General features: G+C 41.6%; 1 long non-coding RNA gene and 1 pseudogene across 1 annotated transcript; both read right to left on the minus strand.

The window, feature by feature from the left end:
• Positions 1-15347: 15347 nt before the first annotated feature.
• Positions 15348-53801, minus strand: LOC108299399. The gene is made up of 4 exons (XR_001822950.2): positions 53511-53801; positions 40971-41134; positions 40383-40587; positions 15348-16339 (listed from the first exon to the last, which is right to left on the minus strand). It is a non-coding gene; the product is annotated as an uncharacterized LOC108299399 (long non-coding RNA).
• On the minus strand, positions 21235-22135 carry LOC108299398 (annotated as a pseudogene).
• Positions 53802-72089: the final 18288 nt, after the last annotated feature.

The following is a 72089-nucleotide window of genomic DNA, read 5'->3' on the forward strand; positions in this document are numbered from 1 at the left end:
AAGCACATGCCAGCAGAGCAGGCTCGGGAGTCTCTGAGGAAAGTCCGCAAAACCTGGACAGCGCAGAAAGAAACCAGACCAAACTAATGTCAAGGCCACGTGCTTGGGCTCAGTGTCTGAAAATCATCACTCCCTCCTTAGAGAGGAGACTTCAAGTTTATATCACAACATACGACATAACCTTTGTGATGGGTCGTTACAGTGTTTTAAAGCCCATACGGTATGTAGTCAGTGTAACATAGGACCACATTTAGAGTGTAGATTTGGTCACTCTAAGCTCATCTTTTTTTTTTTGTCCCAAGAACGTCCCAGGTTTTAAAAACAAAAAAATCTGAGAATGACTATAGGTAGAAAATTGGGACCTGATAAACTGACGGGGTTTTTTTTAATAGTTCTAGGGTGGGCAAAATCAAGTAAATACCTGATTTGTGCTTTCAGACACTGCGTGTTATAACATGAACTGCTTTTTTCAACTCTGAAATGAAGTGAATCCTATTCATGGCAATCAGGTTAAAGTAATTCTTTGAGACACGTAATATTTAAAGCAGCATAATGTATCGCTTTCTAGAAAATCCCAAATTCATGGAAATCTAGCAAGCAGAAGTCTTATCTATTTAACCAGAAATGAGGCATACAAAGAAGTTTTCCAAAAATAACAAAAACCAGAAATTACTTCTTCCTGGAGCTGCAGGGAATCATCTTTATCATCTTCACTGAATAATCAACTAAAAGTGGAATTCCTGAAGAAACGCTGGCCATAACCAACAGGATACAGAAATCAACATCACGTGGAGCTATTGAGGCCCATAGAGCAGACAGTCACCACCCTGCAGAGATCAAGGGAAAGAAAACACTTCATTCCAGGAGCCTGAGAGCCATGCACATCCAAGTCCTCTTACCCACACTCTTCTTATAGCTCTGCTCCAGATACCACTGAGTAAACCAATCCCTGGCTAATTGTTCCCATAACAGCAGAGTGGATGATGACGGCAACAATAACATTAGCTGACACTTGTGAATGCTTATTATGTGCCAAGTACTTTTATAAGTGCTTTATCCTACACTAAAACATTTAATTTTCCCACAACACTCTGAAGTAGGTGCTATTATGATATGCATTTCACAGATAGGGTCGCTGAGGCACAGAAGAGTTAAATAACACATCCAAACCACACAGCTAATAAGAGACAAAGGCGTCTGTTGGGGGAAAATAGGGGAGGAACAGCGGGGGGTGGGGAGTTGGGGAGAGATGGCATGGTAGCATGGGGAGAAATGCCAGATAGAGGTGAAGGGGAGGAAGGCCGCAAATCACGCTACCATGCATGTACCTATGCAACAATCTTGCATGTTCTTTACATGTACCCCAAAACCTAAAATGCAATTTAAAAAAAAAGACAAGGCGAGGATTTAAAATTGAGCTTTGACTCTAGAGCCTCCATTCACAACCATCAATTTACTGCCTCTTGGAAAATGGAAGTGTTCTGGTTGATGTCCATTTTCCCCGGTGCTCAGAACCTTCTCAAGTGTCTAATCTAACCCAGCATGAATAAAAGGGGAGGGGTAGGAAAAGGGACAAAAAAAAAGCTTTGAGGAGAGAGAAATAGGGTTGATTTAACAAGCAATCCTATAGTTTAATTTCTATGCCTACTAAATATAGCCGTTCTTCCCTTCAAACTTTTTTTTTTATCAGAGAACAGAACAAATTTTAAAGGAAGTCAGGCAGAGAAAGGACAAGAGAGCAAGTAAATTGTTATGTGTAGATCATTGCACAAATGTAAGATATTCTTAGCAGTATTTGAAGCTGTAAGAAATTCAGTGAATGCAATGCAATTCTGCACAGACTAACTCACTGTTAGTCTGCCGAGTGTTTGGCCAGTGTGTTAACTCTTTGTGGCTTCTTGCCGTCTTTTTACTAAAAAGTTTTTTACTTTCCTGTGTTCCTATTACCAAAGTCTAGTTGGGGAATGAAGAAAAAGAATGGCGATTCAGGAAGCAGATGGGGTGAGCGAGCTCAAGGTGAAAGAATGAGAACTAAGGTACTTATTCATTGGCAAATATCTATGGAGCATTTCCTATATACTGTAAGTGTTAAGGATATAAGGAAAACTGAAATAGACCTCCTACCCTTAAAGAACTTACAGCCTACTTCAGGGGTCAACGAACGTTTTTCTGTAAAGGGCTAGATAGTATATATATTTGGCTGGGCAGGCCATAAAGTCTCTGTTACAACGACTCAACTTGCTATTGTGTCAGGAAAGCAGCCAAAGACAATACGTAAATGATGAGTGTGGCTGAAGTCCAATATAAAACTTTATTTTAAAATCAGGCAGTGGGCTGGATTTGGCCCGAGGGCCATAGTTTGTAAATGCTTGTTCTGGTAGACATATCAAGAAAGGTTTACAGGAAAACCAATTTCTGTGTGGCTTTATGTTCTGAGCTGTTGAATTGATCCTCGAACACCTTTCGTCTTGGTATCAAATCTTTGAATCTTATTTGGTTCCTTGAGGATTTTGTAGCTGTTACTTGTCTTTTAGCATTGACTGTTGCTGGGGAAAATCCGTATCCAGTTGATTTTTTTTCCCTAACAGGTGACTCCCCAGGGGTTTCTTTCATTATCTCTGAGGTCCAGGAAACTTATTAGGATACATCATAGTGATGTTAATATGAAAGGCTTTTTCTTTCCACAGGAGATTTTAGCCCATTTGTGAGTACGAATATGACAAATACTTTTATCATCCTATTTTATGTTACGCTTTCTTTTTCTAGCTTCAAAATTTATTTTAACAAGTCATCTTTTGCTTTATGTTTTGTATTTCTTCTCATCTTTAGAACCATACATATTTTTGTGCTAGCGGTTACCTTTATAACTATAACTTATACACTACCTATTAATTCCTTATGATAAACAATGATGAATTCAACATTTCCTCTTCTCCCTTCTTCCTCCACCTCTACTATCCAATTGTAGTTATTTTACTTAATAGATACCTTTGTCATGTTTATTTATGTGACATTTTAATAGTTATTATTTGATATGCTCTTTCATGTTTTTTGCTAAGGTCATATTTGGTTTCTTCTTGTATTCTTACTATCTGCTGTACATTTGTGTGCCTCCAAAATTCATATGTTGAAGCCTAAATATCCAATGTGACAGTATTTGGAAGTGGGGACTTTAGGAGGTAGTTAGGTCATCAGGGTAAGCCCTCATGAAGGGTTGAATCCTTTAGAAGAGACAGGAGAGAGATAATGTCTCTTTTCCTCTCCACCACGTGAGCAAACACAGAGAAAATGGTCATTTCCGAATCAAGATAAGTGCCCTCACCAGGTCAGATTGGCTGATGCCTTGATCTTAGACTTCTCAGCCTCCAGAAGCATGAGAAAGAAAGCTCTGTTGTTTAGTCATTCAGTCTATGGTATTCTGTTTGAGCAGTCCAAGCTAAGACACTATCTTTATTTTGAGCTCTGACATTTCTGTTTTTTGTTCTTGCTCCACAAAGGTGAGAGAAGAGTTACGTTTATTTACTCATAATGGAAAAGTGGTTGGGATTATCATCATTTTGATAGTAACTTTTTTTCCCTGAACACGCATCTTTCTCGGCCACTGTTTTCAGCTGCTCCTCATCACTCTTCTCGTTTCTTATACTGATCCTGTACTCTGCATGTTTCATTACTCACCATTGAAGTTGACGAGTATTTTTTGTAACAATTATTGTGTAGATTTCTTGTTACAGGTGTACTTGAATATTGTTTGCTGTGTGTGTGTGTGTATACGCACGTGTGTTTACCCTTCCTTCTCCCCAGCTAATGGAGATAGACAACTGTAACGTTTTTTGGAATGGAAGGACTTGTTTCTCCTCCACTGCCATGTAAACACCTTGCTTCCTGCAAATGTGGCTTACCTATGTAGTTCATTTAGCCTCATCTCCTTTGTTTCTTGAAAGGAATACAGGTCTGGGGAGATCTAGCAATCGGGAAGATTTAGATATTCTTCCGCTGACTGCGTGCTCTCACTTTCCGTGGGTGACTTGTTTCTGGCCATTTCTGAGCTCTCTGGCCATGATGTTTCTCTCCGCTTCTTGCATACCCCTTTGCTTGGGCTCCATTGCTTTTATAGCACTTCTTGCAATTTTGCAGTTTGGGATTTTTCCTGTTTAGCTTTTCTGAAAAAAATGATTTTGTATTTGTAGTTTTCATTCTCCTTTTTCCTTTAGGAGAATATACCCTTTAGGATAATTTTCTTAGGGAATGTTGGCTTTGCAGTATTCGAAGCAAAAATCTCAATGTAAGCAGTGATAACTTAGGAATGTGAGTGTGTGTGAAATTGTTAAAGTGACTAAAAGTAACCTAGGCTAACTGGAGCAGGAACATGAAATCCAGAAGGAAAAACAAAATTCAGGTTAATTGTTTCCATATACCTGACTGCCTAAATAAGCAATATCACAGAACACAGGGGCGCATCCAACCTACTGAGAGCAAAGTGATCCTTACTAAACCCGTTCATGTTCTTCAAAGAAAGACAGTAGGATGGGTGTGATCACAAGACTAAAGCTGGGGAAAACGGGACCTTTTTATGGGGGAAAGTAACATTTTAAGAGTAGGATGTGATCTCTTAAGGTACGATGTCAGAATGAGTTTACAGAATATATTGGGGTTAAAATAAGTGTTTTGTTGTCACCTATTTTATTACCTCAAATATAGTATGTTTACACATATACCCACCCATATACCGATTTTTTTCTATATGCATAAATGTAGTTTTTTCTTGCAGTGTCATGTTCTCCTTTATATCAGTAGTTTGCTTCACCCTACGTCCAAAGTGGTACTCCATGCTGCCCCCGCCCTCTCCCCTAGGTAATTCATGCTCACAACAATTTTTTTGTCTTTCATGTTTTCCTCCTTATTTACATAATTTATGCACACATGCATGTACATGCACACAGGTGCACACTTGTCATTATTTACTTTATAAAAAAGATTATATTACACATTCTTTTTTGCCTCTAGCATTTCTCAAAAACATTACTTCGTACTAATTCCTCAAAATCATCTTGAATAGCTCTAATTTGTCTTTTTTAATGTCTACATAATATTTCATGGTGTAATTATACACCTAATTTATTCGGCTATCTCACTATTGATGAACACCCATCTATTCTCCAGTTTTTTGCCATAATGTTGCAAAAACACATTTTTGCATATGTTTTATGTATCAGTGTTTTTGTTTTTACAGGATAGATTTCTGCAATTGGTAATTGCTGGGTCCAAGGAAATATACATTTTGTTGTCTTAATGGAAACTGGCAAATTGCTTTCTGAAAAGGCAGAAACATCTCATATTTCTACTAGCAATGCATGAAACTCCCTTTTTCTGCACATGCCCTCAATAAATATTTAAATCAGTTAATTCTGATTTGTATTATTTTTCTTATCAGTCTTGGGGTAATTTTCTCCTTTTTTACTAAGTGGTGCCATGGAAGAAGACATGGGCAGAGAGAGGTTTGAAAGGAAAAGTCATGATGTCAGACAGTCTCCCATAATGAGCTTGGGGAACATTTATTCAGCAAATACTTTTTCAGACACTTACCATGCATGCAAAAACTGTACAATGCACTGGCCAAATTTTAAAATACATGCATATGCCCTTTAGAAGCATAGAGTTCACATGGGAATAAATTATATAATAAATTATAACATGGTATTCCTGTTTAGGAAGGTCTGAAATTTGCTTCCTGTTCATATGTGACTTTCGGAAACTTCAGATTCCTCATCTGTAAAATGGTTTTAATGTTCCTATGTGTACTTTGGGATTGTTCTGTAAATTATATAAGGTGATGCATGTAAACCGCTTAGCACAGTATATGGGACAGAGCATGCATTCAATAAATAGTAGGTGGTGTTAGTAGCAGTAATAGTAAACGTTTACATATGAGTGTAAGAAGATTAGGCAGGTAGGATGGGGTCAGAATGGGGAAGACCTTGAAGGTCAGGTTGAGAAATTTCATCTTTAAACTATGGGCTCTTTAAATTAGAGTGATGTGATGAAAAGGATGTTCTAGGAAGATTCCCGGGTCAGTCATTACTCAGCAGATAAATTAGGGAATAGAAAAGGCTAGCTGCAAACAGACTGGATAGGAATTCTATCGATTACATACTTCTTCCAGAAACAGGATGATATTTGAAATATGTTTTAAATGGCACAGCACCGTCACTGAGCAATTGAAACATGTGACTGAGCCATCAAAATGGTTGCTGGCTATAAACAACACATGGTGCTAGCCCAGCACACGGAAGCCAAATAGCCATCCTGTTCCGAGACAGCACCTTTCTGAAGATAGCTTAAATAACAGGGATTTGTTTACACACATGAAAGTAAATCTGGAGGAAGATGGTTCCAGAAGTGGTTAATTGTGCCACTTAACAGGAACTGTCAGGGCCCACTCATATCCCTCAGAACTCACCCTTCCAATGCACCCTGGCCCAAAAAATTCTGCTGGCCAGCACTGGTGACTCTCTGTCTGCAGGCTTTCTCTAGCCACAGTGATGTTCTCATCCCATATGTAGGGCAGGCAGGAAGTGCTAAGAACACACCCTCAGAACAGTGTTCAAACAACACCTCCTGAGGAGTGGTAGATACACACTCAAATTTCCTCGCCCCTTGGGTGGGATATCTCTGTCCCCAGCAAGACTGGGGCTCAGTTGCCCACAGCAAGGACCTATCATTAAACACACTCCATTGACCCCCTGTCTTTTCCCATCACTTCCCCACTTCCCTATTTCTGTTTCCCAAGATCACTCCCCAAATAAACTTCCTGAATTTAAATATTTTTCTCAGGGTTGGCTTCTTGGAAAGGCCAGCCTAAGACAAAGTGTATAGATTTTCAGCTTAAAGTCTATCCTACATGACAGAAGTTGTGGACATTCTTCTCATTCCATCAGAGAAGGAAATATTTCCCAGAAGGCCCATGACATCCTCTCCCTTCATAACACTGGTGACAAGGTGTCACATATCCATGCTAACCACAAACAAGTCACAAAGAGAAATGGGTTGGACTTTGTACATTAACAGCAAGCACTACCAAAACAGAGATAGAGACCAATGGAACAGAACAGGGGCCTCAGAAATAATGCCATACATGTACAATCGTCTGATCTTTGACAAACCTGACAAAAATAAGCAATGGGGAAAGAATTCCTTATTTAATAAATGTGTTGAGAAAACTGGCTAGCCATATGCAGAAAGCTGAAACTGGATCCCTTCCTTACACAAAAATTAACCGAAGATGGATTAAATATTTAAATCTAAGACCTAACCATAAAAACCCTAGAAGAAAACCTAGGCAATACTATTCAGGACACAGACATGGGCAAAGACTTCATGACTAAAACACCAAAAGCAATGGCAACAAAAGCCAAAACAGACAAATGGGATCTAATTAAACCAAAGAGCTTCTGCACAGCAAAAGAAAATATCATTAGATTGAATCGGCAACCAATCGAATGGGAAAAAATGTTTGCAATCTACCCTTCTGACAAAGTGCTAATATCCAGAATCTACAAAGAACTTAAACAAATTCACAAGAAAAAAACCAAACAACTCCATCAAAAAGTGGGCAAAGGATATGAACAGATACTTCTTAAAAGAAGACATTTATGCAGCCAACAAATGTGAAAAAAAGCTCATCATCACTGGTCATTAGAGAAATGCAAATCAAAACCACATTGAGATAGCATCTCACGCCAGTTAGAACGGCAATCATTAAAAAATCAGCAGACAATAGATGCTGGAGAGGATGTGGAGAAATAGGAAGGCTTTTAAACTGTTGGTGAGAATGTAAATTATTTCAACCCTTGTGTAAGACAGTGTGGCAATTCCTCAAGGATCTAGAACTAGAAATACCATTTGACCCAGCAATCCCATTACTGGGTATATACCCAAAGGAGTATAAATCATTCTATTATAAAGACACATGCACACCTATGTTTATTGTGACACTGTTCACAAAAGCAAAGACTTGGAACCAACCTAAATGTTCATCAATGATAGATTAGATAAAGAAAATGTGGCACATATACACCATGCAATACTATGCAGCCATAAAAAAGAATGAGTTCATGTCCTTTGCAGGAACATGGATAAAACTGGAAACCGTCATTCTCAGCAAACTGACACAAGAACAGAAAACCAAACACTGCATGTTCTCACTCATAAGTGGGTGTTCAACAATGAGAACATGTGGACACAAGGAGGGAAACATCACATATCGGGGCCTGTCAGCGGGTGGGGGATTAGAGGAGGAATAGCAGGGGTTGCGCAGATAGGGGAGGGATAGCATTAGGAGAAATACCTAATGTAGATGACGGGGTGATGGATGCAGCAAACCACCATGGCATGTACATACCTATGTAACAAACCTGCACACTCTGCACATGTACCGCAGAACTTAAAGTATAATAATAATAATAATAAAACAGTAAGTACTAAAACAAAATCAGAGTTTTGTTATGGAGGAAGATAGAATAATGGCCGCTGGGGAGGAGTCAACAGTCTTGAACAGAAAAGCCTTCTCTAATAATTTGGGAATGAGGCAATGAGAACATCTACCATCGTGTTGGCAGTGAACATCTTTATGTAAATCCTGGACTAGATTCATCATTCACTGAATTTGGAAACGTTCATCTTTGCTCAGGAAAAATGAAAAAGTTTTAGCATTCAACTTTGTGATTAACCTACCATGAATCTGATCTGCATATTTCTTACATTAAATGGGCTTAATACATCTTAATTGCCCACAATAGGAATAGCATTTTTCATAATGATTGGGTATTCACATTGCCCTTTCTCTTCATTTATCTGAGTGCTCAGACATATGTCAGGAAAAGTCAGGAGTAGATTTGCCACACAATAGCTCGTGACTACACTACCTAATCATCCCTCTACACAGCCACATTAAGACACATAACACAGGCATAGGATGGCGGCCTAAAAGTCATTTATTAATATCCAGGCCATCTGAACGGATAAGACAGGTAATGATTGATAACTTAGGCCACAAAGGGTCTTTGGAGACAAAATCTAGACTATATTCTTATTTTGTTTGAATGTGTAATGAAAAGACCAAAATTTCCTTGACAACCCTCTCGTGACAGCCAGGAGCTACTTCAGGCAGACCTTCTGACTCAGCCTGGAACCTTAGCTGCCATTTGCTTACTTAACTTTTCCTAAATCTCAGGCAACTGCACGGTTCACCGAGATTGTTTTCCAGAAGTGAGACCCCTCTGAGAAGGTCACAAAGAAAAAATCTCCCTGGGCTGGGCCTGTCAAATATTTCACTATTTCACTGCAGATGGGGGACGGAAGAAGAGTGAGTGTTTGGGACATGGAACTGTCACCACAGTCATGTCAGCATGTACTTAAGCCCAGCTGCTGATGCTGCCAGTGGCATGTGAGAGGCACGAGGTGATGGAATTTGCCTTTAGCAGGTGCTCTTTTATCTTTGTTGGCATGGAAATAAATTGATTTCACTTTTTATTTTCTTCTTTGAAAGTTCCTTACATTCTAGCAAGCTAATGGAGCCAATCCATTTTGCCACCCCAATCCAAGTTCATTAACACCCACTCTATATTCTCTCATAACCTCATGCCCCTTTTTAAGCTATGCAATCATCTAGGTTTACTTTGTCCTGTAGGAGCACATCCCCAAAGGTGCCTGGTAATTCCCAATGGAGAGGGAGATTCAGTGAGTGATGTCAGCGAGTTCAGACCCCTGCAGAGATAGTCTGCTTGTCAATGTCAGCCTTGCTGCTTTCTGGGCCGACAACCAGGAAGGCAGGCCATCAGGAGAAAGCCACCCTTGGCCATCTCTCCTAGTGGGAGCTGCAGAAGTTGTGGAGAGGCAGGAAAGCTGGTGAACCCCATCCTTACAAACAAATGCTGAAGGCCCTTCACAGAGAAAAAGGAAAAAAAAAAAAAAAAAAAGAAAAAACAGTGCAAGCTTTCAGCTTTCATCTCACTCAAGAGTCAGGCATTGTGTAAGAAAAGATTTAAAGGACTTGAAAGCTTTCTTTCAGCGTTGTATTTTCCCTACCTTTGTGGCTTCACCTCCTGTTTTCTCATACTAACAGGAAAGCCTGAGATAGCAGGCGCCTATGGCCCTGAATGAAGGAAATGGAGAAGGGCAGTGCGGAAGGGCTGAGTCTTGCCCACTAGCAGTTTCAGGGGCAACAGAAGCCAAGGAATCCAAGCCATACATAGAGAGGAAGTTAAACTGAGACTCGGGGTGTTTGTTGGAACAAAAGTCAAATGCAGGGAGATGTTATTGGACTCAGAAAGTGTCTGGAAGTAAGACCAAAGCTGTAACTCTAGGAAGCATGGTGTGCAAAGGAGCTGCATCAGTTTTTAACTCTAGACCTGAGCAGTCTAACATGGCACCCACTCATCACATGGGGCTGTTGAGCACTTACAATGTGGCTTATTAGAGCTGTGATACATATCACATTTGAAAGACTTCATACCAAAAAACGGACATGAGATGCTCATGAGTTATTTTTATATTGCATGTTGAAATAATAATTATTTCAATATATTGGGTTAAATATGTTATTAAAATTAATCTCACCTGTTTCTTTCTACCCATTTTAAGGTGGCTCACATTACCTGTCTATGGACACCACAGGTCCAGACAAAGAGACACAGAATTTCAAAACTCTGGGTAAATAGGTTTGCCACACTGAAACTGTGTCCTCCTCTGGACCCCTGAGCTTCAGGCTTCTTTGAGAAGCACTGAAACGGGCCTCAGCAGAGCAGCGAGGTAGGATAATTTTGGCCCTGATTCTGGCAATAAGCCTAGAAAACAAACATGGCTTTCAATTAATGTATTAACTGTTCCTCTTGCTTCCAAAAAGAACCAACTTTGAGAGATGCTGAGACACTGGAAATAGGAAGCTGGAAAGAGGCGTCAGTTTCCTTCTCTGCCCCAAGTAGTTTTGCTCTGTTTTACCTCCACCTTGTCATGGAAATTTGCCTGCTGACCCTGACACAGACCAGCAGCCTATTTAAATAATCATGCCACAGGATGGTGCCCAGTGCTCTCTCTTCTGCATCGAGAAGAAGCACAGAATCATTTAATTAGTCACTGTCAGGAGGCAACTTGAACATTGTGGAAATAAATGTTGTTCTATTTGCTCAAGTATTGAAGCTCTTTCTTGTCTTATTGACGTATTACTGGAATTCGCAGAACATTTTGTGAATTCCGGTTGAATGGCAGGTCTTAGTTTTCAAAAGCCTAGTTTTTTTAGTTGTGTATTTTTCTTTTTTAAGAAAACCCATTCATCTGGCTAACAGAAATGAATGACTCATGTAATGTACAGGGACATGATCAAGTATCTTGTTCTCAATGAGTTCCCAGACTAATTGAGTGAGACAAATTTGTTTTTAAGAAAAGATTTACTGATACCATGACAGAAATCTTTACAGAATACAGAGGCAGGTAAAGGAAGGAGTGACGAATTTTCCTAGGCTCATCAGGAAGAACTCTGAATTCGAAGGGCTTTGAATTCGGATTTCCTAACCCCTACCCCATGCGCACTCCTGCCCTAAGTTCGAGCTCCAAACTTTTATATCTAGATGCCCCCAGATGTCTCCACTTGGCTGCCCCAGAGACATCTCAGACTTGACACATACCAAATGTATCTCATTTTTTAAAAAAAATCACTCTTTGTATCTCATGTCGAAGTGCCTTCAGTTCCATATCTCAGTAAATGGCACCATTACCTACTCAGTCCTAAACGGTAAGCTGAAGATCACCCTTCATTTCCTCCTTTTCCTCCACCTCAAAGCAGCCAACCCACTCCTGTCAATCCTGAGCCTTCATCTAATCGTCTCTCACTTGGGCTGATGCAATTGACTGCTGCAGGGAATTCCTTCATTCTCATATCTAAGTCGCAGCATACGTGAACTTTTACAAACATAAGATGATCATGTCACTTTCCTGCTGTGCCTTCCACATTGAGCGTGAAATAAAATTCCACTTCTCCTGGAATCTGAAAAGCTTTTTTACACAGGACACAGAAAGCACTAGCCAAGTAGGGGAAAAAGCAATCCATAGAGTGAGCGAAGGTATTTGTAAAACATACATCTGATAGAGGACTTATATCTAAAATATAAAAGAATTTAAGCAAATCAAAGAAAAACATGGACTATTCAATAGAAAATGAGCTAGATACTTGAACAAAGGTTGCACCAAAGAGAATATCCAAATGACCAACATACGTACAAATAGTCACTCCGCCTCATTAGTCATCAGGAACTAATTAAAGCCACACTGCAATAGCGCTACCCTGTAGATGAAAGGCTAAGATGAAAAAGGGAGATGGACGAATAATCAAGTGTTAAAGGGGCTGAGGAGCAATTAGAATGCTCGCACACTGCTAGCAAGGGTGTAAGCTGGAACAAACTGGCTGGAAAACTATTTGGTAGTATCTATTAAAGCTGAACATATGCATTTCCTATGCCCCAGCCATCTTAACCTTACGTATATACATACCCTTGACCCAAAATACGTGCATATACGTACACCAAAAGACAGGCAGAAGACTATTCTTAGCAGCACCATTCGCAAATATGCCCAAGTTGGAAATTAACCAAATGGGCATCAAAGTAGATGAATAAATAAATTTTGATACAGTCACACAATGACATATCCAACAGCAGTGAAAATCAGATGAGTCACAGAAAAAATACGATTGAATAATATCATACTGTTTAGCAGAAGACAAGAGAGTGCCTACTGTATGATTTGTTAACTCACATTCAAACACAGGCAAAACGAATGAATGCTGTTAGAAGTCAGGTTAGTAATTACCCTGGGCAGGAGTGGGGCTGTCATGACTGGAAACGGGACCAAGGGATGCTTCTGATGACCATGCTGTTTCCTGATTTGGGTGTTGGTTATACAGGTATGTTGAGTATGAAAATATTTATTAAAAATATGCTTATGGCTTGTGTACTTTTCTGTATGTGTCTTAAACTTTAATAAACCTAAAAAAAAAAAAAAGGCAAACATTCAACAATAGCCTAAAGTCCTGCCTACTTTCCAGTCTCCCCGAGTCTCTTCCCCCTGGCAATGCTTGTGCCTGCCCAGTGCATTTTTTCAGCTTCTCAAATACATCATGCTGGCCTGTAATCCCAGCACTTTGGGAAGCAGAGGCAAGAAGATCACTGAGGCCAGGAGCTGGACAACATAGTGAGACTCTGTTTCTACAAAACAACTAAAAAATTAGATGAGCATGGTAGTAGGGCACAGCTATGGTCCCGTTCACTCAGGAGGCTGAGGCGGGAGGATTACTTGAGCCCAGCAGGTCAAGACTGCAGCATGCCATGATTATGCCAAGGTTCCCCAGCCTGGGCAACAGAGCGAGATGCCATCTCTAACATAAATGAATAGATAAAATAGAATTTTTGAAATGACGTTAAATACACCAAGCTCATTGTCACCTCACGGGGCTTGCTTATTTTGTTCCCTCCTTCTAAAGGCCCTCTCCTCCACTCTCCACCTCGCTAGCCCCACGCCTCCTTTACGCCTAAGCTTAGATGTCTCCTTCTCAGTCCCCACACTCAGTTACCACCTAGTATTTTCTACCTCAAGCCTGTATTTTCTTCCTTCAAGGGACTTATCAGCACATGCATAATTTTGTCTGTGTAATTTAGGGAGCTGCCCTTTCTGGTTGGAATGTTTGTTTCATGAAAGTGCAATCTGCTTTGTTCACCATAATACCTCAGAACAAGGACCAACTTGTCCTTTTAGCCCAGGACAGTTCCGATTTTAAAGCTTAAAGACCCACATCCTGGAACACCTTTCAGTCCTGAGCAAATGAGATGCTGCATCACTGTAGTTAGAACAAAGCCTGCTGCCACTGCATAGTAAACATTGAGTTAATGCTAAAAAAAAAAAAAAGATTTTAAAATGTCTTGTTCAGGTAAACGAAAAAAGGAGCAGCAAGATAACACTTATTTTCTAAAACTGATGTAAGAAAGAAAGGTGAAGTGGCCAGAATTGAGGTCCTCTGCACCCAACAGGGCCTTTGTAACGTTTTTACTATGTTTGATTGTGCATCAGCACAATTCTGTAACATATCTCAGGGTTTCAAAGTTGCTTTTGTAGTTGGTAAGGCCTCCCCAAGGCTTCTTTTACTTTGTGGAAAGAAATCTGCTGAAAGACAAAGCAACAGCTCTGCTTGCAAACACACAGGTCACAACATTTCATTCAAATGACTGTGCTGCCTTGGCATCCTCTGTACCCGGAAGCCCTTCCAAAAACTCATCATTATTCTGTCAGGTAGAGCAACTTTGCAGCTTCCACAAACACTGGGGACAATTTGCATCTCCTTCTAGTGTGTACCTTTTGGAGTACAGTTTTCGCAGCAGATGCAAGTAACAAATTCTGAAATTCAAATTGTGACTTAACTGTTCCCCTCTTATTACACTTACACCCACCCTTTCGTTTTTAAACCACCGAACACTCTGTTATGGCCTCTCATTAGAGTCACTGCTTCTTGACTCGTCATTCTTTACTACGTGCCTAAGGAAGGGATTATGCAAGCTATGTTCGGCTGAAATGAAACAGCAGCACTGTTTTCATGACTGGGAGGTACAAGGCAGTCAGATGGGGAACCCCAGGGCAGATAGAGCTTTGGTCACTCCACATTTGCCATGTCTCCATACACACCCTTAAAATTTTTTAGTGATTCATAATTTCAAGCTGGCTTTGTTGGGGAAACCATTCATAAATTAAGCATATTGCATTGTCATTTCCAATTCTTCATCATATGCTTTTGGTCTTGTGGTTTTGCAGTTTCTCCAATTAAAGGTTGAGTTCATTTTCCCAGGCACTGATGTTGGACATAACCACCTGACTTATTTTAGCCGGTGGGATGTGAATGGTGCTCAACCTCTCTCAGCCTAAATCTTAAGAGGTATCACGTATTTCCTGCTTTTACTATTCAGCCATCAAGAAGAGCATGGTCCAGCAGCTCATACACCCAAGGAGAGAGAGAGAGACAGATGGAGAATACCTAGACCCACCCCATAGCTTCAAGCCAAGCTCACATGGGCAGAGCCTAGATGAGCCAACCCTCAATGAGTCTATGAATGTATGTGTGAAAAGATAAGACTGTTGTTTTTAGCCACTGAGTTTTGGGGTTGTTTTTAAGCAAACATTGTTGTGGTAAAAGAAAACTGACAAAATGAAAACGAGCCTACCTATTATTTGATGTTCTCCTCAACCTCTTACCATTCCCTCCCACGAGATCAATAGCAACTCTTTGGCAAACAAAGTCATCTCAGTCAGTCAACTTTTATTGATCATCTACTCTGTTTCAAGTCCTGAGCACACAGAGATGAAAACAACACAGCCTCTCAGCCTGGAAGAGCTTATATTTTGGGCAGGACACAAATAAAACCTCATTTAATTATAACATGGTAAGTGATAAGTTTATTAAATGCACTGTACACTGGTGGGAAGCGATAATCCCATTGTCCAGGAGAGACCATCTTCAAGGTTAGCAGTTCATGCTTGAGAAGATGGGGAGCCCAGCAATGAAGCAGTAATACAGTGACAAAACCGATATCTAGCACTGGACGGGCACATCTATGACCAGTGTGGTGGCAAGATATAGGATATCCAATTCCTTCAGTCGTGAACAGTTGCTAAATGGCATTTCAGGCAATTTCTACAATAGATTTCCTCCTGACACTGGGACTCCATGTTCCTCCAGTTTGAAGGCAAAAGGAAAAGAGTTGGTTTATAGGGCCAGCATGTACAATTCAAACAGCAAAAACCTATGGCTTCTTTTTGGCATAATTCTCTTTCTTTCTCAACAAATATTTTGAGGTAAGCTTTATCATAAATTTCAGCTGTTTTAAATGTACAATTTAACGATTTTTAACAAATGTACAGTTATGCAACCATCACCTGAATGAATTCAATATCAGAACATTTTCATCATGCCAATAAAGATTTCTTCTATGCATTTGCAGTCATTCCTTGTTCTCATCCCCAGCCATACGCAATCATTAATCTACTTTCTGTCTCTATAAATTGCCCTTTTGGATATTTCATATAAATAGAATCATACAGTATGTGGTCTTTTGCATCTGGCTTCTTCCATTTAGAACGTCTCTGAGATTCATCCTTGTTGCAGCATTTATTAATCCATTTTGTTTCTTAAGAAAATGATTTTTCCTTACCAGCTCCATTTCTGCTCCATAAAACTTACAGTAACAAACAATTACCCACAATTTATAGCTTTAGCTTCTCAAGCAGTCAGGCTTAGGGAGGCTGCTGCCTATAAGAAATGGAGACAATACTGATTACAGCAAGAAAAGGCTTTATTTTCCACCTCTCATATCCACTTTACTACACTGGCCAGCAAAGAAACACCTAAATCTTTAGCTATCATGGAGAACCATCACAAATCATCATTATTTCTTAGAAAAAACAGTGTCCCTTACATATTTCCCTCACCATGCCATGGATAAAGTGTTTCTTAGACTACTTTGATCTTGATTCTCTCTCTCATACACACATGCTCTCTTTTCATTGTGTGTGTATATCCTATTGAATCTCCAACTTGTAAATGAGAACTCTTGAACTTTTACAGCAGTACAGAATCAGGACATTGCTAGCCAAGACTGTTCTAAATTATCTAACTGTACCAAAGACAAAGCCTGTAAAATTCTTCTGCTCATGTCACAACATCTAAATAGATACCAGTAGCAGAGGCACCATTAATCTTAACATGTTGTTGTTGTCATTGTTTTGGGAAGACTTTAGCCTTTCCGCTGAGCTGTTCAGAAAAAACAACAATATTTTTATACAGTTCCTTATTATTTCCGTCAGTGGAACTGTATCACCACATCATCCCACCATTTCAGGAGATTTCAATGCATCTCCCTTTGTAAAATCATGGAACAAAACAACTTAAGCACTACAGAGACTAGAGCTTTGAGTGCATAATTAGCCAAGAGAATTGTCCAACCTGACTGGGAATCATGAGCTGTGATTAGACCAGCTGTGCTTGCAAGCTAGGACCAGCATTCAATACTACCATCTCTAGCTTCATACCCAATGCATGCATTTGAATCTGCATGACTATTTCAGTCTCCGTGTTAAGTACACTATCCATCTTGCAGTAGCGCCCTAAGACCACTTATGCCATCGTTATGGACAGCTGAGAAACTATGCCATACTCAAAATCTCCACACAAAGTGACTGTGATGGTGCAAAGCCTAATTCTGTGAGCCATGCCAAGGCGAAGTGATCTTGCAGTGCTTTGATAGCAAGTTTGAATCCAAAACAATCTGGAGCAAGAGAAGGAGAGGTTTAAATTAAATAGAATTAAATTGGACAAAGAAAAGGGGAAGATAGAACCTTGTAACTGTAATAAACCTTGCCAATTCAAAGCTGAGAAACAGTGGATGGGAGAAAGAATGTGAATATAAAACCTCCAAATCTATGAGAATCAACCATGCTCCTCGGATAGAAAAGAGGGTTGCAAGCGACACAAACAGGCTTTGACCTCAGGGTCACTTATCACTTTTCTCCCATAGTGTAAGCTTTTAGGAAAAGCAAGGGCCACAAAAATTGCCCTGCATTTTAGAAAATGTGAATGCGTTATAGAAAGGATTGAGTTAATCAAATTCCTTGGTCCATGGGACATGATCAGTTTGCACAAGGCTCTGGCCTCCTTTTATTTCTTCATTTATTTATTCTTTTAAAAAAAAATGAATTGTGGTTAAAAAAAACTACAAAGCATAAAATTTACCATCTTAGCCGCTTGTAAATACAGTTCAGTGGTGTTAAATACAGTCAAATCATTGTGTGATCAATCCCCAGAACTCTTTATCTTGCAAAATTGCAATTCCCATCAACCCACCCCGACCCTTCAGCTCCTGACAGTCACCCTCTACTTTCTGTATCTACAAATTTGAGTGCTCTAGGTACATCGTCTAGGTGATTATATGGTATGTCTCTTTCTGTGACTCACTTATTTCACTCAGCATAATGTCTTCAAGGTTTATCTGTGTGGTAGCATGTGTTGGAATTTCCTTCTTTTAAAAAATAATTTCAACATTTATTTTAGATTCAGGGGATACATGTACTGGTTTGTTACATGGGCATATTGCATGATGCTGAGGTTTGGGATGGGAATGATCCCATCACCCAGGTAGTGAGCATAATACCTAACAATTACTTTTTTAACTCATGTCCCCTCCCTCCCCCTTCTATGTGTCCCCAGTGTCAGCTGTTGCCATCTTTATGTTTACAAGTAGTCAATATTTAATTCCTACTTATTAAGTGAGAACATGCAGCATTTCGTTTTCTATTTCTGCATTAATTCACTTAAGAGAATGGCCTCCAGCTGCATCCATGCTGCCGCAAAGGACATGATTTTGTTCTTTTTTATGGCTGCACAGTAGTCCATCATGTATATGTACCACATTTCCTTTAACAAATCCACCATTGATAGGCACCTAGGCTGAGTCCACATCTGCTATTGAGAATAGTGCTGCCATGAACAAATGAGTACATGTCTTTTTTAGAAAGGTTTATTTTCTTTTGCCTATATACCCAGTAACTGGATTGTTGGGTTCAATGGTACTTCTGCTTTAAGTTCCTTGAGAAATCGCCAAAGCAATTGCCACTGGTTTCCACAGTGGCTGAAATAATTTCTAGTCTCATCAACAGTGTATAAGCATTCCCTTTCTTCCACAGCCTCATAGCGTCTATTGGTTTTCTGCCTTTTTAATGAAGCCATTCTGACTGGTGTAAGATGGTATCTCCTGATAATTTTGATTTGCATTTCTCCAGTGATTAGTGATGTTGACCATTTTTCCATATGTTTGTTGATTGCTTGTATGTCTTCTTTTGAGAAGTGTCTGCTCATGCCTTTTGCTCACTTGTTAATGGGGTTAGTTGGTGTTTGCTTGTGGAATTGTTTCAGAGCCTTATAGATTCTGGTAATTAGACCTTTGTCAGATGCATAGTTTGTGAATATTTTCTCCCGTTCTGTAGGTTGTCTGTTTACTCTGTGGATAGTGTCTTTTGCTGTCAAGAAGCTCCTTAATTAGGTCCCACTTGTCAATTTTTGTTTTTGTTACAATTGCTTTTGAGGACTCAGTCATAAATTTTTTCCTAAGGCTGATGTCCAGAATGGTATTCCCTAGATTTCCTTCTAGAATTCTTATATTTTGAGGTTTTACATTTGAATCTAACCCATTGTGAGTTAATTTTTGTATATGGTGAAAGGTAGGGGTCCAGTTTCATTCTTCTACATATAGTTAACCAGCTATCCTGGCTCCGCTTATTGAAAAGGGAGTCCTTTCCTTGTTGCTTATTTTTGATGACTTTGTCAAAGATCAGATGGCTGTAGGTGTGCAGCTTTATTTCTGGGTTCTCTATTCTGTTTTATTGGTCTATGTGTCTGTTTTGTGCCAGTATCATGCTGTTTTGATTACTGTAGCCATATAGTATAGTTTGAAGTTGGGTAATGTGACACCTTCAGGTTTGTTCTTTTTGCAATTAGGATTGCTTTGGCTATTCAGGCCCTTTTTTGGTTCCATACGAAATTTACAATAGTTTTTTTTCTAATTATTTGAAAAATGATATTAGCAGCTTGACAGGAAGAGTGTTAACTCCATAAATTACTTTGAGCAGTATGGCTATTTTTTTTTTCTTCTTCATACAAACAGAGGTTTTATTGCTTTTATCCACAGACGTGTTTCACATTATCTCATGGAGCAGGGCCCCTGTGTGGGGTCCCTGTGCAGTACTTGGTGGGGCATGTGGCTGGGGGAGACAGAGCAGTAGAGCTGGTCAGGCCCAGAAAGAGTGAAGGAGGGTTGGGGGCTCCTTAAAACCTACTGAAAGGGCTGGACATGGTGGCTCATGCTTGTAATCCCAGCACTTGGGGAGGCGGAGGTGGGCAGATCACCTGTGGCCAGGAGTTTGAGACCAGCCTGACCAACATGGTAAGACCCCATCTTTAGGCCGGGTGCTGTGGCTCACACCTATAATTCCAGCACTTTGGGAGGCCGAGGCAGGTGGATCCCAAGGTCAGGAGTCGAGACTAACCTGGTCAATATAGTGAAACCCTGTCTCTACTGAAAATATAAAAATTAGCCAGGCATGGTAGCAGGCACCTGTAATCTCAGCTACTCGGGAGGCTGAGGCAGGAGAATCACTTGAACCAGGGCGGCGGAGGGTGCAGTGAGCCAAGATCGCGCCACTGCACTCCAGCCTGGGCAACAGAACCAGACTCTGCTCCCTCTCCACCCAAAAAAAAAGAAAAAGAAAAACAAACCCAGTCTCTTCTAAATATACAAAAATTATCCACGCATGGTGGAGCAGCTGCAGTCCCAGCTACTTGAGAGGCTGAGGCAGGAGAATCCGTTGAGCCCTGGAGGTGGAGGTACAGTGAGCCAAGATCACACCACTGCATTCCAGCCTGGGCAAAAGAACAACAACAAAAATCCTACTGCGGCCGTGGCAGGCGGGGGGGCAGTGCTAACATGAAGAGGAGGTCAGGCTTAGCCCCTGCAACTCAGAATTCCACTTCCTTGTAAGGGCCTCACTTTCCCCACCAGGCCTCAGGGCACATCTGAGGGTCTGAGGTCTGTTGGTCTGAGGGTACAAGGGAAATCCAGCCACTTGGGACCCTGAGCTATTTAGCATCCTGGCCAGGCCCCCTTTCCTGGGGGACGAATTTCCCAGCACTGTCCCCACTGTCCCCGCCCCATTCCTTGGGGAAAAAAAAAATGTATTTTTCTTTTGTTAATACATCCTGAAACGTTGTGGGTACAGAAACCACAAACTGATTGGCTGACAAAAGAGAGAAGAGGCGAGGCAATCGGGAACCTTCGGAGACCAGTTCCCTCCAAGCCCAGGTCTCTTCTCCCCAGCACAGCTCGGCCCACAGCCTGGACATGCCAGCAGGGACCCTCACCCTACACGTATAGGGATATGGCCTTGACCCCTCCCCCCACAACTCGGTGACTCAGTCCTGTGATGGACCAAGGCAAGGGGGAAAAACACCCTGCTACCTGATCCCACGCCGCCACTCACACACCCTCAGTTATTGGCAGCACTGAACAAATTAAGAGAAAAAAAAGATGAAAACACAGAAAAAAACAAAAAAACCCAAACAGGGAGATGATGTGGGGAGAAAGCATGCTGGGAGCCTCAGTGGCCGGCCTCCTCCTGGTAGTAAGGGGATATTCAGGGGCCTCCCCTGGGCCAGAGCAGTTTCCAGCACCCGAGGGGGCCCCATTGGCCACTGCACCTTGCAGGCAGTACTTTGGGTCACAAGACCTGGCCGCTCTGGTGGGCACCCTGCGTGTAGCCCATCTGCAGGGACATGGAGGAGTTGTCACTCTTGTCAGTTCCCAGCTTGTTGTCATAGATGTACTGCAGGGTCCTGGGAGCTGTCATGCCCAACTGGCTGGCACACTTGTTTGTACCCATCCGGATTCTGATGGCTGAGTGGTCCATGGGGGGCAGGATGTGGTTCTCAGGGTCATAGAGATGCCTCCTCGTGCAGTATGAGGTCATGCCCGACGGGCTGGCATGTTTGCTGGTGTCCATCTTCAACCTGATGACTCACTGGCCAGCCTTCACGGTGGCATCCTCCAAGTTCTGCTCCTGCTTCTCCAAGTACTTGACACTGATGTCCACCCGCTCTACAGCCCCTTAGTCTTGGCCTTCCCCGCCAGGGTAAGAAGAGACACCTGTCTCATGTTCCCACTCTCAAACAGGCTGTTAGCCTCGAACAGGCCCATGGGTTCCTGATGTAGCTGACCATGGCCTTGATGAAGTTGGAGAGGTTTTCTAGCTGGTGCCAGTTCTGCATGGAGCGGTTGATCTTGGGGACTGAGCCCAGCTGTAGCTTATTCGTGAGTGTGCATAACATGATCCCCTCCATCAGGCCCTTCTGGATGTCGGGTTCGAAGGAGAGGCCGATGAGTCCCTCAATCCAGCTGTGGATCTCTGCCTCCTTCTGCAGGTCACATTTGGACAGCAGCCAGTTCTTGACCTCGCCCAACAGCCAGTACAAGGGGCCCTTGATGAACTGCTTGGAGCTCATGGCTGGCAGGCGCAGCTGCAGGATGGGATGGATGAGACTGGATGGGACCACCACGGTTATTTTAACAATATTGATTCGTCCTTCTTTTTTAAGGCTGAACGATATTCCATTGCATGTATATGTTACATTTGGTTTAACTGTTCATTCATTGATAGACACTTGGGTTGCTTGTACATTTTAGCTGCTGTGAATAATGCTGCTATGAACATGGGTGTATAAATAGCTCAAGACTCTGCTTTCAACTCTTTGGAGTATACACCCAGAAGTAGATTTGCTGGATTATATAGTCTTCTATTCTTCATTTTGTGAGGAACTGCCATAGTGTCTTCCATAGTGGCTGCACGATTTTATTTTCTGACTAACAATGCACATGCACTCCAATTCCTCAACATCTTTGCCTAGGCCTATAATTTTCTAGATTTCTTGGTGATAGCAGTCATCCTAATGGGTGTGACATGCTTACCTGTTCCCTTTTATCACCTTTCCCTTGCTCTCTCCTGTTCCCCACTCCCATAAGCAATCATTTTAGTGTTTGTTAAGGTTCACGTGTAAATATATCTTGCTGCTTTCTCTGCAAGCCTTTTTATTATATATAGATGGATTGTTATGTATCTCGTTCCGTTTCTCCCAATTTCTTCTGAGAACTAGCTTTTTAATGTCCATTCTCATTGCCATGTGTACTTTGAGTCCATTCCTTCTCATTGTTGCCTGGTATTTGTGTGTGTCAACTACATTTCAACAACGCCTTCCCCGGGGGTGAAATTGCTTCCAACTCCCCACCATTGCAAACACGGCTGAAGTGACCACACACCCCTATGCATCACCCTGTAGACCCATATGAGCATTCTTTGGGTTGTATACCCAGAAGCCAGACTGCTGGGGCAGAGAGGACACATATGAGTCACGTGACGAAGAATTGCAGATTATTTTCCAAAATGGCTGCACACGTCTATGTGCCCAGCCACAGTTTTGGTGGTCATTATGTCTCCCCATTCAAATTTTATATATTTTGCCACTCTCATAGGTGACAAGTGATAACTCTTTACTTTTACTTTATGAATAATGAGTTTGAGTATTCTTCATGTGCTTCTTAGGCTTTTAGGCTTTCCTGTTCTATAAATTGCCAGCTCAAACCTTTCGCCTATTTTTTTGTACCAGAATGTGGAGTTCTCTTGTTGATTTACAAAAGTTGCTCACAGATTCTAGAAATTAGTCCCTTGTCAGTTTAGACGTGACAAATATTTTTTTAATATCATAGCTGTCTTTTAACTTTGTGCGCGATATCCTTAATTGAACAGAAATATTTCAATTCATAAATTAAAATGTTAAAATAGGGACTAAAAGGAGATATTGGAAAGTTAGGTGTTACCTATTTAGATGATTTTATTAATAAGTAACGGGACATATGTCAAACTAGCATTAGCAAAAAAACATAATGGCATTCATTATGACTCTCTATGACTCTTTCTCTCTTGCTCTCATTTTCTTTCATTTCTATTTCTCCTTGTATCTATCTCAGCCATCTCTCCAGACCTGCTCTTTTCACTTTCCCACACATATCACCACAGAGTTGTCCCATATCTCCCGAGTTTCCAACTCCTCAGTCCAGAAGAGTCCCTAGTAACCATGCATCCCGATTCCAAGATCCCGAGATAGGGATTGACAGGTCCAAAACGTTCAATTAATAATGGCTGGAAGGTGGGGTCAGGTCAGTAGAGGCAGGGCTTCAAAACACACTGATTTCCTGGCAGCTCTCGGAGAAAGAGAATCAGAGTGTGCCGATATCATATAAAGATTTCAGAGAGCCATAAAAGCTGGCAAATGAATGGATATGAGATTGGTATGAAATTTGTCAAAACACTTGACAGCATTTTTTTGCCTTATTCTCTCTCCTGAAACCAGGGGCACCTGGACTTCAGCTCTGATTCCTGTACCAGCTGTGAGTCTCACTCTTCCAAGAATGGCCTGAATATCCTGTTGATGCCCCTGAGAGTTGGAGAATATGTCCCATTCAGACCAGCAGCTCATTTTTGCATCATGATTCCAAAGACCATGTCTCAAAATCTGTGGCTCCTGGTCCCAGGCAAAGGTCTGAATGAAGAATAAATTAAGTCTTTCCCATGAAAACCATTCCCTCTAGGGAACTGTCTGGTCTCTAAAGTCAAACTTTGACTATAATAACAAAATATATATATTCAGTCTCCATTATCCTTTTGCAAATCTGATTCTGTACCTTCTGTATATTAGATGGCTTATATACATTAGAAATATTTTGCTTTTTTCATATACACATGCAATTAAAAAATTGGTAATATTGTTGAGTTATTGTGAGCCAGGCACTGGGCTAAATGATTAACATTTATAATTGCCATTCAGCTCTTATAATCTTCCCACATAATAGCTGCAATCCTCACAGCGACCCTAGGAGGAATTTTTATCGTCCCAATTTTTAATTGAGGAGCCTGAGAGGTAAATGATGTAGTAATTTGCCCAGAGTTTGAAAGTAGGGGATGTCAAGCTCAGATCCAAATACATCTCATGTTCAACCTTTGTTTGTCGTCACAAGACAATATTTTATCCTTACGTGTGTGTGTGTGTGTGTGTGTGTGTGTGTGTGCTTGTTTCACTGATCCACTGCTGTTATTATCTGTTTTGGAATATGACAGCTCAAAAGGTTGTAACTAGTTTTTATTTGCTTTATGTTGTTCCTCACATCTCAATTTAGATGTATTCCTATAAAAGGAATGGTGAATCTAGTGGGTAAATAATTCCCAAGAGCATATAATGCCTAATTTGAACACTCAAGAAAATCTTCTAGACACAAATCCAACACATGAGGAGGTTTACATAAAACACAGGAAAATGTGGAAGGAGAGAATGCTCCATGAACCCAGTCAGATAGAGGAGGCTTTTAGAGTTGATGTGTCGATAGCTTCTTCTGAGAAACAAAGTACAGAACAAGAGGAGAACTCCACCCTCCAAGAAGAAAGACCCAGTGGCTGTGGCTATTGCAAACAGAATCACTTGATTCCTGATTGTAGGGACTTTTCAGGTTGCCTTTGGGAGTTATTGCAGCAGCGTAGGAAAGGAAAAGGCTCTGAATCCAGAAAGCTCCATGAACTTTTGTTCAGCATTAGCCATTTGGCCTTGGAAAATTTACTCTACCTCCCAGTGCTTCCATTTCCCATCTTCAAAGTAATCTTTCCCTTGCAGTGCTGTTGCAAGTACTAGAAAGGATGAAAAATCCTTATGGATTGCACATCAGAGGCACCCGATAGATTACCATCTTCATTGTCATCACCATTATTGTGCAATGGGGAGAGAGAACATCAAGGACATTGGTGTACCCAGGTAATAATTTTCTGGGGCTATGCACACATGGCTGGGGCTCCTGGGTTCTTAAAAGTTGGCTGAGGCCTAGAAATGACCAATACATCTCTGCCTCCACTCAAAGAGAAAGAAAGGCTCTCCCACTCCCATGACCCTGGAAATCCTTCAAGTAAAAGTCCCCTTCTCACTGAAGAAGGAAAATCTGTTGGCTCATGTAACTAGACAGACCACAATAGTGCTGATTTCAGGACCAGCTGTATTTGAAGCTTAACCTCGAACTTCAGGGATCTCTCTCCTTCCCTTAATTCTGCTTCCCACCTTCCAGGTTGGTTCTACAGTGTGGCAAAACTTTCACGATAAGAAAGGTAGCTACAGCTTCGCACACTCCGCCCTCAGCAAATATTCCTTTTCCAGTTGCTCCTGGAAAAACCAGAGAGTCACACTGCTTGGACCAGCTTAACTCACATGTGCATCATTGAACAAATTCCTGGGACCAAGGCAAGGAAATTATATTGGTGCGTTTGGACCTGCTTCCCACACACAGTCCTGGGGCTACTATTGAATTCAGCCCCACCTAAACCATATGAACTGGGAGTCAGCAAAAGGAAGTTCTCCAAGAAAAACAGGTGCTCTTAGCAGCAGAAGACAAAAATGGATGTTGGCAGGCTAAAACAGCAAATACACAGCATAGGCTGTAAATAACATAAGTGGAAACTATAATCACCAATATTTACTAAATGTTCGTTGTGCTCTGGGATGAGCGCTTTTCATTAATTTCCTCATTTAATCCTTACAAAAGTGACCAATGCATATATTATTACAATTATCCCCACTTAAGGGATAATGAAACTAAAACACAGAAAGGTTAAGTATTAATCACTTGTCTGAGGTCATGTTGCTAGGGAATAGCAGGGTTGAGATTTGAACTTGAGCCATAGGACTTAAGAGTCCACACGTATTCTTGTGAGCTGAATAATTCCCCCACCTCCACACCCCACCCCTATCCCTGCTAAGATATCCAGTTCAAATCCCTAGAACCTGTAAATGTTAACTTGCAGGGCTTTGCAGGTGTGATTAAGTTAAGGTTTTTGAGATGAGAATGTGAGCCTGAATTGTCCCAGTGGGTCCCAAATGTAATCACAAGTACATTTGTAAGAGGGAGCCAGAGGGAAATTTGTCAACATAGGAGAAAAGGCAATGTGATGACGGAAGCAAAGACTGGGGTGACGCACTTTGCAGATGAAGGAAAAGGCCAAGAGTGGAGGAATTTAGATGGCTTCTAAAAGCTGAAAAAGGCAAGGAAGGAAACATTCTTATCTGGAGCGTCCATAAGGAAGCTTCTCTGATGTTTCTTCCTCTACCCTCCCCTCTCCTTTCCCTCTACTTCTCTCCTCCTTTCTTCCTCTTTCCTCCTCTCCAGATCTCCTGACACTGCTTGCATCTGGCTCCCCAAATGGCAACCCCATCTGTGTTAGGCAGAATTCTAAACTGACACCCAAAACTCCCAGCCCCTGGTGCATGGGTCTTGCATAACCCCCAGGACTATGAATACCATGGATTTCCCTGCCATGATTCAGTTATACTGTATGGTGCTTTCACCTTAAGAAAAGGGGTTTAGGCCGTGGCCCTGACCTAATCTGGTGAACCTTAAAAGACTCTGGGCTCTCCCTGAGAAAAAGATGAAAGGCATGAGAGGAAATCAACGGAGGAAGATTCTCCATTGCTGGCTTCAGAAAGGAAGGACAAGGATTGCAAGTGGCCTCTAGGAACCAAGAACAGCACCAGTCAACAACCAGCAAGGAAATGAGAATGTCAGCCCTACAACCACAACCACAAGGTGAAATGATTTACCCAGGCTAGGAAAAGGCAGCGTCAAAATTCACCCTGAGTCTATATGACTCCAAAGTCCAAACTGAATTCAGTTAACAACCTGAGAGAGCTTGGAAAAGGATTCTTCCCAAGAGCACTGGTAAAGGAACACAGCTCAGCCAATGCCTTGATTTCAGCTTTCTGAGACCCTGGGCAAAGAACCCAGCCACACGTGGCCAGGCGTTAGCTGATATATGGGTACTCTTTTAATCTGCCAAATTTGTGATAATTTGTTACAAAATTAAAGAAGACTAGTATATTATTCCTGGGTCTATGCAATCTCTCAATTCAAACACTAAGTACAGTCTTTATGTCCTTGAAGAACAGAGAAAGCTGGTGTGGTGGGGCATGTCTGTAGCTTCAGCTACTTATGAGGCTGAGATGGATCACTTGAGCCCAGGAGTTCAAGTCCAGCCTGGGCGACAGCGAGACTCTGTCTCAAAACAATAAAAATAAATAATAAATAATTTTAAAAATCGTAAACAGAATAAAGAGAATCATCCTGTCCCTGGTTGGGTCAAGTGTCCACCACCAATCTAGACAGCACTGGCTGTTAGGCACAGCTGGTTTTCCACCACCTACATAGCAGTGGTTGTGGATATACAACCTCAGGGATGGGGAACAGACAAGGCAGGCGAGCTGGCTGGTGTGTTCTGCTAGTGCCCTTCCCACTTGAATGTGACCGCTTTCTATTAGTCTATCTTCTGCCTCTCATGATGTGCATTTTCTCTCACCTAACTAGCTCGTGAGTTCAACAAAGGAAAAAGGTGGTATGGTGCAGTAAGACAAACATCATCTTAGGGGACACAAAGCACTGGGTACAAATCAACCTGCTTGCCGTGTGAGCTGAGACAAGTCACCTAACATCTCGAGATTGCTTTCTCCATTTGTGAAACAAGAGTCATATACCTACCTTGCAGGGCTGTTGCGATAATTAAATGAGATGAAATAGGTAGTGTCCTTTGTGAGTCTTTAAGAAACATCAATTTCCTTCTACCATCTTAATCCATTTTCTATGTCCACCATAGCAGCTGGCACAACAGTATAAGCTTATTCCTGCATCAAATAAAAACAATCCACACACTGATGGAGCAGGGCAACCAATAGCATGGAAGTAGCCTAATTATTAGATGAGCGAGGTGTCAGCAGAGGACAGGGCTGGTAAGGAGTCCCCTAGATTTGAGTTGACCAAGAAAGTAACAATGAATAACAACATGACAGCATCAGGCCTTAACTGGAAGCATTCTGTACTGTGTGCCGGGCACTGTGCTGAGGGCTCCCTGGGTGTAGCTCATTGAATGCCTATCAAGGGCCGGTCATCAATATTATCATTACTCCACTTTACACATGAGGGATAGAGATCCACAGAGGTGAAATGATTTACTCGGGCTAGGAAAAGGCAGGGTCAAAATTCACCCTGAGTCTATATGACTCCAAAGTCCAAAGCTTTTAACTACTCTCCTTTAAAATGCTATGAACATGACGTTCCTTTTTTGGAAATAGATTTCAAGTTGGTGCAAACACCTGTACCCATGGAGACTCCAACTGAACGATAAGATATGGTTTCTTTCATTGACTTCTAAGCTCTCTTCAAACATTTAAATTTCCAGGAATTTTTTTTTTTTAATCACAGGGAGAGAAAAATATCCAAGAAAAGGATAATGGGCTTATGTGTGCCTATTCAAAAACTCCAGAGCAGCTCCATTTCCTTGCCTAGAGGAACACTTCATTGGGGAAGTCTTCCAAACAATTTCTGCTCGATTTTTAGTTGTTTAGAACATTAAGACAAAATGAGAAGACTATTTCCTGTCTGCAGAAGCCAATAGTCTCTGATTTTTTTTTTTTTTAATCAGTACTGAAACCTCTCCAGTGGCTAAAAATTCTGTGCACTGCTTAAGGCATCAGAGAAATTCTGTGTCACCCTTGAATATCGGCGTTTCCCAGAGGAACCTGGCATCCTTATCTTTATTCCTCACCCAGACCTGGCAGGGGGTCCTCACCTCTCCACCACATGGCTTCTCAGCTCGCCCTGGCTGCTACAAATGCCCCAAGGCATACTCTGATAGTTTTAATAACCTTGTCCATTCCCCATTTAAGAGTCAGCCATTATTGCTCAAGCCTTTTCAAGCCAGCTGGAAATTCAACTTGGCAAGAATTCTATCCTTGCTGGACACTTCCCCCTGGCTTTTCGAACCTAGTAAAAGGAATTGAGACCTAGCGGGAAAAGCCCGCCTGTAGCTGCTTTCCTTCTAGATTGTGTATGAAATCTCACACAGGGCTGCCCTGACTCTAGGCTAATTAGGCTGTTTTATTATACAACACAATTAGAAAAAACTAATGGGAATTTTGTTTTGAGGCAGAGTCTTGCTCTGTCACCCAGGCTGGAGTGCAGTGGTGTGATCTCAGCTCACTGCAACCTCTGCCTCCCAGGTTCAAGCGATTCTCCTGCCTCAGCCTCCTGAGTAGCTGGGACTACAGGCACACGCCACCACGCCAGGCTAATTTTTGTATTTTTAGTAGAGACAGGGTTTCACCATGTTGGCCAGGATGGTCTCCATCTCCTGACCTTGTGATCTGCCCACCTTGGCCTCCCAAAGTGCTGGGATTACAAGCGCGAGCCACTGCGCCTGGCCTAGGGCACTTCTTTACACCAGCCTCCAGGCCCTTGTCTCTGAGAGTCTGGAGGATCTGCAGAAATCAGAGAGCAACACACAGAGGCCTGTGATATGATTTGCTTACATGGATGTCTGGGGTGTGCTTCTGAAGTCTAGGCCCCATTTAAATAAAGTGTTAAATAAAATCAAAACATTGGCTTATTAGAGTTTGTTAAGTGGTCAGTGAACTCCAATAACTATGTCTGTGAGTGCAGGGTTGGGGCAGAAGAGCCCCGTTATCTGGGAAAGTGCCAGTCAAGGTGTGGTCCACCAATTATTGGAGATCAGCCTACCAGGAGGGAGGTACAGACATGAAAATCAGCATTTAGAAATCTCTGTAGTTAATTGACAGTACTCAGACATGTTACAAAAGTACCAGCCCACAACAGATTAGAACTACAAACATTAAAAATGAGGCTTTTATTGGTTTAATGCTTGTTTTCAATTAGTGTTTGAGAAGCGCTGGTACAGGAGACCAGCTGAAAAGAGGAAAGGAAGAAGGGATGGAGGAAAGGAGGGAGAGAAGAAAGGCAACAGAGGTAAGGGGAGGAAAACTAATAATCTTGGAATTATATAATGATTTATAACATGCGAAGTATTTTTGCACATATTCTATCACTGGGTCTGTCATCCAAGATCTTCCTTCTGTTTTTCAAACACTCCAAGCACCTGTCCGTCTTTTTCCTTTGTTCTCTTCTTTCCCTGGTGTGTGTTCCCCTCCACTGGCTGCTTCTGTGATTATGATCCCAGTTCACATGTCACCCCTCAGGGAGCCTTTTCTAGCCACCCAACCTAGGGTGTTCTCCCTCATCCATGCCATCCATCGCCCTCACAGGGCCATGTTTATTTTTATCTTCTATGAAATGTAAAATGATCCCAAACTATCACGTTCATGTATTGCCATATTGACTCCAATCCATCTCCCCACTAGCACATGAGTTTCTTCAAAACAGGCATGCTGTCTGTGTTGTTCACACCATACCTCTCATGGCTACATAGTGTCTGGCATAGGGACAAGTACATGAATGAATGAATGAATAATTGAATGAAAGATGAATGGCTGAATACCACAGGTATCATTGTTTCCATTTAAAATGCAAAGAAAGTAAGAGTTTTAAGATTTTGCCCAAAAGAGTCTTTCCCAAGGATGCACAGCTCCTCAGCAGAACCAGGGCTCCAAGTGAGCCTCCCGACTCCAAAAGTAGTGCTACTTCTACCTTACAACATCGCCAGAGGTAGAAGTTTCTGGGGAAAAATCTATAGAGCCTTGTAATACCCAATAAGTCACATGGGTTGCCTGTAGCACAGTCAGCTTCTGCTGTTAGAAATAAAGATCTCTTTGCAATTAAAGAGAAAATACCAAAAGCCCAGGAGATGGAGTAGGGGATCTGCTTCCTACTGGGTTGACATCTAACCCTCGCCTACCCTCCCCTCTGCCAGTTCCCCAAAAGTCCCTTAAGTGCTGTCTATAATTGTAGCCCTGGCAAATGCCAGAACTCTGGCACCAGGCACGCTGGAGTTCAAGTCCTGAATTCTAATCCTTACTTGGGCAACTTCCTACATGCCTCTCCTACTTCAACTTCCTACTTCACGGGGTATGTGTACAATTAAATGCGGTGACATAGGCAGGTGCCCCCAGGGGTATTCAACCAAGATCAATTCCCCTTTCTTCTTCCAGCTGACATCTGGTTAACATCAGCTAATTATACTGGTGTCAAGTGGACGGGAGAGTGAGCACAAAATGGATGAGGATTTACAACGCACGCAGCTGCTTTACCTTGCGAATGTGGTCTTTACATTTACCTTCCCAACTAAAAAAAATTAGCCAGTCTATAATCTCACATGCAGTCTCACTGCTAAGAAAATGACCTGCTAAGAAATTGATCCTTATTTACATAAAGGAGTAAATGGCTGCTTCCAATACTAAAATACAATTATGTGAGGAAATTGCATCCTTGAAAACTCAGTCTCCCCTTTATTTCTGCTTTTCTTCTCTAGCACCTTAACAAGGAGAAAGATTATGAGCTTTGAAAACAGATAGACAAGGGTTCAGATCCCAGACCTGCTATTTGTCTTCCTATGTTTAAATCTGAGATTTTCTGGATCTATAAAATGGGCATAATACTTCTTACCTTGATACATTCTTGGTGGGCCTGGAAATTGTGCAGCACAGGCTATAGAAGCTGCTTAATAAACAAGCGCTTTAATTCCTCCTCCAAATATTTGGTCCCAATCACAGGAGAAAAGGTCTGACCACAGAAGCATAAAAGTGTGGGGGAGGGGGGACCATTACAACAGACCATGCCTAGAACATAGTCGTCACTCAATAAATATTTGATGAATGAATAAAGTGGAAGTGTGACTTGTTTGCAACTGTCATAGAGGAGAAAAGTTCATATCCTGAAAGCTGGGATGGTGTCCCGGAATTTCAGTTGATGCCATTAGCATTTATTCACAAGAATCCACCAAGAACTAGAATAGTTTTGTCTAAAAGTCTTTCTTTCAGTCATCTTTTAGCTCCTCCCTAGCCTGGTTGAAGACCCCATGATCTAAGGTCAACTGTGAGTGATGACATGGTCTATTAAGTTGAAAGTAGCAAAAGTAGTATGTCCCTGTCCACCAAAGTGACTCTGTTCTCCCTGGGGGAGGAGCAGGTCCCCATGGAAGGAAGATTCCAGGCTGCCACCCTCAAAGCCATCTGGCCTTGATTTAGAAACACAGCTCCTTCAAAGCAAGGCCCCACACTGCACCTGAATTTTCAACTGGGTTTAAGCCTTCCTGTCAAGAAAATGATGCCTGAAATGCCATCTTGAAATTTGATAAGAGAAGGAAGAGTTTCAAGCAAAAATTGAAGGTCCTACGAAGAACGCCCATGCTGGGGTTTGCAAAGCTGTGCAGGAATTCAGATCCAGCACTTAGCAGCAGAGATGTAGCTGTCTGTCAGACATCAAGCCTGGTTTGTGAAACTGTCAGTCACTGCTGTGAACTACAAAGTCACTGAGTGAACTGGCCAGGACCCAGGAGGATTTCCACAAAATGAAAATCCAGACAGAGCAATGCCAGCGAGTCCAGGGAACACTGGAATTCTTAATAATCCTGGTGTTCCAGGCCTCCAAAGCCATGTCAGGGCTCCTCTCCCCAAGTCCTATGTCCTCTTTCCCCATCCTCTGGCTTTGGCCTCCTGCCCCTCTTTTCTTTATCAGAGTTTGCATGATTCAGTAAATTCTTCCTGAGCACCTAGCACAGACTGTGCCTTTCTCTCCTCCTTTCTGCCCCAAGTTGTGGCCTTTGGCCTCCACTGGACCTGACGCGCTACTTGGAGTCTTTCTGCATTTCTCTGGTCAGCACTCTCCTGTCCTCCATACAAGCAACTGTCAATCTGCACACTCATCAGAGCTTCCACCTGGGCACCACCCCCTCCATTTTTTTTTTTTTTGAGACGGAGTCTCACTCTGTCACCAGGCTGGAGTGCAGTGGCACAATCTTGGCTCACTGCAACTTCTGTCTCTCCTGCCTCCGCCTCCCAAGTACCTGAGACTGCAGGTGTGCACAACCATGCCCGGCTAATATTTTGTATTTTAGTAGAGATGGAGTTTCACCATGTTGGCCAGGATGGTCTTGATCTCCTGACCTCCTGACCTTGTGATCTGCCCACCTCCGCCTCCCAAAGTGCTGGGATTACAGATGTGAGCCACTGCAGCCGACCTCACCTCCTTCACAGTGAAAACAGAAGCCATGGGGCAAGACCTGCCTCACTCATCTACTGCCCAGTTCCCCAACTTGATATCCCTGCTGTTGCGATCACTATGGTGAGAATGTTCGTGGATGCTGAGGACTCCATTCCATCATGTGCTACCGCCTCAGGAAACCTACCCTGTAGAGTCAGTTTTTCCTTCTCTCTCCACATCTTTTCTGCAAGTTTTTCTCCATCAGTATTTAATATACTTCAAGTTATCCCATCTTAAAAACAAACAAGCAGACAGACAAAACCCCTCTTCTCCGTGGGCTGGTTCTCTCTTACCTTCTCTGGAACCTCAGACCTCACTATTGAAACCAGGTGGACACTCATTGTCCTTCTCTTTTCTCTAATAAAATTAGGAATTAAGGATTAAAGCAGACATGAGTCAGAGTTATTCTTCCCCTATCTGATTTACGTGATTCTGGGCATAGTATTTAATTTCTCTACATCTCAGTTTTCTCAAGTAAAGTGAAATAAATATAAGTTCTACTTATTGGATTGCTGTGCATATAAAATACGGCAATATTGATAAAGAGCTTAGCAGGGGGTCCGGCACATCATAAGCTATCAAAATGTAGCTATTGTTATTATTATTTGATTTTTTAAACTTTGTAATCTGGTTTCTTCCTTTGCCATCCCACCAGCATTACTCTTACCAAAAATTTCATTATCGCTAAATTCAATCAAAGATGATTTTTCAGACAGGGTGCGGTGGCTCATGCCTGTAATCCTAGCACTTTGGAAGGCCACAACGGAAGGATCACCTGAGCTCAGTAGTTCGAGACCAGCCCGGGCAGCATGGTAAAACCCCATCTCTATTAAAAACACAAAAAAAAATTAGCTTGGGAAGCGGAGGCACGGGAATCACTTGAACTAGGGAGCCGGAGGTTGCAGTGAGCCCAGTTTGAGCCATTGTACTCCAGCCTGGGAAACAGAGCAAGACTGTCTCAAAAAAAAAAAAAAAGATTTTTCAGAATTACCTCACTTTATCTTTTTGGCACAATGGGTGTCATTTTTCCCCGTAAAACAAATTCTCCATTCACTTGTTAGCCTCCTTCTAACATCCCAATACCTGCAGATGTCTCTCAGAGTTTCATCCATCACCTGCCTATGTTTGACTCTTGATATTCTCTTAGTAATCACACTTACTTCTACAGCTTCTAAAAACTGACAATGCCTAAATCTAAATCTGTGCTCCCAAACTTCTCCCAAGCTCTAGATGAAAACATTTAACTTCCTGTAGGGCATCTCTACTAAGATGGCTCTCAGGCATTTCCAACTGTCCCAAGCAGACATAATCATCTTCCCTGTGCGTTCCTGCATGGAGCATTCTCACTTAACTAGGTGACCTTCCAGAAACTTAGTGACACCCACTTCCTTCACTCCCCTTCATGTCCAATTCCATTTCTACCTCCGACATGTGGCTCCAGCCACTTGTGTGTCTCCATCCCTACTGGGGCACTGTCTTGATTAGCACATAATTGTCCCCTGTCTAAATTACTGTCACAAATTTCCAGCTGATGTATATGTCGTATCTCTTCTAATCTGCTCTTTACTCTGAAGCCAGGAAGAGCTGTATTTGCCTCATCCATTTGAGTCAGACTTTTGAAAATACAGAGAAGCACAAAGAATGGTAAAATGAACACTCATATTCCCACTACCCAGAATTAACAGTGATGTTTCTAAAACTAAAATCTTACCATATGGCTAGTCTGTAAAATGCTCATTGGTACCTCCTTGTCCTTAGGATCAAGTTCAAATTCAGTTGCAAAGTTGACATGACTCTCCACTATTTCCAGCCTCTTCTTACCTACACCTCCCTACTCAACAAGGTGAAATCCAGATCAAAAACAATTATTTGTGTTCCTCCCAAAATGCCAAGCTCCCTCTCCCCTCCAGGCCTTTCCACTTTTGAGGAGAAGGGCATACAAGGATGAGAAACTGCCTGAGTGAGGAGCAGTGCAGAAATAAACATAAGAATGTAGTTGGCAGTCAGCCCACAGAAGTGATGTTCAGAGCAGTACCTTAGATCATACAAGTGACAACATCAGAGAATCTTAGAATTGCTCAGAAATTTATTTAAATCCAGCCCTTCTGCATCCACCCCTGAACTTACCCACCATGCCTTCAAAGAACCTATATTTGAAAAGTAGTGAAGAACATGCACTATATGTTTTCCATGTTATGGCTTTTTAATGTACTCAAAGGAGAGTATATTATACATGGAGACTGATGATTATAATTCTCTAAGGCTCCTGGAAGGCAGAAATCTTTCCCCTGACATCTCTCCCAGTGGGTAGAGGTGATCTTTGAATGGTAAAGGAAAGAAGGTCGGTAACTTCAATTAAGTAGTCCTTTTCATGAAGACAGAGGAAGCACCCAAAGGTTTCTGGCAATTCCTTTGTTTTATGGAGATAGTTAAAAGGAAACCAAGAAGGAAGAGAAATCTTTTCACTTCTTGTGACAGGCCTTGCAAATTGTCTTATTTTAAGGAAACACTGCCTTTCTGTTTTGCTATCCAGTTTTAGTAAATAATCCCTAGAAAATAGCACAGCACTTGTAAACCAGAATTCTCTTATTTTAGTCTGTACTGAAGTCAGTCTCCAAAAATACCTACATCATTCAATGCTTGATGCCATTTGGATTAATAGAAAAATGAGTGAAATACCAGTATATTGCACAACCACACAAGCAGAAATATTTATGCAATGGATAGCCAATGTGAAAGAAAATGGATTGTACACATAAGCTGCCTAATCTACAAGGTTGTAATGGAAATTGCTTCAATTTTTGTGGATGATTTAAGATGGAAGCTTTGTTGTTTTTTTCAGAAGTCAATAGTTGCTAAATGATCACACCTCTGCTTCTACAATGATTTTTGTAAAATATGAGAAGGAAACCAAAGGAACTTATTGCTGATTTTTCAAAGTACTAAGGACAGAGAAAGAAAAGGAAATCTGTGGGTGAGTTCTGTATACATTATACGGAGTTTTTGTTGGGTGATTGATCATCCTCATTACATATGAGAACCACCCACCCCGCCCACCATGGAAAACATTTATTCTGGAACATACCTAACTTTCCAGTAAAGTGTAATATTTTCAAAGTGTTGCCATTTCCATTATGTAAAAAGTCATTGCCTTTTAGAACAGGTGTTTTGGAAAAATTAAACTTGTGTCAAAATGGATATTTTAATTTGTAATGGGAAGTTAACGCAGATGGCTGTAATGAGGGCTCTAAACTATCTTTTAATTTATTATTTAGAACCTTATATCATTATGCACACACCCTCAAAATGTGCAACCCTCCAAGCACAGTTCTGAGCAGATGTGCTCAAAGGTGTCAGTAACACCTAAGTGATGATCTGAACTGCATGGCAAAGTCAATAGAAGGTTGATGGAAATGTAGATTACAATGGAACAGGCTTTTGGAAAACAATCTCTGTGCGATGTACAGGCCGTGCTATGCAGCGACGGCATGGGCATGAGCACATAAACACACACACAGAGGAATCATTCAGAAGCACAACGAGGAAGTCAGAGCATGCGGACTCATGCTTGTTTCTAGAAGCATCACCCATTGGAAGGGGCTGAGCTAGTCCTTTAGATCAATACAGTGGTTAGTATTTAGTACCAACTATGGAGCAGATACCATCACTGGTCCTTTAGAAGAATGATGTCATTTTATTTTCTCAACAGCCATATTTAGTAAATTGTAATATCCCTATTTTACCGATAATAAAATAGAGGTATGCTTCATCGCCAAACTACCATTTGACCTTGGAGAAAGCAGCAAGGTCATTAATTTAGGCATGTTTTCCAACCTCAAGAGAAAGCAATTGGTTTTACGTCAGATTTGTTCACTTATTTCAAGGAGTTTGTAATTGACATACAGAGAATAGCGCATTTTTCATCTCGTTATATTCTTTCTTTGACAACCATATGCTTTATTTGAAAAGCTGAGGACAAATATTGGGAAGAATGACATGGTACCAGGTATTAGAGATGGGTAAGGATGGCAAGAAAATAAGCTAGAAACCTCATCGGGGCCAAATCATGAAAACTCCATGCGCCATCTTAAGAAGGTTGGGCTTTATCCAGAGGATGATGAAGCACCTTTAAAGGACTTTCATCAGTGGCTACTTGACTTAACTCCAGAGCGAGAAATAAAGATGGCAATGGCCCAGCACCTGTAGCATGAACGTGCATAACTGCCTCTGTAATATGTTTCTCCCTATAACCACCCCCATTTACCTTCAGATGGTTTTTCCTTGAAGCTGGAGCATTTATTTAACTCAAAGCTATTAAATGGAAGTATTTCTTAGCGACATCGCTAACACTCGGCTGAATTTAAAACTGTTCCCTCTTAAAAAATTAAAAATCACAAATATGTCATGCCATAACACAACCTTTAAGCATACACAGGTCATTTAAAAAAAAATTAAAAGTGTGTTCTTCACAAGTGTTTTTTGTTTTTTCCTTCTTTTGGACAAAGAGAAAGTTCCTAATGAGAAAATGGAAAAAGGTTTTGGTGTGAGATAACGCAAAACAAACAAACAAATACACATACACACACACACACACACACACACACACATATACACACACTCTCTCTCTCTTCTGCTTTCGAAGATTGAATGGAGAAAGAGTTGCTTAAAAGGAGTAGTAGAATATCTAAATAAATAATATCCCAAATATTTCCAATCACCAGAGGGAATTTCCAGTAGCATGTGCTGCAATTTGCCACAGGCAGATGAGAACCTCTAATTCAGAACATAAGCTGAACCTCCATCTATAAAAAATTCTACAAGCAACAGCATGACCTGGCTAGAATAATGATGTATGACTTGTGGCTGAAAACACTCCACAGCTCAACAGATGGCTCTCTTCTGGGGCTTGAGACAGGCAGGCATCAGGCAATATCCTGACAAGAGGAAAATATTGACCCCAGGAGAAGAAAATCAGAGCCCAGGGAGATGGCATATCTTTTGAGAAGCACCATTTGCTAGGTGTGCCCTGCAGGAAGCTCCCCCTCAACACAGCAACAAAGCAATTGCTTTGCTACAGACGCATGTCAAGGAGTTCATAAAACAAAACCATTGGTGCAAGTGAAATTCTATGATTTTTTTTTTAACACTGAGATATTTTGATTTTTGTTTGTTTGTCTCTGCATTCAGAAGCTAAATCGTGTTATCACACATCTCGATTCTAACCAAGGTATACTCCTCTGGCATATTCCAGCTCAAATTCCTTACATCCACAGTACAGATCCTCTTCGATATCCGGGAGAAAAATAAACCATGGCTGTTAACTGATGATGAGCCTGTGCCTGGTGCTATAAACAGCCTCACCCACTCACCCAGACAGGCACTGGGTTAGTGCAAAAGCAGGGCTTCCCCCTGCCACCCCCAATCCCAGACATATCCAAAACTGAATTCGCTGTCCTCCCTCCAAAGCCCAATTCTCCTCTTAGTTCCACAAACAGACAAATAACTACACCATCCACCCTCAGTTATCCGATACAGAAACGTACAACCTGTTTTTGCTTCCTCCGTCTTCCCCAAGTCTCTGACCAATAACCAAGCCCCATCATTTTGACAACCAAATCTCTCTCCTATCTATCCGTTTTTCAACAGCCACCTTCCAGGCCAGCTCCTCCCAGTCTCAGCCCTAAATCATGCAGCCTGTAGCCTGAGTGATCCTTCCCAGCACAGCTCATGTAGCCTGAGTGATCCTTCCCAGCACAGCTCATGTAGCCTGAGTGATCCTTCCCAGCACAGCTCAAATTGAGTTTCTCTTGCTAAAAGCCCTTCTAGTAGCTCTCCATGGCTTTTAGAATAAAGTCCAAAGTCTGTACCATGACTTAGGAGGCCCCTCAAGTTACAGCCCTTGCTTTTACTGGAATCTTCACTGCTCGCCATCACCCCACCTAACACCGTATGCCCCAACGAGTCTGATGCCATATGGCTCCCCCAAAGTACTGTCGGCATGCTTGCCACCCGGCCATTGCCTCAGGCACGCATCCTCCACTTAACTGCCACTTGCCCTTGAAACTCAACTCAGCTTTCTCTGCCAATAGGACGGCTTCTCTCCCTCTATGTTCTCAAAATGCTCTTTCAAGTCATAGACCTACCGCACCATGTTGGTGTCTGGGTCCTGGTGGTATTGCATCCCAAGATTTGGACTCAGAACTGAGAACACTTTAGGAACTTAAATATTTTTGAATGAATGAATGAACACTTCTTGAATAACTGAATGATGTACTGAATTAATAAATTGCATTTCAGATTATTCTGGCAATTGATAGCACATCTCTCTGCCTCCCCATACCATCACATGACTCTCTTCCTTCCTTGTCTCTACTGACTTTGCCACTGATCTGCTTCCTAACCTAGCCCTTCCCCAGGCCCTCTTCATGTGTCATATGTGTGTGATATCCCTGCTGTCACCCTTGGAATTTCCATAGTGTTTCTGATTTGACCTGCCTTCTTGCTTTGCTATCCTTTTTTTTGAGTAGAGCTAGTCTCAAAAAATCAATTGTTGGTCCCAGGCACTCACTTGTCCTATGCTTGGGTCAGTCACCACTCCTGCCCCACCCTACTCAAGAAATTAGTAGTCAACATTTTAAAAAACACCCATAGTTCCCAGAGTCCCACCTCAAGACTCAGCCAAATTTGACCGTTTTTTTTTCCCTTTAATTGTGGCTGTGATGTTGAAGCAGGACACACACAGCTTTGTGAGCAGAAGTGTCTTCTGCTCTGCTGAGGAATAAAGGTCAAAGCAAAGGTTTGCACATGCCCTTTGACCACAGTTGCCTCCAATGACCACCACCATGGCATCATCGGCCAATTTCTTGTCTTCCTGTAGAAGAGTCATACGGTTTTACGTCAGAGCTCTAGGTATCCGTGCATACCCAGGGATTAAAATTTTGGGAAATGTTTTCTTACAAACCAACTGTTGCGGGGCAGTGTAAAGGACAGTAATTGTATCCTGCACAGAGGATCTTATAAATGTCTTTGCTACTCTGTAGGGCATGCTCAGCAGCCTCAACTGCCGTCCAGTTTGCTGCCAGGAGTCAGAGGCCCTCATGGCCAGGACACCGCAGCTGAGCACAGCTCGCCTAGAGAGTGTTCACACAGCACTGACACTCTGAGGCCTCTCCCACCCCACCTCTTCAGGAACCATCCCCGCCACTTCCCCATATGTTTTCCACTCACTCGAGTCTTGATTTTTGCCACTCTAACCTTGGTGCCGAGATCTTGGTCTTGAACTTGCCTCTGCCACTCTCAACTTGATGTTTATACATGGACTTCCAAGTGTGTAACATATGGCTTCCCTTTATGACTTTGATTGGCTCATCCTCCAGCTTAAGATTCCAACTCCATAGCATCAGCCTATCCAAAGGCCCCTGGAAAGAGAAGGAGGGCATGGTAGAGTCAAGCACATAACCACCCTGCATTGCCAAGTGGGGAGCATTTTTCCTGGGGGGGCTCTTTACAGAGACCACTTTATCTTAGCCTTGTGTAGACTGAGACCTAAGGCTAGTATTGGAAGACAGCTATATTGCAATTGACTGATAGAATAAATCAGGTGGACTTTGAAGAGCATTCATCTCCTATTTGTGCCACCTCTAGATACCCTGCTACCCTTCCTTAAGGCATTTTTAATTTTAACAGTGTAATTCTTAAAACACACAAGGTGGAACTGAAAACATCACCAGACGTCATAGAAGTGTGAGCCAGCCTTTAAGGAAGAGGATGGACTCTTGATCTGAAAAGCTATTAAAAGGCATTTTTTTTTCCAGTCCCTTCACCTGCCCACCTGATTGATTTTAATTGAAGATGTAAGATCTCAAGGAGAAGAGGGTGCATAAAATAGAATGCCATTTTTTCTTATCCACTCTCTCACAGATAATGATGCGGGAGTGTTGGCCAGCATAGATAACCAGTGTAAATTAAGACCATAACTGGGAGCCTATTAAAGGCCATCTCCACTTGCTCTTGCCTATTCCCATTCTTGCACAATACACAACACAACTTGAGAGAAGGCCAAAAAAATTATCTCTAGAAAACTCTAGAGATGGGGGGGGGGAACTCTAGGGATATAGGAGAGAGAGAGAGAGAGAGAGAGAGAGAGAGAGAGAGAGAGAGAAAGTATCTCAAAGCTTTCCAGTTCCAGGAGTTACACCTTCTTTAAAATACCATTAGAGTCCCCTGAAATAAACTGCTTTTCACTGGAACTTTCTTAAGGGATTTCTGTTGCTTGCCACCAAGAGTGTCTGCCCATGCCTGCATCTTCCATGTGATCTTTTATCATGATTCGTGTTTTCCTGGGTTAAGCGAGTCCTTTAAGCATGTATTTTAACAACAGCCCAATCCTTACAAATGTCCCAGATTCCCAGTGGTTTTAAGACTGACATTTTATTACACAAATTACAAGGCTAGAAACTATATCCCCAGTTTTCAAGAGCCTATAACAAAATAGAGTTTGAGTCAAATATCTTTGCAGTAAAGGAAGCAGAAAAGAAACACTTTAAGCCCACTGAGAGAATAAAATTGATGTCAAAGGGCCCTTACAGCTATACTTTAATCTCTACCTTCCACATCTTTCCCAATCTTCTGGAATCTTTGATGGTGTTATTTTATTTTGTTTATGCTTTTGGAAGCAGTTGGGGAGGTAAGTGGGTTTTGCCGGATTTGGGAGATAGAAAGTGACCATCAACTTTCTATCTTTGGTGACAATCTTTGACACCAAAATAATAAAATTTGAAGAGGACACTTTCCTTCTTTTCTTTCCTCTGTAAATAAATGCAGACCACAATCAAGTACATCAATTGCAGAAAATGAATGACATTTAAGAACAACGACTAGACTAAGCAAATGCATTGCAAAATACAATATGCCCAGTCAAATTAAATTTCACATCAGCAACAAATGCTGCAGAGGACGTACTTACACTAAAAGAAATTTTTCTTGCAAGTCTAGAAACCTTAACTTACCTTCTTGTCTCAAAATTTCAATTGAAGTTCCAAAGCTGAAAACACTGAGGGGAAAAGCCAAACAAACCAACGTCCCTAAAATGAGCTCCTAGACACACCTTGCCTTCAGTCGGATTCTGCCTCAATTTTTGCGTTGAGGGTTTCTTAACTTTCCATCTCTTCTATATACCCTTGTCCAACTCATCTTCCTAAGAGTCCACTTCCACATTTATCATCAGCTATAACCCGCGAACTCCTTCAGGGCAGGGCCATATCCAATTCATCTCTGTTTCCTCAGAATCCTGAGACTGCATAGAATGTGTTCAATAAACATTCACTGAGATAGAATGTTGGCCACCAGCCTTTGGCCTCAATTCCAGATTTCCCTTCCTGGCTTTTTGATTGCTTTCTTTCTATCTCTAATCAAGCCTCAGCTGGATAACTTTACTTTTTAGTTCTTCTCAACAAAAGCATCCACATTTATTAAGATTTTGTTTCTGCTATTTCCTAAACAAGCGCTGCCTCTCTGCTTGTGCTAGACAACCTTTCTGTAACACCTTACCTCTGCTCCCTGAAAGTTACGTAAACATACCGAAGATCCAGTTCAGCTGGGCACAATGGCACATCCCCTGTACTCCCAACTACTTGGGAAGCTAAAATGGGAGGATGGCTTGATTCCAGGGAGGTCAAGTTTGTAGTGAGCTGTGATCATGTCACTGCAATTCAGCCTGGGCAACAGAGTGAGACTGTCTCAAAAAAAAAAAAAAAAGAAAAGAAAAAGATCCACTTCAAGCACCTCATTCTTTAATTGTTCCATGCAATGCTATCTCTGTTTCATGAAACTTCCATATTAGAAGTTAAAGCAAAGTTTCACCTTCAATAGTTGGTCCTGCTCTTAAAATAGAGGACTATACCACAAATCTCTCCTGTCTGGCCCTTTAGTACAATGCTTATCCAGTGGCCATGGTCCACAAACAGGAAATGGATGTATTTCCATTGCTTCTAGCACAATTCATGGCTTAAAACCTCCCTCAGCAACTAAGGAACAAGATAATTGGAGGTTTTCATTGTTTGCCTTGTCAAGTCTTATCTACCCAATATCCAAATGCTCTGATTTACAACAGGCTGCTGGGGGCAAGAATTTGAATTGCCTTAGCTAATGGCTTTCCAGAGGCCTAACCATATGTGCTAAAGATAAATTTTTAAAGCTCCACACTATGGGCCAGCCATGATGGCTCACACCTGTACTCCCCGTACTTTGGGAGGCTGAGGTGGGAGGATTGCTTGAGCCCAGGAGTTCAATACCAGCCTGGACAACAAAGCAAGACCCCTGGCTCTACAAAAACTAAAATAAATAAGGAATATTATCTGGGAGTGGTGGTGCACAGCTGCAGTCCCAGCTACATCAGGAGGCTGAGATAGAAGGATCACTTGAACCCAAGAATTCGAGGTTACAGCAAGCAATCTATGATCATGCCATTGTACTCCAGTCTGGGTGACAGAACAAGACCCTGCCAATGATAAAGTAGAAAATAAATAGATAGATAAATGAATAAATCTTTACTTCAGACAAAAAGCAAAGCTCAGAAAATTGTTTAGGGAAAGGGTTAATAGCATGGGAGTTTAATCTTGGCCCTTCTACAAATTTTAATCAAGCCAACAAATTCTTTTACATCACATCTCATTTTGATGTGCATTTGTCAGACCAAGAGAAATTGGCATCTTCATATTTATCTGAAATTTAATTTCTTCTTCTTTCTTCTTCTTTCAATGATAGTTCATATTCTGATTTGGGTTCAGTTTGAAATCTGAGCTTGAGATATAGTTTGGGGGAATAAATAGGGGTAGTCACTGAGGTACTGGTGTTGGAAAGACAGACCAGGGAATGTGGTAGGTGTGACTACCAACTGAGTGTGTCAGAAAAAAATACGGATTTTTATAGTTAATTATCCAGAATTATTCATTTAGCAGTGGCCAAGTGAACCAGAAATGAGCAATTTAAAGCCTAATCTTAAGCCCTCTGCTCACATTTGATGTTATAGGATTTTTGTTGGGATAAACTAAATCATGTTTCCAAGAATCAAACATATTGGTTAGTGGGAAATTTCCAGAAGGCAATATCAATAAAGCTGTGTCTGCCACTCCAATTTGACACTGCGAGATGGAGATAAATCTGGCAAGGGAGAGCGGCTGCACTGGGTTCTGTGCAGAACTGATAGTGGTCCAAAATGATGAAATCATAGCATCTGCTCTGACTGGGTATAAATTGTTTAGAGCAATTTCTATGGCGACCGGGCCAAAGTCAGCACAATCAGCTGCAGATTGGAGAGTCAGAAATGTTGACATAGAGTTCGACATGAAGCAAACAAGGCATGTTGTTATAAGTCACACAGCTATCATACTAGCTTTATAAGGAAATAATTTTCAGAGATGCCAAAGGGTCAGGATATCCCATTTACCACTTCACTATGGCAGAATATACTAAGGACACAAGGCGTTATAATACTGTATCCAAGAACTACTGAGTATATAGGACTCTGCAAGGAGGAGTCATAATGTTTTATTGGCCCCTGGTTTGGGATTATGAAATCTATGCTCATTTCTCCACATATCAAGAGAGAAGCTCAAGGGGTAAAACTCCACTATTGTGAGGTCTCATTTCAGCTCTGACATCCTATAACAAGAATAAAAGGGAGGCAATGAGGCAATGATGCTTTGGTCACTCTTAAATTTTAATCATTGAAATAATAATAATAACAACAGTTAACAAGAGTTAACATTTAGCAAGTGCTTCTCTATACCAAGGACTGTACTTTATTTAATACTTAACCCAACCCCATAATATAGGGTGGATCATTTAGGAAGTAACTCATGGCTTGGCATAATCTTTCCGGAGATCTTTTGTGCCCCTAGAACTTCCCGAAGATGCTGGCTAGAGGCAGCATCCATGCTATTATGGAAGTGGTGCTCATCTCTAACCTCAGATGTAATGTACAGTGTGAGTCCATCTTTGCCTTCCTTTTTTCTTAATCATTTCTTCTTCTTTGGTCTTGGTTAGATAGCTCTGTAGTTATAGGAATTAGATTAGCCTATGAGTGAATCCTATTAAATGATGAATAGGAACACATCCAAACTCAGTCAAACTCAGTGCTCTTACAAGATGTACAGAAGGAAAGCTATGACAAAAGAAATGTATTGTTATTTATTGGATGCCTAGTTTATTGGATGCCTAATTTTAAAAAAATTTATTGGATGCCTAGTTTAAAATAAAAATAAAAATCTGGCCCACTAGCTAGGAACTACTCAGATCTTGGAAGGACTCTGAAGAATTCTTGTTTTAGAGTTGTGCTATTCTCAAATAGCTATTTTTATGATTAACTTCTATTCTGAGTAATAAATGAAAAAAAGATTCTTGAACTTTTCAGCAAAACAATTGCCAAGATTTGTTTTATCATAATGACTCATAGAATTACATTTATATCATCCTGACCTCAGAAGTCTTCATTCTGTTTTGGAAAGTAAATAAACTAAAACAAGATATTGTTCTTTTCCACTAAAGAGATGTTCAGTGTTCTGTTCTGGGACAAGATCAATCCATTTTTATGGTAATTGCATTCTTTACCATTGTTCTTGTCTGCATCTATCTGTCGACTTTGAGTCTGGGGTCTTAGACAATTGGCTAAAAGTCGAGAATTCAGCTGTTCATTCACTGGCAAGTTGCATTGCCTTTTCTCCCTGTATTAGTTCTTTCTCACAATGCTATAAAAAACTGCCCGAGACTGGGTAATTTATAAAGGAAAGAGATGTAATTGACTCACAGTTCTGCAGGGCTGAGGAGTCCTCAGGAAACTTATGATCATGACAGAAGGGGAAGCGAATACATCCTTCTTCACATGGTGGCAGGAAGAAGGAGTGCTAAGCAAAAGGGGAAAAGCCACTTGTAAAACCATCAGATTTCACTCACTATCACGAGAACAGCCTGAGGGTAAGCACCCCCATGATTAAATTACATCCCACTGGGTCCCTCCCGTGACACACGGGGATTATGGGAACTATAATTCAAGATGAGATCTAGGTGAGGAAATGGCCAAACCATATCACTCCCCCTTTGTGATCTGGCTTTGTCACTTACTCATGTAAAAATGTTAGGATAACAGTGAAAAACTGTAGCAGTGAAAAAGAATTGTAACAAAGTAAACCCAGCTATTGGAGAGACTTCTGTAGAAAGGGGACATCAGAAAAAGATCTCATTCATTTGCAGAGCTTTTAGTGACGATCATGTGCCAGATACTATGATGTCCAGGCCTTAGGATGGAGAAGGTAGAGGTTAGCTGGTGGCAGCTTCACCTGGGGGAGCATGGGCCGTAGAGGCAGATAGAACTGGCCTTGGTCTACCCTGGGGAATAGGTGACATTCAACTTTGCACCAGCTTCTGGTGAATCACAAAAGTTACTCACTGATTTTTAAATTTTTTTTTATTTTGAATAATTGTAGACACACACGTATTGGTAAGAAATAATAAAGAGATATTCTGTGCACCCCTGACCCAGTTTTCCCCAGTGATAACTTCTTATATAACTTTAATACAATATCACAACCAGGACATTGACATTGATTTAGTTCACCAAACTTCCTTAGATTTCAGCAGTTTTACATGTATTCTTTGTGTGTATATGTGTGTGTATTTAGTTCTATGCAATATTATCATGTGTAGATTTGTGTGCTCACCACCACAGTCGGGATACAAAGCAGTTCTATGGCAACCATGAACCTGTTCTCCAGCTCTATCATTGTTGTCATTATATAAATGTTATGTAAAGGGAATCCATAGTGTAACCTTTGAGATTATCCTTTTCAACTCTGCATAATTCACTTGCGATCTATGCAAGCTGTTGCGTGTATCGGTACTTTGCTCCTTTTCATTGCCCAGTAATATTTCATGGTATAGATGTACCACAATTTGTTGAACCAATTACCCACTGACACATGTTTGGGTTGTTTCTAGTTTTGAGCTATATCAAATAAAGCTGCTATGAACATTAATGTCAATTTCTGGATGAATATAACTTTGCATTTGTCAGGGATAAACATCCAAGAGTGTAACTTCTGGGTTATATGTTAGGTTTATGTTAGTTTTATAAGAAGCTGCCAAATTATTTTCTACAGTGGCTATACTATTTTACATTATCACAGTAATACATGAGTTTCTCTATACCTTTCCCTAATAGATGTATAGTTCTATCTCATTGTGAATTTAATTTGCATCGCATTTCCTGGATAGGTAACAATGCTGAACATCTTTTTCACATACTTATTTGCCATCTGTATATTCTCTTTAGTGAAATATCTGTTCATATATTTTGCCCATTTTCTAATTGGATTCTTTGTTCAATTTTTACAGTTGAGTTTTAAGAGTTCTTTGTATAATACGTTCTAGGTATGTCTTTTGTAAACTATGTGGTTTGCAAATCATTTCTGTTTTTCTTGTTGAAAAACAAGTCTGTAGCTTGCTTTTTCATCCTCCTAATAGAGCCTTTGCAGATTAAAAGTTTATAGTTTTTATGAAAATCTATTTATCACTTTTTTCTTTAATGAATCATGTTTTGGGTATCAAGTCTAAGAATGCTTTGCAAGCCTTAGGTTTTCCAGAGTTTCTCCTTCATTTTTTTCTAGAAGTTTTATAGTTTTACATGTTACATGTAAACCTATGGTCTACTTTGAGTTAATTTTTGTGTAAGGTATGAGGTTTAGATTGAGGTTCCTTACTCCTATTGTTTGCCTATGAATGTCCAATTGCTCCAAGGCCATTTGTTGAAAAGACCATTTTCACCCACTGAATTGTTTTTGCACCTTCGTCAGTGATATGGTTGTGTCCCCACCCAAATCTGATCTTGAATTGTAGCTCCCATAATCCCCACATGTCGAGAGGGACCCAGTGGGAGGTAGATGAATCATGGGGACAGGTTTTTCCCACACTGTTCTCATGATAGTGAATAAATCTCATGAGATCTGATGGTTTTATAAAGGGCAGTTCCCCTGCACATGCTCTCTTGCCTGCCGCCATGGAAGACATGCCTTTGCTCCTCCTTTGCCTACTGCCATGATTGTGAGGCCTCCCCAGTCATGTGAAACTGTGAGTTCATTAGCCCTCTTTTTCCTTATAAATTACCCAGTCTTGGGTATGTCTTTATTAGCAATGTGAGAATAATCCAAAAATCAGACATGTCTATATGGGTCTGTATCTGTGTTCTCTCTTCTATTCCATTGATCTACATGTCTGTTCCTCTACAAACACTACATTGTCTTGATTACTATAGCTATATAGTAAGAATTAACATCAGGCAATTTTCTCCAATTAGTTATTCTTTTAAAAATATTTTAGCTATTCTAGGTGCTGTGCATTTCCATGTAAACTTTAAAATAAACTTGCCTATGTCTATTAAAAACTATGCTGGTGTCCTCACTCATAAGTGGGAGTTGAACAGTAACACATGGACACAGGGAGGAGAACATCACACACCAGGACCTGGTGGAGGATGGGGAGTAGGGAAGGAATAGCATTAGGAGAAATACCTAATGTAGATGATGGGTTGATGGGCGCAGCAAACCATCATGTCATATGTATACCTATGTAACAAATCTGCACATTCTGCACATGTATCTCAGAATTTAAAGTATAATAATAAAATAAAATAAAAATGGATGTTAATGAGAATGGTTCTAGGAGAATTAGAAAGTGGAAAATAAAGTCTTTTTGCTGTTTTTTTTTTTTAACTATGCTGGGCTGGATATCCTCATGGAAGTTCCACCCTTTCCTAACAACATATACAAAAATTAATTCAAAAGGAATCAATACCTTATGCAAGACCTCAATCTATAAAACTTTTAGAAGAAAGCATAGAATGAAGCTGTAAGACACTGGATTCAGCAATGACTTCTTGGATATGACACCTAAGAGACAGGCAATGAAAGAAGAAATAAACAAATTGGAGTTCATAAAACTTATTTTTTAATTGTGCATTGAAAGACACTATCAACAAGGTTAAAAAAGGCAACTCACAGAAGGAGAAAAAAAATACTTGTAAATCATGTATGTGATAAGGGATTAATATTCAAAACATATAGAGAACTCCCCAAATCAGCCACTACAACAAAAACCTTAATTTTTAAAATGGGAAAAGGACATCAGTGGCTATTTCTCCAAAGAAGATTATACAAATGACCAATAAGTATATAAAAGATGCTCATCATGACTAATCATTAGGGAAATGTAAATCAAAACTATAATAATCTCACCTCACATCCATTAGGATGGCTACTACCAAAAAAAAAAAAAACATAGAAAATAATAAGTGGAGAAATGGGAATCCTTACGCACTAGTGATGGGGCTATAAAATGGTACAGCCCCTCTGGAAAACATCATAGCAGTTCCTCAAAAAACAAAAACAAAAAAATAATATTACCGTATGACCCAGCAATTCCGCTTCTGAGTATATACCCAAAAGAATTTAAGGCAGAGTCTCCAAAATATATTTGTACATCCATGTTCATGCAGCTAAATGTGGAAGCAATCCAGTGTTCACCAACCAATGAATGAATAAGCAAAATGTGGTACATACATGCAATGGAGTATTATTCAACCTTAAAAAGGAAGGAAATTCTGACTTATGCTACGACATGGATGAACTGTTAAAATGACAGGCTAAGTGAAGTAAGCCAATCACAAAATTACAGATACTATATGCTTCCATTTATAGCAGGTTCTTAGAGTTGCCAAATTCATAGAAACAGAGAGTAGAATGATGGTTGCCAGGGACTGGGGAACAGTGAGAATGGAAAGTTGTTTTTAACAGATATAAAGTTTCAGTTCTACAAAATGAAAGGACCTATGGGGGTGGATAATGGGAATGGTTGCATATTATGATGTATTAGTACCATTTCAGTGTATATATAAAACAGGATGGTAAATTTTATGTTATGCGTATCTTACCATAATTTTAAAAATTAAAAAAAAATCATACTAGGACTTTGATAAGGTTTCCATTAAGCCTACAGATGGTTTCAGGGAGAACTGACACATTTGCTATATTGTATTTAGCAATACATAAAGCACCACCTTGATTCTAACTTTCCCCTGCAGGTTGCTTTGCCTCAGTCCCTGGATTAAAATGCCCCCTGGCTCATACCTGAGTTCACCACAGCCTTTGGACCCCAGAACTGCCCTCGCTGGTTCTGGCTCTGGCTAAATCCTCTGTGCTTGCAGCTTTGGCTACTACCTATAACCTCAGGGAAAAAACCCAGAACTTGTGTTTGAATTCTGCTACCACCAGGCGTTAGCTGAGTCACCTTCAGCCTCAATGTCCCAATTTTGGGATTCTTTCCAATGTAGACCTTAAATGGGAGTGTTGCTATTATTTCTGTAATGTAAGCTTCTACCACTTACCTAACTCAGCGTGTGCAGATAGATTTTAGCATCTAAAATGCCAATCTGCCATCATCTTTATCAGTCATATTTTGCCTATTTTTAATCCATCATTCCCATTTGTTGTAATCATTCCAGTCCCTAATATAATCTGCATTTTAATCTCAGATATTTTTTAAAAATGGCAAACAAGATAAAGAGCCATGGCCAGAATTTGACGTGCCACTAGAGAAATCTGTTCTTATTTAGGCCCTTTGGTTACAGTTCACGAAAACACATTCTAGGAAATCAAAAGAAAGCCAAAGAACCATGCCTGGGAACAAGAGAACCAGTTAGAACCAAAATTAGGTACATGACAGTCTAGCCTAGGAGGCTGTCTCTGGAACAAATACACTCTAATTATCATCTGTTTGTCACACTATTTAAGATTTGCAGAGCCCAGAGAAAGCTCTTCTTTGCTGAGCTCAGCTCTCATGATTGATTCCTGGCTGTACCAGGGCAGTAAGAAGAAGGATGTGGCCAAAGAGATGCTTTAGCATCTGTAATAGAAGGATTCCACCTGCACTTCCTGCCCCACATGAATTCAGGACACTATCAGGAAAGGTCATGAGTATTTGGATGCCACTAAGTGCCAAAAATCCATTCTAACTTTTTCTCATTTGATAGTGATTCACTAATAAGCACTCTCTGGTGATGGCCATTCAGCCAGAAACAGACCCACCCAATTGTCCAGGAACATAGATCCATTAGTTCCACCAAAGATGTGTTGACAGATTGATACAAAGTCTTGTTGAAATACAAGTATACAAAATCTATGGCATTCCTTGAATCTACCAGAACCTAGCATAACTTTCACATTGGCACTTAAGCTGCCACACTAGTTGTGTAGTGATCCCAAGTTCTTCACTTAACTTCAGTACTCAAGTTTTCTCACTGACAAAGGTGAGATAATGGTTCTAATCTCACATTTTGGTGGGGTTTTTATAAAGTACTATATAGCTTGTTTGCTATCTAAGTGCAAGTTATTATATAATGCCTACTGCCTCCTTAGAAGCATAGAGATCTAATGGAAGTCCCTCAATTCTGTTTAGTTTTTTTGTTTTTTGTTGTTGTTTTGAGGGTTAAGGCGTCAAAACCAGGGAGAAATGCGGAGGGAGAGTTGAGTTGCTCTGCAAAATTGGAGAAATAGAAATGGAAGATCTTGAGCCATCTAGAGAAATCTGGAAGAGACAGGTAAGAGATAGGGCTGTGGGAGAGGGGGAACCCCTCCCCAAAGCAGCAGTGTCCTATCAGAGTGGACAAATTACAGAACAAAGGCACACTCGAGGTAGCTGAACCCAAGTGGTACAGAAAGCCAGCAGGACACAATCACTCATCTACTGCCATTGCCGTTCTAGAAAGTAACAGAAATCTTGGAGGTAAAGCTCTTTGGCCCATAGAATTCGAGAGTTAAAGGTAAATTTACCAAAAAACAAACAAAAAAAAAAGGTAAATTTACATAGATCTCAAGGGGCAGGAAAAACCTCACCTGACTTCTGGCCTATGGATGTTTGCATTCACATATAAGAAGCAATAGAATAGTGAACTTTCTAGTCCTTGGGTGATTTTTGCTCAAGCAGAAAAAGGGGAACAAAAGGTTCTGTGTTCTGTTATTCCAACTTTGATCTTTTATTCGTTCTTTGAGGGTGTAAATGATTGTTTATCTATGTTTTCATGGGTAAAATCACTGTTGAGGATTTTTTGTTTGTAGCTGTTGTTTCCTGCCGTGGATTTAACACAGAAGGCTTTCGTTTTGAACCAAATGTATCAGCAACCGGCATCCTACAACTGCCATGTGCTAGATCACTCTGTGGGCTCTTTTGCCTTATGTTCACGTAGGCTACAAAATTAATTACAAGCATGAATAGTGTGTGTTTGCCGTGTTGGAGAACCTAAGGTAAGATTGGCTGCCACCTACCTTACCCCAGAATGTTCTACCCACAGCCCCCGCAGAACATGTAGCCCCAGGAGGATATGTTTTATGTCACGCAGCCTGGCGATTCAGGTCTCAGTCAGGCGTGCATATCTAAGGCGAGAGCAGCCAAGCCATAGCCTCTCCATGACCTCTGGAGTGGCCACAGGTAAAAAAACAAGTTATGCCAGTCAGAACAAAGGAAATGAGGATACTTGAAACAGGAAATGAGGATGATGACAGTGTACATCAAAGAAGGCTGTGAAATACCTTTAGAAGCCATGAGGAATCACGAGCAAGCCAGAATTAGGAGAAAGCAAAGTCAGTAGCAAGAACAGAAGGAAGGAGACGTAAGAAACCTGATTGCATTGTACTGACCCCAACCTGTTCCTGCCTCAGGTATGAGCACATACCAGCCATTCCCTTTGCCTACCTTTTACGTTCTCTCTTCTTCCTCTTCCTGTCTTCTCCCTTCCTTGCCTAAAGACAATGAGGCAGAACGATTAGAGTGTTGCCATCAGAAGAAGAAATGTACCCTCGCAATTCCCTTGTTTTTCCCTATTCAAGCTGAGCTTCATGAAGGATACATTGACCAAGTTGTCAGATGGAGGCATAATGACAACAAGCCCTTTATCTTTTCAAAATGCCCAGATAGAAATAATGTCTGAGAATGAAAGTCTTCCCATCACAGCACTCTTCTCTCTCTTTGAATCTAATTGTAGCGCTAGAGAGACTGACTCTTGTAAACCTCCCAGTGAAATGCCAACTGTAACACATCATTAGCTAAATAAGAAACAACAAGGTCAGCATGGTGTGGGAGAAACGGCAATGTTGTACTTGCTGTTAATTCAGAACTGGCGAGTTTGTGAGGAAGGGGAAAATAACTGTATATAGAAGTAATGTTGGCTGGGTGCGGTGGCTCACGCCTGTAATCCCAGCACTTTGGGAGGCCGAGGCAGGTAGATCACCTGAGGTCAGGAGTTCAAGACCAGCCTGGCCAACGTGGTAAAACTCTGTCTACCAAAAATACAAAAAATTAGCCAGGCATTGTGGCACCTCAGGAGACTGAGGCAGGAGAATCGCCTGAACCCGAGAGGCTGAGGTTTCAGTGAGCCGAGATCACGACACTGCACTCCAGCCTGGGTGACAAGAGTGAAACTCCAACTCAAAAAAGAAAAGAAAAAAAAAATAATGTCACTACAGGCCACCATATATAGGTGTGCATGGGAAAATATAGTTGAGTGTATTTTCAGGATGTGGCAAGCGGATGTGGCTCAACCAGAGGAATTTATAGTAGCAAGGGACAGCCATAGCACCATAGACCTGCACAGAAGCTACTTTTAGACTTTGAGGATCAAACAGATTCAAAACACAGATAATGGAATAACAGCTACTGCTTAATAGGGAGTAGGAGATAAAAATGATTTGCTACACTTCACTAGATTCCACCCCATACCTCTAACACAGCAATCCTCAGCAGTTAATTTATCAGAGTATGTGCAGTCACTGCCGATTTTAAGGGGAAGCTCTATCAGTGATGGAAGAAATGGTAGACAGGAAATCCTGAGCCAACCATTAAAACAGGAGCGAGATTTCAGAAGCCAGAGATGATACAAGAGGAGGTGAATTGATTTAGAGGAAAAAAATTCCTAGCGAAAGAAGGTCTCTTTGCCCTAAATCAGTAAAAGGGATCCACATTAAAAATTCATATTTAATTTTTAAAGTTTAAAATAAACTAATGATTATTATTTCTTATTTAATTAATAAATTAAAACAATTTTCTGAAATGGGCCTATTTTCTAACTGTGACATCAGCCATGATTATTATAGACCAAGAGGCACAAACACACTCCCTCTGCTAACCCATCTCTTAAACAAAAGATCACCCTCCAGTGACCCTTAAAAAGATTTTGAGAAGTATAAAGTCACAAGAATAAAATCTTCACACTGACAGGATATAGGCTGGCTACAGATGACATTTCCAACCACCTCTTCTTGTCAGTATAAAAGATGCATTGGATGTGGGAGGCAGATTTGTTGAGATACTCATAGACTTGTACGTGTGGCATTTTCTGAAAAAATTAAAAGGAACCAGACTTCGCATTTAAATTCTCTCACCACTACCCCTTCCTTACATTTTTCCTTGCTCCCCAACTCTCACAGGAGCAGAGTAACACGGGATAAACAGAATGAGAACCTAGAAAGTAGATGATAAAAACACGTGCTCTTGAGTCATTGGAAGATTTTGATCCTAAGTAATGGGTGATTATTACTCCTTGAAGTCACAGCCAAAAACAAACTTAAAATATTCCCTCCTTTTTTCCTGATGTCTTTTTCCTTGATCTGGCAAACAACAATGCACTAAAGGAATGTTTTCATCAATGTGTCCAAATACCTTATTCAAAGTAAGATTTTATGTGAGATAGCCTCAGGGAACTTTCTGGAAGAAAAAGAGAGCCCCCAAATTGGATGCACAAATTACTTTAAGGTTTTAAGATTTGGTGAAATATATTGTCCCTTCATTGTACCCCCAAGCCAGAAATGGAAAAACGAAAAATTAAAAGAATCAGTACTAAGAATGGCTTTCCAGGAAGTGCAAAGGGAGTCAGTATTTCCACAGGTCTGCAAGAATGCGACAAGCAAGAAAGGCAGTGTCCCTGACACAAAGCGACCCAGACCTCTGAGGTTCTAGCTGGCAAGTTGCCCAGCAGAGATAATAGGATGTTATCGAATTTTCAGGCATCTTGGTAGTGATGGAGGTGGAGGGGTGCTGCAAAAAGATAATGGAAGGAGCAGAATCGGGAAAGCAGGGATGGGAGGGACAGGTAAATTCTGGAAGTGGAAAATTATTTTTCAAACATAGAAAACCTTAAAAAAAATACTACTGTGGAAGTCACATACTAAAAGTGTTCTTATGGGGGAGATGTGAAGGGTGATACACGGGTCATAAAATAAACTTTGTGGCCAAGACCCTCTGACCACTAAAACCACAGAGGCTTAAACAGAAAAATCCAATCAAGCAGAAGGATGGTATTCTCCAAGTAATAAACCACTTCAGTGAGTATACACACTCTAGTCCCAGGCCCAGATTCATAACAAGAGCAAAAATGTCAATACACACATATGCGGTCACACACACACACAGGCACGCACGTCCCCCCACACACACACATGGCTAGAGGCAGAGCATCCCAAGGCCCAAGCGTAGGAGGAGGCAGTGGGAAAACTCATGCAGTGGGAAAACTCCTCCTTTCTAATTGCTTTGCATTTGTTTTTCATCTTCTCTCAACTTTCTTCTGACGGTGATTATGATTGTATTTTGAAATCATGATCCGCTGCTGCAGCAGTGTAATTACATAAACATGGTATTATAAATGAAGGTTAGCACCAGAAATAGCAAAGCAGAGAGGGGTGCATTTGTCTTTGTGGATAGAAGTGTATGTGTATGTGTTTATAAATACCTCCCATTTATACAACATTTAGAAATAATCTGCTAGTCCAAGCAAGGGGGTCTTAGGAAATAGAACAAAATCCTTAGTCCCATGTTCAGCTGAAGAATACAAAGGTAAGAGAGGCAGGTTCTTCCGGTCATGATAAATGGAGATTGTTAAAGGCTAGGCAAATTGAGCTCAGATATCTCTTCTGGCCTTCAGTTAAGTGGGCACCGTTGGTTCTGGCAGACAGGAATCAATCTGTGTCAGTGCCGCTTATCATCAGTGCTCTTCAGCAACCCTAGAACCTCAGAGAGTATTTCTTAACCTCCTATATCTCCTTCGGAATGGGAGAAGATCTCTATCTCTCTCTCAGTTTCACTCACTTCTGTCTGCAGCACACCACTCAGTATCTTCAACCGATCAACAACAGTTTCTTTTACTCTCAGGGAAAATAAAAATTCTGAAGTGTGTACCACATACGGTGTGTGGTAGTTCTAAAACATGTTAACAAATTCTTCAAACCTTCTTTCTTCAAGAGACTGAGTTTCTTCCCCTTGAATCTGGGCTACACTGACTCACTTTGATTGACCAGAAAATGCCAGGGATGCTATGTCATCATAGTATCACTTACGACCAAAGCTAGGTCATAAGAAGGCTACTTCTCTTCGGCATCACTTCTACTGGGAAAAGTCAACCTTCACATCATGGGAACACTCTAGCAGCTTGTGGAGAAGTTGTTGCTACAGATAGGAACTGAGGTCTCCTGCCAATGACCATCACCAGTTCACAAGCTACATGGCTGAGCCACCTTGGAAATGGATCATCCAACCCCCCTCGTGCCTTCAGATTATTGCAGCTTTGACTAAAAATATCTTAACTATATATAACTTCATGTGAGATCAGTGCGGAGCCAAAACCACCTGGATTAGCCACTCCAAATTCTAGTTGTAAAAAAAAACGAATGCAGTAAATATTTGTTGTTCTAAACCACTAAATTTTGGGTTACATAGCAGTAGATAACAATACAGCATCCTCATAGTATTGACCCCCAATTGCCCATAGCTCCCACTTGCTCATCAGTTACTTCACTGTGCTTCCTTGGATCAGCTCCAAAATAAAGAATCTTCACTCAAAATTCTTCTCTCAGGGTTTGCATTAAGGGACCAAAACATGCCAAATAAGACAGATATTATTCTCACTTTAGGGATTTAAAAATTAATATGCATAGATTACAGATACATAGCAAATAATAGCAAAACCAGGTTTTCTGAATCCTAATCCACTGCCTACTGATTCATTACAGCTGCATCTCCCTGTCATCCATATCCCCATCCTTGCCATTTTAAGCAACGTCCTTTCTCTCTCCAAGAAAGAATCAGTTAATTTGCTCACTCACTGTGGGCCTAGACATTCATCTAATCACAAAATTTAAAAACAAGTCTCACCAAATTCAATAATCAAAGCAGGAACTTGTAGTCACTGAAGCCTAAATGTATGTTTTTCCTAATGATACCTGTCCACAGCAGGAAGGGACAATTAGCAAATCAATGGATTATTCTCTTGTCGACAATAATGTAAAGACTGTACATGGCTCTACCTTGTTTTATGGCTAGACTACAGATGGTGGCCTGAAACTTCTGACCAAAGAAATGACCATGCCGTGTGGGCAAGAAATGACGAAGAGCCCATATGTGCTGTACTCTCTGTTTGGATCAAGTAAAATGCACAGCCAACTCATCTGTCAGATATTTCATCATAATCATTATTGTGTTATATGGTAATTAGGCATAAGTGGGACATAAATGACTCTTGCTAGCTGTACTTTATATATCAAACAACAATTTTTGTGTCTTCAAATATCCATCTCTTTGACAATTTTCAAGTATCTGTCTCTACTTATTGTCACTGTGGTTGGTTTCCCCTGAGTCAGACCGGTAAAGAACACATATGGGCTTTGGAATCAAACAAATCACTCACACTGTGTGATCTGCATCAAACCACATGACATCTCTAGACCTCTTGTGTAAAATCGAAATGAGTGCCTCTCCAGCAGGGTGACTATAAGAATCAAATGAGAAACTGAAATGCAGTAGCTAATACACTGTTAGTATGTAGTAGGTGCTCAGTAAATGTCTTCTTCCTGTCTGTTATATCAACATTGCTTTCACATGCCTTACTGAGAGGTTCCTAATCCTCTCCCCATGAGTTATTTTTTCATGACCTGTATCCTTCCCCCAAAAGCAACTGCTTTCATTCTCCAAATCACACTGTCCCATCCTGAAATCTTAAATTTATCCATGCTTTCAAAAAAAACACCTCTTATCAGCTGAAGAAAAATTTATACAAAACTTTTTTGTATGTAACATGACAGATGGCTTTGAGTCCACAAGTAGAAATAAACAGATTTAAAATGCATCTGGGCATAGGCATGTCAACGCTTAGGCATGAATGAGTTCTAGTCCGGCCATTTGATCTGGTTATGGCTGGTGAGTAAGCTGAAAGAGGCTGGTCATCTGAAAACGCTAAAGAAGAAAACAGTGCTATGGCTTACAGTTGTGTTCGTTCTATAGGAGGCTGGTCATATTTTGGAATAATTTGGCAAACATGTACAGATAGTAAATGTGCTCGAAAATAGTTCATGTCCTTGTGGCTGTGTGCTCTGGGGTCTTGCAAGAACAATGAAGAGATGAAGAGTTTGCCTCTTTCAACTAGAAGAGATTTGTAAAAGCCACGTTCACTGATAGACATAACACCTCATAACAGCAGCAACAGGGTCAACTTCCACTTATTAAGGGCGTAACATTTATTTGCATACCAAGGTTAATAAATCACTTTCATGTCTTTTTCATTGGGTCCTCCCGCACCCCAAGGGAGCATTATTATTAACTCCATTTTACAAATAAACAAGCTGAGACCAAGAGAGGTTAGATGTCATGCCCCACAAGCCCATAAATAGCAAAAGAATCAGGTCTGGAATCTCAATTCCACATTCTTTTCTCTTATCACACTCCCTTACTAATAAATAGCTTGTTTGTCTAAAGGATAAATGGAAGGTAATTTATAAATTCTCCAGCTAGCTTTTCTTGCTCCATGTTGGTGTTTAAAGCCACAAAACCTCACATCCACATTACACAGGGTGGTGCAGAAGTAATTTTTAAAGAATCGTATATTAGTATTTGAGAAGAATAATTTGCCATGAATAAAGATATGACTTCACAGGGTCCAGGGTAATTGCAAGCAGCTGTGGACTTAACCGTGGTAGATAACCCAGTGATAAAGGGTGCATTATTTTGAGTAGTTGAGGCAGCCAGCTTCTTTAATCGGTGCCTGTTACTTCTGCAGAAGGAAGCATTCAGATCTCACCACAAAAGAGCAAACCTTCACTGGGTCATCTGTGACACAAACTGACAGTTAGAATTTTTTTTCAACTTCTGACCACAACATGGAGACTTTTGACCACAGATGTCGGATTCATGTATAAAGCTCCCAACCCCACCAGACAAGAACCACTTTCAAATATAATAAATACAAGAATCACTTTCAAAATAAGAAAGCAAGGCATGGAGTATGACACATACAAATGGAGCCAGGCGCCATGCCAGGAGTGGGGTCTCTACCTGAAAGGGAAGACAGAGCAGCGGTTCTTAAGTCTGGCTGGTTAATAGTGTCCCCTTGGACTTATTAAAATCCCAACGCATAGGTTTCAATTTATTAATAACTGATTGTTCTAAAATAATTCAAAAACTCTGGGAGTAGAACCAAACATTAATATTTTTTACATGGTTCCATTGTGCAGCCCCAGAGTTGAGAAACACAATTATAGTGGAATCCAAAGTATTGCAAATGTATTTGATGGAATCTCTTGAAAGCCCTGGTTGAAAACATAGGTGCGTGGACCCTGATTGATAGCTCCTGAATCAGAATTTCTAGTAAAATGAGTTGGGAAGGTTGTTATGGTTAGAGAAGTTAGGCAAAACCTGACATTATCTTCAAAAATAATAATCAACAAAGTGAGAAGACAAACTATGGAATGCATGAAAATATTTGCAAATCATGTATCTGACAAGGGGTTAATATCCAAAATATATAAAGAACTACGATTCAACAATAACAGCAACAAAAAAAGGACAAAGGACTTGAATAGACATTTATCCAGAGAAGATATACAAATGGGCAACAAACACATGAAAAGATGCTTAACATTATTAATCATTAGAGAAATCAAACTGAAACCACAAAGATAGGAGATACTGCCTCACACCTATTCCACGGATCCTGTCCAAAAGAAAAAAAAAAAACAGGAAATGACAAGCGTTGGTGAGGAGGTGGAGAAATTAGAACACTTGTACATCATTGGCAGGAATGCAAAATGTTGTGGACACCGTGGAAAACAGTATGGAGACTCCTCAAAATATTAAACAGAATTACCATGAAACTCGGCAGTTCCACTCCTGGGTATATACCCAAAAGAATTCAAAGCAGGATCTTGGAGAGATATTCACACCTATGTTCATCACAGCCTAATTCACAATAGCCAAGAAGTGGAAGCAGCCCAGTGAGTAGATAAGAAAATGTATCTACATGCAATGGAATAGCATTCAGCCTTTAAAGAGAAGAAAATCCTGTCTCACAGCACAGCATAGATGAAGCTTAAGGATATTATATTGATGAAATAAGCCAGTCACAAAAAGACAAATACTGTGTGATTCCACTCATATGAGGTATCTAAATTAGCAAAACTCATAGACACGGAAAGCAGAAAGGTGGTTACTAGAGGCTAGGGAAAGGGGCAATGGGAGAATGGTTGTTCAATGGGTATGGAGTTTCGATTTTGCAAGATGAAAAATTCTAAGGATCCCTTGCACAATATATAATTAACACTACTAACCTATACAATTAAAAATGGTTACAAGGATACATTTATGTTATGTGTTTATTACCACAGTTAAACACTGAAAGAAAATCTCTTTATTTTAAAAATCTGATATTGTCCAACACTTCAAGTTTCCCTTGTCCTATCTTTTCTGCAGCCCAAAGAGCAAAGAACTCAGGGTTTCTCGAGTTTTCTGTTCTGCAATAACAAAACAAAAAAATGGGTAAACCGAAACAAAAACTATTTTCCCAACTGCTTTCTAAGGAAGATAGTTCTCAATTACAGCAAGTTCAGATGTGAATATAAATCTAGACAAGCTGATACATAGATTGCTCTGATCAAGAGAGGAGGGCTTTAAAGGTGACTGGGATGGGAAGTTTTTGCATACTAAGGAAAAGAGATGCCGGGAGCCTGGGCCTCATGGGATTCGGGAGTGAGACGGGTGTCTCAGGCCATCTGTGGGGCCCAGGACACTTGGGGGATGACATACTCATTGGAAACAAGGAACACTGCACTGGCTGTCATGGAATGTGGGAAGAAGGCCTCCTCTGCCGCTCCTATATTGTCTTTAATAAAATGTGCCTGCTTACTCATCTTTCAGTGTGTCAGGATCTTTCTGTGAAAAGCGAAGAATAGCACCACACAATGGAGGGCTTGGGGCTCAGGCAGATGCCCGGCCCAGCCCAGGAAACAGCACTGCTGCTCATCCCATCCGCCGCCATATTCTCCAGAGCCTGCCCCCACCCAGGCCTGCCCTCTGCCTTTCTCCACTCCATTCTGCACCCCATATGGCCACAGAAGGCTCCTTGCTCTCTGGCTTCTGACAGGGACCAACCAATGGGAACTACTAAAAGGAAATGTGAGGACAGGAGAAGGGAATGAGGCCAGGACGTTTTCCAAACCAAACCTCCCTCCTTTGGCACCACATTTCTGAAGGTGGCAACATCTCCCTGTGAGAGATAGGCAGCCTCTCTTCTATGGTTCCATTTCTCCTGGGGCTCCCAGAACACTGCCTGCTGCCCTTGTCCCTTCAGGTCTAGGGACAGTCTAGTCTCCTCCGATGCTAGTCTCCGGGGTCTCAGCATCTGTGGATCCCCTGAACCCTATGCACCCCTCTTACAGTGTCACTTTAAAATTATCTTCTGTTTCAGTGGAATTCAACTTCCTTCCAGAACCCTGAAACCTTATTGTTTGTGGGGGACAAAAAGGAAAGAATTCAATTAAGAAGAGTAAGCTACCCAAGCTCACCATGAGTTCTTAAGAGATGGTTGCACCCGAGCATGGCCATGATCAGCACCCATCGGTAACACAAGCGCAATAATAGAACACTTGAATTACCTAATCCTCTACCCAGAACGAGTCCAAGATGCTGCTTGTCTTGAGGTTTCCTATGCTTAAAACACAGAGACAAAAGCAAAAACAGCCACACTGCTTGATTGAGCTGCCAGTGTCCCCCAAGTCTTATAAGACCTTTCGGAGAAGCTCCTGGTAGGGGCTACATGTTGGTAATGCTTTATATCAGTGCTCCCAACATTTTGCCACCAGGGACTGGTTTCACAGAAGATAATTTTTCCACAAATTGGGTGGTGGAGGGGGATGGTTTCAGGACGATTCAAGTACACTATATTTATTGTGTTTTATTTCTATTACGATAACATCGTAATATTTAATGAAATAATTGTACAACTCGCTGTAATGTAGAATCAGTGAGAACCCTGAGCTTGTTTTCCTGCAATGAGACAGTCCCGTCTGGGGGTGATGGGAGACAATGACAGATCATCAGGCATTAGATTCTCATAAAGAGCATGAAACCCGGATCCCTCGCATGCCAGTGCACACCGGAGTTTGAGCGCCAACGAGAATCTAATGCTGCCTCTGATCTGACAGGAGGCTGGGCTCAGGCGGTGATGTGTGCGGTGGGGTGCGGCTGTAAATACAGAGGAAGCTTCACTGGCTGGCCTGCCGCTCGCTTCTTGCTACAGCCTGGTTCCTAACAGTTCATGACCTAGGGGTTGGGGCCCTCTGCTCTGTTGGGACTCTTGGCTGGGGCTGGGATCGGTGCGGGGGGGATGAGGGGGAGTCCCCTGGAGATATTAGAAGGACAGAAAGAGAGAGTAAATTAGCAAATAGTGAGAGGAAGGCAACTAAGTTCCAGGCAGCTACAGTGGGAAAGTTCAACATTTTAAATCCCAGAGTTCCTGCCAGAAACTGTTATTTAAACTTCTGAGCTTTCAGGCTGAACTTGGAAATGGCTGTATGCTCAGGGATAAGTTCTCAGCAATGCCATGGAGAAACTGTTCAAAGGTCTTCTCAGGGCCCTGCAGGGTTGCAAGTGTCTCTGAACAACTAGCAGGGGGACACAATAACCAATTCCTCTTTTCCTACTCCCAGCCCATCGCTCAGACCCAGGGACCTCTGTTTTATCAAGCCTGATCAAGGACCAGAGAGGTCCAGAGAAGGACAAGAAAATATCCAGGGGTTTCTGGTAGGAGAAAAGGCAATTTCAGAACATGCAGGGAAGAAGATTGTTTGGCTTAAAATTGAGAAATGTAACCAAAGGATGGGAAAAAATCCAAACTGGTAGCCAGAAAGTAGGTGAGCTATGGAAATGAATGCAATCACGATGCATAAGTATTAAAATGGCCCCAAAGTGGCATTGTCGCTTTGTCTCTGAAAGCCACTTCACCACGTCCCATTTTAGGCAGAGAGGTTAAAAAGAAAGGCTGGGGATGGTTCTGTGCTTTGGAATTAAAACAGCATCTGTGATATTATTAGCTGGGCCAAGATATGTAGAAACTATCAATCCTTCTGCTTGGGGGAATTACTGATTGCCAAAGGGGCCTAGACAAGCTGCTTCTCCCTCCCTGAGGTCTGGCCCTGAGTTCAGCACAATTAGCTAAGTGCTTCTGTGCTGGAGAAGGCTGGGAGGGCAGTTGGCTCCCTCTTAAACACAAGGGGATTAAGGAAGAAGAACTCTGCTGTATACCTGTCCCCAGCTGGGATCAACTCCATCCACTGATATTTCTTATGAGTGGAAACACAGGAGGATGGGACTGGGCTCTTCTTTAGGATTTGGGAGGCTGGGGAAGCTTATAAACACCTTCCCTGAACAATGTTTTTAAGAACATAAAGTAAATACTCAGGATAACAAAAGAATCCAGCTACCAAGATTAAAAAAAAAAAAAAATTGGTGATGTACTGATAGTTGTGTGTCTTTATTAAACATTATATAATAAGACCTAGTGGTGGGTACGGTAACTTAGAATTATGGAATTAATTAATATTTCAAAATATCTACAAAATAGCTGTGTGACATGAAAATATCTGCTGGAACTATTAATTCTTTTATTTATTTATTTATTTATTTATTTTGAGACAGAGTCTAGCTCTGTTGCCCAGGCTGGAAGGGCAGTGGTGTGATCTCTGCTCACTGCAACTTCCACCTCCCAGGCTCAAGTGGTTCTCCTGTCAATTAGCTGGAATTACAGGCACACACGCCACCACGTTTGGCTGATTTTTTGTATTTTCAGTAGAGATGGGGTTTCATCGTGTTGGCCAGGCTGGTCTCAAACTCTTGACCTTAGGTGATCCGACCACCTCAGCCTCCCAAAGTGCTGAGGTTACAGGCGTGAGCCACTGTGCCTGGCCTGGAACTGTTCTATGGTGGATTTCTGGCCTACATTTATCACAGAAAGAAGTGTTAAGTTTCATTTAGATGTTAGTGAAAATAAATAACTTTTTAATCCAGATTAGATGGTAGTGAAAATAAATAATTTTTTAATCCAAGTTTTAAAATCCCTGAATTCTCTCCATGTGCCTTAGGTTAAGCTTTAAAGGTGTATGGGATGGGAAGTCTTTGCATGCTAAGGAAAAGAGGTGCCAGGGGCCTGGGCCTTGTGTGGAGTCAGGAGTGAGAAGGGTGCCCCAGGCGACTCGTGGGGCCCAGACCGCTTGGAGGGTGACATATTCATTGGAAAGAAATAACGCTGCACTGGATGTAAATGGTAATTTAAAATGACAATGACCCTCTCCCATCAGAGTGAGCTCTACATGAAAGCATGCACTCACCTTTTAAATTTAACTGGGCTAGCAGCAAATCCCTCCCCCTGCTGGCCTTAAAGTCCTGAAATTTGGAATGAAGGGAAAGCATCATAGGCAGACAATAACTCCTTTTATCTCCAAATCTGTCAAATTAATTACTGTTCATCCCCCTTCCCTGCTGCCACACAGAAACACAGATTGCACCACTTCCATCTCTTCTCCTTGGTTCTTCCTCATCCCATCAGCGTCCTCCTATGAGGGTGTGGAATAGATGGCTGAGTCCGTGGAGCTTACCAACTGTGTTGTGAACAATCTAGGACTTTGGGATGGTTTTGCTCAGTGACATGATCAGGTTTGTATTTCAGGACAATCTCTCTGGCTCTAAGATTGAGAATATGACTCCGGTGCAACCACCGTGCTCCATCTCAGGCCGCCATCCTTGCCCAAGTCACCACCCACTGTTGCCTGGGTTGTTGGAGTCACTTCTTAACTGCTTCATCTTGTCCTTTCCTGCTGGCCAATTCTAGCCTGCACCTGCATCTGTATGGTCTGCAAGCTAAAATAACTTGTGGAAATTTGTTTTCCCTCTTGTTATATAAATACCTTCATAATAAGTACCTCAGTTTTGCCTCCTGGCCCACAAAAGCCTAAAATATTTACTATCTGGCCCTTTACAGAAAAAGTTCGCTAACCTCTGCCATGGTGTATTGATGGGAAAAGCAGCAAAGGAGAAAAGACGTACAAAGTACCTACAGAAATTGGTTATGAGTAACATAAACAAGGAACAACAAACAGCGGAAGGCCACAGGAGGCCCCTGAGGAGGACGGCGTCTCCATGCCCCATGTTCTGGCGCAAGGTGACCTCGGCTCTGTTACCAAAAACACTGGGCTCAAGGACGTAAAACCCCTTCGTGGCACTATGACGTAGCCAGACTTGTAGCCTCCTTGTAAGGTCCATGTTCCACCAGCTGCACATAAATAATAAGCAAAAGATAGCCACATGTTCTTGTTTTGTGAAGCGCCCAAACCGCCACTGTTATCAATCCTTAGAATGACACAGCAGTTCCGGCTCACTGATTCACTTCCGGCTTACTAGCTCACTCCACCATCACTCCACCCCTACCCTAGATCAAAGTGATTGTAATCAATAAATACTGTGGCTGTTCAGAGCTCAGGGCCTTCATTGTCTCTTCTGGTAATGAGTGATGGCCCCCGGTCCCACTGTCTTTCTTTATGTCTTTTTCTCCTTCCTTTGTTGCCACCGAACTCGGGGTACCCATGGGTGACGTAGGGCTGGTTCCCTACAATGTATCAGTCAGATCCAGCCAGGAAACCGAGAACAGTCTGTGCCACTCACGTGGGGGGAAACTTACGAGAGAACTGTTTACCCAAGAGTTATAAGAGCTGAGGAGCCAAACAGAACACAGTGAGGCAGCACGGAGACTAACAGCTGCAGAAAGCTGTCACCACGCTGCAGGTGGAGGAATATGGGAGCAGGTGACGTAACTAATCAGGGCCAGGAAGCTGCAGGCGGTCAACAGAGCTGAAAGAGATGCTACTGCACTAGAGGGGCCACCCAGGAAAGGCGGGACTTAGGAGAGAAAAGCCTGGGTCCTCACCCCCAATTTCATAGCCGTACTTCCTATCAGCTGAAGCTACCTGGAGGGTTATTGGCAAAGGAAGCCTAGAAAATGTACGTAGTTCCCTGAACTACAGAACACAGCAAGAGAAGGAGCAGGCAGGAAATTGATATTAGAACAAACAGGCAAATGGACATCTCACTTAAAAAGTGAGGATGACACTTGCCTTTCAAATGTTCTCTAAGAGCTGGAGATGATTTAAGTCATGGCTCTGTGTTTCATTCCTGGAGCAGAGCAGTTAATATTATTCTCTTCATTATTACTAGTATTAATTAACTTCTACCCTGCACTTGGTTTCCCTCTATCGAGTTGTCCAAGCTGAGCACGACGTTGGGGCAGAAGATGGAACTGTCACTGACCTGATTTACTCAGAAGTTGTGAGGAATGAAATTGGACCACATTCCTAACTTCCACACGTATCATGGGGCTGGGCCCAGCAACTTGCACCAATCTTCTCCATCCAATGAAATCATTTCACATCACTTATTACAGTCCAGAAGGATAGTGAGATTAGGAGTTTGCAGTTGCAAAATGCACTCAGAGATGCTTTGTGCCAGTGGGGATTTTTTTTTCTAGAAGTATGTTTGTATGCTGCTAGGAGAGACATGCTTCTGTCCACCCATGCAGGCTTCTTCCTTTTTTACAGTTGTCTGCTGTGCCAACCTCTAAAACCACAAGCATAACAGCTTAGTTTAACAAGCTTCCTCTTTTAAATGCCAGCCAATGAAATCAATGATGGGTGTAATAAGATGAAGAATGTAGCCAGCAGGGAAAGTTTTTGCCACCTTAAATGTCATACACGGGGATGAAAAGACGTCTAGACTGAATGTGCATCGCTAGCCCAGGATGGCCATCAAGCAGAACCTTGGGAACTGGTTTTTTTGGTAAATTGACCACTTCTGGTTTAAACTCCTGGTTTAACTCCTTGCCAGTTGAGCACTAAAACCCCATTCCTAAGAGACTTTGGGAGTTTTAGGCTTGTAGAGAAATACGTGCCTTCTTACGTCTGCTGTCCATGGAGGTTTGCTTCACCTCACTCTGCCTCTCTCTACTTATCTGCCAGGGTTCAGGCGTGGTGTGGATGGCAGCAATCATACATGCATGATTAGGCCTTACAGTCAGCCTCTCTCTGATTCTGCTCCTCCTACACCCACTTCTCGGTTAAATTTGTAAATATCATTATCAGAGCTATTTAAAAAGACTTCAACTGAGAATAACATTAATTCCTTCTACTCAGTTCTCATATTAATTTTCAGAACAAACTTCTCATGAATTCCTCAAGGGCCAGTTGGGCTTGGGATAGGCTTCTGGGGAGCTGAGGATAGAAGGAAAAACGGTTCTTATCCTAAGCTAGTGTTACCCAGGCTTCAATTATTCTCACCAAGTCTTCAAGATTATTATTTCCAAATGCCACCTCTACACTTATTTTCTTAACATTTTGCTTTTAATTAACCCATATTTTGTAAAATTTAAATTTGTTTTTAATGAAAACTTTCTATTAGTTCCATAAATGAAAAAGTGATATCACTTGCCATAATCAAAGGGAACCATGAAAGAAAACAGTGTAATTACGTGGCCTGGGATGCTATTAGTAAGCCCCAAATTTGAGGCCCACTCTCTGCATTAGAAAGGAGAGAAGTGGCAAGTGTCAACAGAGCTGTTAAAGATATGCTGGCACAAACATGAAATCTTTGTCTTGAAAGAGTCAGAAGGGTCTATGGCCGCACCACCCTGAAAGTCTTCGACCTCTTCTGATCTCAGAAGCTAAGCAGGGTTGGGTCTGGTTAGTACTTGGATGGGAAATAATCAGAAGTATCAAAAGATGAATGAAAAGGAGTCCATTTCCTTCTTTGTGTGATCAGTGTCATTCACTGCTGTGCCATACACTACCTAGATACTGTGCATAGTATGGGATACATAAACAGCTCTGTCATGTGTGGGCCCATCGCAAAATGAAAATGTGGATCCTTCTTTAAAAAATTATTAATGTACTCAAAAGAAGACACAAAAATGGCAAACAGGCAAATGAAAAGGCGCTCAACATCCCTCATCATCAGAAAAATGCAAACCAAAACTACAATGAGATATCCTCTTATCCCAGTTAAAATGGCTTATATCTAGTCAGGCAATAACAAATGCTGGTGAGGATGTGGAGAAAAGAGAACCCCCATCCACGGTTGATGGGAATGTAAACTAGTACAACCACTATGGAGAACGCTCAGGAGGTTCCTCAAAAAATTAAAAATAGAGCTACTATATGATCCAGCGATTGCACTGCTGGGCATATATCCAAAAGAAAGGAAATCAGTATATTGAAGAGATATTTGAACTCTCATGTTTGTTTCAGCACTGTTCACAATAGCCAAGCATTGGAAACAACCTCAGAGTCTGTCAACAGATAAATAGATAAAGAAAATGTGGTACTTATACACAATGGAGTGCTATTTGGCCATTAAAAAAAAGAAGCATGACGGCATGGTGGCTCACACCTGTAATCCCAGCACTCTGGGAGGCCGAGGCAGGTGGGAGGCCAAAGGTCTTCTGACCTTGTGATCTGTAAGAGGCAGGTGAAGCCAGTGGTAAGAGGGCCAAGGACGAAGAACCAGCAACACCAACATGCAAAAGGAAATCGGGGGTAAACTAAGGAGTGGCCAGATGGGTAAGGACTAAAAAGAGTTTTGTTGGAGGGGGTGGGGGGCAGGGTGGAAATATTCAGCCAAGATCATGTGCAGAGGGAATGAGCCTTAAGTCATTGTACAAGAAGCCATTAAGAGGAATCCCGCATTGCATAGGTGTCTAGATAAGATGACCCTTAGCCACGTCCCATCCCTATGTTTCCACCATGATCAGAGATCAAATAGAACAGCAGTTCTCAGCTACTCGCCACCAAAGGCCCCAGTCTGCCCCAAAGACAGAAGGCAATGCCTCAAACACTGCAATCCCCAACTTGGACAGACCACTTCTGGCTTCCATCCCTCCTTGCCACTAATCTCTCAGTTTCTTCTAAAGCCAGCACAGAGGGATTAGCTAAGAAGGTTTGTGTTGAGGGGAATGGAGGCCCAAAAAAGAACAGAGGAAACAAATCTCCCTTGGAACCTGTGAGGCAAATCAGGGCTCACACTCCAGCCACAAGCTGCAGGAAGTGTGGCCCGTCGGTCAGCTATGCGGGACAGATAACAAAGAAGCCAGCTCCTCCATCAGCCCTGAGCAGACGCTAAAGATCTTAGCAGACGTAGCTCTCTGCTACCTGCCTGTCCACACGGCTGCCCCCTCCACCCTTGTACTACCCTCTTCAGGCACACAACCAAATTCTGTGGTTCCCTTTCTCCAGAGCATGTTCATCCTCATCTGACTTGACTTTAAGGGTGTAGTCACATGAGAAACTAAAGAGAAATAAGGTTAGAGAGCACTTCCTCTGACCCTCCACCCTCACCCCACCCTCTCGGCCAGGACAGCCCCATGCCCAGGTGTCAGACAGAGGCCTCCCTGCAGCTCCCAACTTTAAATGCCTCCTAGAAGATGCATCTAACTTTCACCAACATCAGTGGCTAACACTTCCCCTTCCGCAATTCAACCCTGTTGCCTCTCCAGGAAAAGCCCCTCTTTAACCAAGACCCGCTGAGGCCACTAGCGGAATGAGGCCAGTTCCTCCCAGCTGCTTCTTGTCTGCCTTCTGCCTGCCCTGCCAGGAGCATTGGCCAGTGCTCAGTTCATGTCTCTGCAATGCTGGAACCACGGTTTTCTTGTTCACTGAAGTAGCCAAACTAGAGCGCTGCCCAAAAGTGCTTCTTCTATAACTGTCTTTAATCATCTTACTGAATGTCATGGTACAATACCGGATGCTTCAGGAAGAAATGACTCCAAACCCCTTCCCTTAAGAAGCTCATAGTCCTGGGGGAGAGACAGGGAAGTGCTCCATAACTCCACTAGAAGTGATAAGAGGAAGTAGGAAAAGATTTCAGAGGAGGAAGCCATTAAATCCAACTAGAAACTAGCGGTTATTTCAATAACAGCTACAGTTAACACTGAAATCCTACTATTATCTACCAGACTATTTATTAGCTACTTAAAACATTATTGACTCTTACACCCCATGATGTAGCCAGCCTTGTTAGCCTCACTGCATACATGAAGAAACAGAGGGAGACAAAGCTTGGAAACTTGCCAAAAGCTACGGGATGCCAAGTCAATGAGATTGGATGCAGACAAGCCCCTCCCACCCCAAAACCTGTGTTTATTACCATCATAGACAGTAACCAGACCAACACTGGCATTTACCGAGCACCAGACACTGCCCCCTGCATTTAACACACATGAAATTTTACAGAGTGGAGAAGGTATTACTTCCATTCTCCTTTTACACATAAGACACTGAGGCTCAGAGAAGTTATGTAAGTTGTCCAAGATCTCACAGAAGCCAGAATTCAAATGCAGAATGTAATTACCACACAATTTGGCCACCCTGTTTAGAAGACATAACGTGTGAATGACACCATAAAGGCTGCTGGAGAAGAAATGTTTTCTTAGTTTCAGTTCCTCCCAATAGCATGATGTGAGACAAGAATCTAGATGCATGTAGGTGATTTCTAAGGTGATCCCAAGAAGCAAAGGATGGGGTACAGCAACCAGAAACAGAAAGGCAAAATAAAGGTCCATTATGGGGGTTCCACCACTCTCACAAGGAGAGGTGAAAGGGCATTTCCCATTCCCCTCCAATGACATATGGGTTTTCGGAGCTCCCTCGAGCTTCAGGGGATCCCCTGGGACGGAAAGCAGAAATACAAGACACGTGCTAGAACCCAGACACTCTGTGCAGGAAGTGAAACACAAAGCTGGCTCTGAACTGCTCCCCCAGCCACAGCGAAAGTCCTCGGCGATGTGGCAAGGGCAAGAGTCTAGGTCCCAGCTGTACCTGCCTTGCATGGGGCCAATGCCGTGGGTGGGGATACTTCATACACAGCAGGCAGCAGGACTAGGGCAGGAGCGGAAGAGCCACGCAGGGTCCACCACGCACTTATGAAGCA

Source organism: Cebus imitator, unplaced genomic scaffold (genome assembly GCF_001604975.1).
Source record: "Cebus imitator isolate Cc_AM_T3 unplaced genomic scaffold, Cebus_imitator-1.0 Scaffold21, whole genome shotgun sequence".
NCBI classification, from domain to species: Eukaryota; Metazoa; Chordata; class Mammalia; order Primates; family Cebidae; genus Cebus; species Cebus imitator.